General features: G+C 33.9%; 7 protein-coding genes across 8 annotated transcripts in view; 3 read left to right on the top strand and 4 right to left on the bottom strand.

Annotated features, from left to right (window-relative positions):
• The window catches only part of LOC117689375 (uncharacterized), a 2041-nt gene extending 113 nt beyond the window's left edge, over positions 1–1928 (top strand). Inside the window, exons 1-3 of the mRNA XM_034470234.2 lie at positions 1–89; positions 1301–1465; positions 1860–1928. The exon at positions 1–89 is cut by the window's left edge and continues 113 nt beyond it. Of these exons, the coding sequence (XP_034326125.2) occupies positions 1–89; positions 1301–1465; positions 1860–1895 (290 nt within the window). The 3' untranslated portion in view covers positions 1896–1928. The remainder of the gene's footprint in view (positions 90–1300; positions 1466–1859) is intronic.
• Positions 1929–13210: 11282 nt separating this feature from the next.
• On the top strand, positions 13211–22852 carry LOC105346371 (cytoglobin-1). Of its 2 annotated transcripts, XM_011454914.4 has the most exons (5): positions 13213–13578; positions 19379–19420; positions 20108–20276; positions 22204–22435; positions 22654–22852. In XM_011454914.4, the coding sequence occupies exons 3-5, from the start codon at positions 20125–20127 to the stop codon at positions 22807–22809; spliced, it is 540 nt and encodes a 179-aa protein (XP_011453216.1). In that variant the 5' UTR covers positions 13213–13578; positions 19379–19420; positions 20108–20124; the 3' UTR covers positions 22810–22852. The 2 variants fall into 2 exon arrangements, with proteins under 2 accessions (XP_065944517.1, XP_011453216.1); XM_066088445.1 differs by lacking the exon at positions 19379–19420 and having other exon boundaries at positions 13211–13578.
• Positions 22853–23119: 267 nt separating this feature from the next.
• Positions 23120–26763, top strand: LOC109621013 (hypothetical protein). The gene has a single exon (XM_020074579.3). It carries the CDS (start codon positions 25122–25124, stop codon positions 26106–26108), a length of 987 nt encoding a protein of 328 aa, XP_019930138.3. The 5' UTR covers positions 23120–25121; the 3' UTR covers positions 26109–26763.
• A 626-nt stretch (positions 26764–27389) lies between these two features.
• LOC136276108 (uncharacterized PPE family protein PPE24-like) lies at positions 27390–27836 on the bottom strand. The gene has a single exon (XM_066087081.1). The coding sequence runs from the start codon at positions 27834–27836 to the stop codon at positions 27390–27392; it is 447 nt and encodes a 148-aa protein (XP_065943153.1).
• A 1454-nt stretch (positions 27837–29290) lies between these two features.
• On the bottom strand, positions 29291–45713 carry LOC105338440 (perlucin-like protein). The gene is made up of 6 exons (XM_034468827.2): positions 45614–45713; positions 43290–43475; positions 41874–41993; positions 41398–41477; positions 40951–41041; positions 29291–30858 (listed from the first exon to the last, which is right to left on the bottom strand). The coding sequence occupies exons 2-6, from the start codon at positions 43447–43449 to the stop codon at positions 30614–30616; spliced, it is 696 nt and encodes a 231-aa protein (XP_034324718.2). The 5' UTR covers positions 43450–43475; positions 45614–45713; the 3' UTR covers positions 29291–30613.
• A 5977-nt stretch (positions 45714–51690) lies between these two features.
• Positions 51691–55542, bottom strand: LOC105338841 (patched domain-containing protein 3). Its single transcript, XM_066087080.1, is given in 7 exon segments — positions 51691–52358; positions 52361–52647; positions 52823–53123; positions 53206–53382; positions 53489–53704; positions 53707–53769; positions 55521–55542. Coding segments are annotated over 7 exon segments (1734 nt in total).
• A 14231-nt stretch (positions 55543–69773) lies between these two features.
• The window catches only part of LOC136276107 (uncharacterized PPE family protein PPE24-like), a 6240-nt gene continuing 3924 nt past the window's right edge, over positions 69774–72089 (bottom strand). The window contains exons 2-3 of the mRNA XM_066087079.1: positions 70820–71111; positions 69774–70070 (exon numbers count right to left, since the gene is read on the bottom strand). Of these exons, the coding sequence (XP_065943151.1) occupies positions 69774–70070; positions 70820–71111 (589 nt within the window). The remainder of the gene's footprint in view (positions 70071–70819; positions 71112–72089) is intronic.

Here is a 72089-nt window from a genome sequence, read left to right as displayed (position 1 = left end):
CAAGCATTGCGAAATTGTCTTTCACTCTAAAGATAGCAAAAGAAGTCAATGTGACGTTCTGGGATAGAAACAATTTATTGATCAAAAAGGTTAGTATTATATATAAACATACCACCAAAAAAGACAATGATGTGAAGTTATGTAAATTTATGTCATTTAGTTTCAGATTTAACTAGAACTACATGATATCCTGCACAAGCGCAGAAACATTCAATGGGCTTTGTATGATGAACCGTATTTTTATTTTGCATATTTTTTGTGTATACTCTGTTCAAATTTCCTTCCAATATTTTCTTTACCAATATTTTAAAACTTTTGACCGTTTATGTTGCAAATGAAAATATTTTCTGTTTTTGCATTATCTATTCTTGAAACGTCATACCTCAATTGCATATTTATTTATTGTCAAATATAACTATAATTTTGAAGGTGGAATTTCACACCAAAATTTTGTTTTACTGATCGTTAGATATCATTTCTGAAACAAGTTTAATTGTTCAAAGACGGATATATGCACGTAATTATATATTTTTGAAATGTGTCTTGTATTTTCACGAGGTGAAAAATATTGGTTGCAAGTAAAAGAACGTAGAGATTCAAATTTGGTTTGAGTTAATTTAAGATTTTATCCATGAATAAAATCTGCAGAATAACAAATATTCACATCAAACTCCTCTCAAACAATGATATCTTACAGGAATTGAAACGATGAAAAATGTTGGAAAAAAAATCCAACTTATTTAATTTGAACCGATTCCGATTTAAAATCATTTCAAAAATAAAATTCTTCACCATTTTGTTTGTCATTTTTTTGTAAAATTATTTTTCAAAAATCTTTATTTATCAATTAAATAATGCATTGTTGATACGAACCACCTTAACACTGTCCAAAATATATCCCCCCTACTGATGCAACGCCCCAATGTATTAGTATATTTATCCAGAAAGATTTCATATACAGTTAGAGTGCCAAATCAATATTTAATGTTTCCTACACAATCATGATGTCAATTGGTCGGCCTGCGTTCTTTGTTAGCTCATTCTGAGAGTTATCTGGAAAGTTCTATCAACAATCGTGTCTATTAATAGGCATCTGATGTTAAAATTCAACACTACTGAATATTGCGCTTTTATCTGCAATTTGCAAACAGTTTTCAGAGACGGAAATACATATATATTACATTAACTATATTGTGTATTTTTATGAGTATTTAATCGCTTTAATTTTAAGAAAAAATGGATATTGTAGCGAGGAACTTTTACTCTAAAATAATTTTTACCATTTTCTGTTCAATTCTAGCATCAGGAAAAATTTACAGAACTGCAACAAATGGATGTCACAGTGTTGAATGACAAAATGTCTAAAGTTTATACAATTCGAATAACAGTTGAGTATATCCATGAACTCACCATTTCAAATCTGAGGCTCCCTCTGCGTAAATGTTACGGAAATAGCATCGATATGGTAAGTTTTGTACAGAATTCGACCAGAACAAATGGTAAAATATAAAAAAAATAAACTAAATAGGTAATTGAAACAAACAGACGTAGAATTTAAAGAAAGAACACTTGGCAAACATGTTGAGAATATAGTAACGGTATATTAAAATGAAAAAAAAGAAAACAAGAATAAATGCATAGGCATCAAAGGCCCAAGGAGAGAACTTAAAAAACAGCAAAATTTGTAAGCACCAATTTATAACATGAGTGCAAGAGACTAAGCAAACGGCTAAGAGAACTAGACAGACATAAGGACAGATAACTATAGAAGATAACTATAGAATGATTAAGAAATAACTAAAAGATGAACAAAAGCCTATTTAATCTTTTTTCTAGCATGCTGATTGATTATCTTTCAGGAAGAGCCCAGCCAAGACGGTTTCAAATACGTTTGAGGAATGATACAAGTGGCCTTTTTTTCCTTAAAAATGAGTTTAAAATATTTTTTTCGTAGTCATTACTTAACTTATTCCGGACACTAAATAAAATCATGTCTATTGGTTTAAGAAACCCATTATGCATGGACAGTTTATGAAGGGGTCGTTTTATATAATAACAATTTATCATCGTACTTACATTGTAAACGGATTTTCTTCTACATGTTTTAGGCATTGTGCATGTTTTTTAAGCATAGCATGAATCCGCGATTTAATTCAGATAAAAAGGTCAGGTCGATGTGCTTTTTAGCAATAGGAGACCAAAGTTAAATTATATTAACAATTTTTTTAGCTCACCTGAGTGAGCTTTTCTGATCACAATTTGGCCGTTGTCTGTCGTCGTTGTCGTCGTTGTCGTTGTAAACTTTTCACATTTTCATCTTCTTCTCAAGAACCACTTGGCACATTTCAACCAAATTTGTTACAAAGCACCACTAGGTGAAGGGGATTCAAGTTTGTTCAAATGAAGTGCCACACCCTCTTTAAAGGGGAGACAATTGAGAATTATTGAAAATTTGTTGGTATTTTTCAAAAATCTTCTTCTCAAAAACTATTCGGCCTGAAAAGCTTAAACTTGTGTGGAGGCATCATCAGGTAGTGTAGATTCAAGTTTGTTCAAATCATGGTCCCCGGGGGTAGGGTGGGGCCACAATAGGGGGATCATGTTTTACATAGGAATATATAGAGAAAATCTTTAAAAATCTTCTTCTCAAAAACTATTGGGCCAGAAAAGCTCAAATTAAAATGAAAACATCCTCAGGTAGTGTAGATTCTAGTTTGTTCAAATTATAGTTCCCGGGGGTAGGGTGGGGCCACAATTGGGGGATCATGTTTTACATAGGAATATATAGAGAAAAACTATTGGGCCAGAAAAGCTCAAATTAAAATGGAAACATCCTCAGGTAGTGAAGATTCTAGTTTGTTCAAATTATAGTTCCCGGGGGTAGGGTGGGGCCACAATTGGGGGATCATGTTTTACATAGGAATATATAGAGAAAATCTTTAAAAATCTTCTTCTCAAAAACTATTAGGCCAGAAAAGCTCAAATTAAAATGGAAGCATCCTCAGGAAGTGTAGATTCATATTTTTGTTCAAATCATGGTCCCCGGGGGTAGGGTGGCGCCACAATAGGGGGATCATGTTTTACATAGGAATATATAGAGAAAATCTTTAAAAATCTTCTTCATAAAAACTATTAGGCCAGGAAAGCTCAAATTTGAGTGGAAGCATTCTCAGGTAGTGTAGAGAGAAAATATCTAAAAGGCCAGGAAAGCTCAAATTTGAGTGGAAGCATCCCCAGATCATATAGATTCAAGTTTGTTTGAATAATAGTCGTCCAGGGTAGGGTGAGGCCACAATGGGGGATGAATTTTTATTTAGGAATATATAGAAAAAATCTTTAAAAATCTTCTTTTTAAAAACTATTTGGCCAGAAAGCTTAAACTTGTGTAGAGGCATCCTCGGGTAGAGTAAATTCAAGTTTGCAAAATCACAGTCCCTAGTGGTAGGGCGGGACCATGATGGCGGTTTGAATTTTTACATAGGAATATAAAGAGAAAATCTTTAAAAATATTCTGGGAAAGTTTTCGGTCCAAAACTCAGTACTTAGTGTGAAAGCACAGTTTATGCAGATTTAAGTTTGATGAAACCATGATTCCCTAGAGAAAAGTGGGGCCACGAAATGGGGGGGGGGGGGGGGTAAATAGGAATAGAGAAAAATCTCCTTCCAGGTACAACAACAAAAGGGGCTTGGTATTTACCAAAAAATAAGAGATGGATAAAAATTGGCAGATTTTCAATTTTTTTAAGCAAGATCTACTGGACTCAGTTTTCAAGATATTTTGATACTGTAATGCTAATTTGATCAGAATTAAGGCAATTGTTGCTCAGGTGAGCGATGTGGCCCCTGGGCCTCTTGTTAAATTGGAATTTTGTTAGAGGCAGAAAATTTTAATTTTTAAAGTTTATATGTGTGTAAAAACATTCATGTGTGTGTTTTTTGAAATTTAATTGGGGACCTCTTGGTCCATAGTTGAGTTGGTTTCCACTCAGCAAAATTGGAAAGTTTATTTGTGCATTAGTTGTAAATATTTGTAATATCATATTTGACAACGCATTTCATGCCAGACAATTCTTATGATTTCGTCATTCATTGTCAAGAGAAACGTTCTTACTTCTACTCGCATATTACTATGAAATCTAGGTACTGTGAAGAAGTGTGCTGCTCAAGCGTGTGCAACTATCACGTATGCCCTAACCTAGAGGAACTGTTTTCATCTACAATGTATGTTATATTAATGGAATAAAGAACCCAATACATTTCCAAATGTGTTACATTTGGCGTCGCTGGTAGAATTATAATGTGCAACTATCATGCTTGCTCTTTACTCAGGAACACATATATGCTGTCATATACTAGTATGATATATATATATATATATATATATATATATATATATATATATATATATATATATATATATATATATAAAGCACTAAAAATGGCTAACGACACGAACAATAGAAATTGTCAAATTTTCGGGACAACCAGTCCCTTCTTTAGGACCAAAAAATAAATAACATGAGTACAAAACAAAGAAAACAAAATCTAAAGCTACTACTAAACTACTTAAGAAACTATAAAAAAGATATATATATATATATATATATATATATATATATATATATATATATATATATATATATATATATATATATATATATATATATATATATACAACACCTTTAACACATTTCCAACGTGGTACAATTATTATATGTGGCAATAGTGTAGTGTAAGTTATGTAAACTAGAATAGCTTACTTTTAATTTTTATTTTCGTTTATTTTATGATCAATATTGTATGTCCAAATATATATTCCTGATACTTTATTTCTGTTGATTCTGTAACTTTTTGTTTAATATAAGCCACATATGTCCGTTGTCTGCTGCTGTCGTTATTGTCTTCATTAACTTTCATATTTTTATCTTTCTCCAGAACCGCAAGACCATTTTCAGCTATACTTGGCAGAAATTTCTTTGTGTAAACAGCTTTTATCTTTTATTACATACAAAGGGAGACTATTAAAATGATATGAAATCAGAATGGATCTTTTTAGAATTTTTATATCAAGAACAAAAATTCTGCAATATTCAAACTTTTACAAAATCTTCCTTCTTGATATATGCCAGATCTAGAATAAGTTCAAATTCGTCTCCTTAAAGAGACATGGTCATGATTTGAGCTAAATATTTTAATTTTCTTTTTCAATTTCATCATTAACAATCCAACTGAAGTGTGGATTTAGTATGCTGAGTTATAAGCGAGATGCAAAGCTTATAATTCCTTGTTATGTTAACAAAGTTCGTGCTATGTTTTGTTTACATTGGCTGTATGATTTAAAAATTCTATTCAAGATTGTTTCATTTAATTGTTAACTATGAATATTAATTAAAAAATAATCGGTTACATCTCATTTCGTTTTAAAGTGACTTGGACACGATTTGAGCACGATGTCTAGAATTGTTAATATAGATCTTTTCAATTCTTTGACAAAATTTGAAAGGCAAATGTCGAGTTAAAAGCGAGTTACAGAGGTCTGAATTCTTTGTTTTGTAAACAAAGCCCGAGTCCTGTTAATGTTTAAATATTTGTTGTATTGGTATAAGTTTTAATCTAATGTTGCTGTTTGCTGTGATGAAATTATTTATAAAGCCATTAAACCAGTTTCCACAAGTTATTCTGATAAAGAAATGGCAATTTATTTACTTTTCAGTAATTTAAAACAAATATAAGACTCGAGCTTTGTTTACATAACAACGGTTTCTTTTTTCTGTATCTTGCTTGTAACATGACTTCTAACATTAAAATTTTGGTAAATCATTCAAAATACAAACATGAACTTATTTATACATAGAATTCAAAAATAAAATTTTCATCTGAAATCGTGTCCAGGTCCCTTTAAATAAATTCCATCCAGCAACCTAAATGTAAATAAAAACATAGCACAAGCCTTGGTTACATAACCAAAAATTATTCAAGGTCTGTATTTCGCTTGCAGCTTGGCCACTGATATCAAATTTTGGTTGACCATTTAAGATAGATTAGTTAGGAACATAAATGCAAAAATTAAATGTAGATCAAATCGTCACCACGCCCCTCTAAAGGTATAACAATCACAGATTACAAAGCTCCTCAAAACGAGGCATCACCTTTATGAGGAATCACCTTTATGAGACCACCTTGAAAATTACATATGAAAATAATATTAATCGTATTATATGATACAATGTTTATCAATTCATAGATATAAAAAACAATATTGCATCCTATCATACTTACAATATATATCAGATAATACAATATAATACTGTAATAAATAATAATGCAATAAAATAATGTAACATATGATATGAGATTGTATCATGTTTTAAATTATTGTATTTGATTACATGATACAATATATAATTTATGATACAATAAAGTTTTATTTGATACAATATCCTATTACACAATATTTCACAATATTGTAACATATAATAGCATATTGTATAATATAGTATGATATTGTTATGTATGATACCCTATCATATTTGATACATAATATGACATTGTATCATATGATACAATAATATACAACATTGTATCATATGATATAATTTCATGTGATATAGTTAAATATTATATATACAATTTCATATTGTACAATATTTTATCATATGGTACAATATTATTTGATACAACATTGTATATCATATGATACAATATTATATAAAACAATATCCTATAATACAATTTCATGTAACATAATAATATATTACATAAATGAATATCATATTATACGATATCGTATTATATAATCTTATATATCATAAAATATTGTATCATATCCGTAATTATATATTGCAATATCATATCTTACAATAATTATTGTATCATTATAAACAATACTATACATTACAACATCATGATACAATATCATATCATAAAATATAAAAAAAATGATACAATATCATTACATATTATACAACCTTTTACAAAATAACATCTGATATAATATTGTATCATATAAAACAATAGTGCATCATATTATACAATACTATAGAATAGGAATCATGCTATATCATTTACACATATATCAAGCAGGTTTGAGTGACATAGGAGATTTGTTTAACATTCTTGATAATGGAGATCAGGCTCCGCACCTGAAGCTACCTCTGCGCTTTATGCATATTATAGTTTAATCAACTATGCAAGATGGAAATAGTACTTTTATCTATTAAACATTTGACCTGCTAAAAAACCCAAACTAAACCTCCTTCAGCATCCGAAACCTACGCCTCAGATTCAGCATTTAAGCACGTAAAGTGTGTCAGTATCATAGGACGCACCATCCATGTAAGTTTGGTGAAATTAGGACCAGTATTAACTAAGATATAATCATTAGAGGGCACCTGCTCCAAAAACTTTAACCATCTCTAAAATCCTTAACCACCTCCAGTATCCAAAACCTATGGCTCAGATTCAGCATTCAAGTCTTTCAAGTCCATAGGTAAGCCCGGGTGCATCATCCATGCAAGTTTGGTAAAGATAAGTAATAACTTGGATACAGGACGGGCAACAAAAACTTTAAACAGGTCTGGACGCCGACGCCAGGGGTATAGTATAAGCTCCCCCGACTTCGTATCGGTGACCTAAGAAGGAGCCTTATTAAAGGAAGTTCAAATGTTATCCCCACCCCACCCCCCCCCCCAAAAAAAAACAAAAAAAACCCAATTATTTTATCAAGACATTTAGCAGCACGTTGTATTAATCATATGATAATCATAAATACTTTATGGTATAGTATATAGATAGTATATTAAGTAGTAGATAGTATATTAAATATCACACACTTTCTCCTTTTAAGAAAAAGAACGTACCCAAAATGATAACGTTAAAAAAATGCCCGAGTACTATCGAAAGTAGAAACCATGGCATCTCTAACTGATATTTAACCCATCATAATTCTCGCAAGAAACTTGTATTCGTTCCTGTTGGATTTTTTTTATTTCACCGATTTCAATTAAACTTTATTGACAGCAACATGTTTACTTTCGTAAATATCGTCAAAAAGTGCCGGAAACAAGAACTTGGGACAGGATATAAAGTTTCTCATGGAAGGTGTGAAAGAAGCAGTTTGAAAAATCAACACTAAATCAATCGACCAAAATGTGGTTTATAAGGAACAAGAATATACCCTTTTAGTTACAACATATCAATCATATCATCCATACCTCAGAAATAAACAATATTCTAAAAAAATATGAAGAATGTAAGATGGAATGCTTTAAAGAAAACGTATAAGGCACGCTGATCGGTTATAAACTAATTTATACTCTGTGGCGTCTTACTATAGGATATCCCCTAGTATGATTGTTTCTTTGCTTTTATTATGTATCTCGAGAAATAACAAAGGACAGGGGGGATGAAAGAACTCGTCTAGTTTAATCAAAGCTTGTGCAATACTCAGTAGTGATTGGTCAGTCATCTTTAAGCTGGGACTACTACTAAGAGCCATGTATTCTGGGATGCAAAAAAAATGATTAATGTATAGTTTAACTCTAACTGTTCCTTGTTCCTGCGCAATAGTCCATTAAGCTTGCATTTATTATTTACAAAACTGTGCCATTTTGAATTAAATATCTTATTCACAAATTCTTATCAAATCGTGATAAATCTAAACGCACAAATGATGTATTATTTTCTAGATATTGTATTATCTATATTTATTTTAAATCTATTGGTTGTGATTGCTATCCATTGGGAGTCATAATCAAAGTACTGAGAGTACTGAAAGACGGGGTCTTGAAAGTTTGAATTTGTAATTGTTCTGGATTTCCTCAAATATGCTTCCAAAATTTATGAGTTTGAATTAGTTGTTACAATCTATGTTAATTCGGCTTTTTGCAATTGTCTGATACTTGATGTCATAACTTTACTCAATCCCGGCATTCATAATTGTAGAAATTTGACACAACGGTATATTATGTAAAATAAGACCCCAAGGAAAAATTTTAAAAATTACTACTAACCGGGAAAATCCAACAACTATATCAAAGTAGATAATTTTAATCATTAGATTTATTCAATTTTCAATCGCGACTTCTCGGGCCTTTCCGGCAAGCTCGGAAAAACACCTTAAATGTATTAACATCACCGGATGTTAGAATTTTATACAAAATGGAGTCGCTTCCCATTAAAATCACTATCGGCTAGACAGCCTTATAAGTCGCTTCTGTGTTATATTTTAGGGTATATCATTTACTTTAATAAAGTCTAGCTTACATCTCAACAGATCGTAAAATGTGTTGTAGTTACATCAAGTTTTATAAAAAGGGGGGTTGTCATGGACGCCTCGGTAATACATTCTAGGTGTTTTTCCGAGCCTGCCGGAAAGGCCCGAGAAGTTGCGATTGATTCAATTTTGTGATCCAAGGGAAAACCACAAGTCGGACGGTATCCGTAATAAAAGTTTTATGAAAACCCCGAAAACTCTAAAACTGCTGAATTAACAAACAAAGTGAACATTTGTATACCGATAACAAACACGGGCACCTGACGTTAGAAATATTTTTTTTACAATAAGATTCCAAGAACTTTAAAAAGATTTGTCACGGTCGCCATTTTGATTTTTAAGACCGACTTATCTGACACGATTGTCTTCATTTGCGATTCATGCAAAATTAATAGGTAAAAATAAATCCGATCGCCACTAACTACTTTTTTGTGTAAATTCGTGCATCACCAATACGAATTACGATACAATCGTTCCTTTCATTAAAAATCATACTCCGAAAAACAGAGACATAAATAACAGAGATTGTCAACTCCGCCATTAGCGTGCATGTAAATGTTACGGGACCAAACTAACTTTGAGAACTACAAGTGCAACAGCAATCTTGTATAAGTCATTAAATTTGAACCTGATAGTGAACATGAACATGAACCTGTAAATATTTTAAGCATGTTTTATTTATGAAATATTTACAAAAACTATTTATTTAGTTTTTAAATTACTTTTTTAAAACTTACTGATTTTTTACAAAGTAATGGTAATGCATTTCTTTACTCATGTAATGGCAATGTAATGCATTACTCCGAGAAAATTAAGTAATGGTAATGGTAATTTAATGCCCTAATTCATGAAGTAATGGTAATGTCCGGAATTCCGTGTTCCGGATCCGGACGGTCTGTTCTTATCACAAAACACTGTTTTACTACTAATCGTTCTTCATTTAACCGGACGGTAAAATTTGATGATACCTTAGTAAGTACAAAAGATTACCCCTAGGCCTGTCAATTAAGTTTTACACCTGTTTTACGTGCTAGACCCTCATGAGTAGCTTTTATAAACACACAGAATTCCCAAATCACTTTCAAAAATTGGAAAATTGCGAACAACAGTTTATCACACACATATCACACTTGGACACAAAGAATTTAGCTAGATTCGGTTATCATTATTGTCCGGTTAATATTTCATGACAAAATAATGAAATAAAGCAGAGTTCTTTACATCTAAAAACGTTCATATCAACAGACAACTCTAGCATGTGTTGCTGTATGTTATGAAAGGCAAAAAAACCTAGTATCAACACTGGGAGCCATTGTATACAAATACATTATCATTCATGACAACAATAGACACATTTCAGATATCCGGACGCTTCACCTATCCGGACGATTGGTCTTGGGAACGAAAGCGTCAGGATAACTGAGGCTCCACTGTAATGTATTATTTTACAAGGTAATTCTCTGCAAGCCTGATTTAAACTAAGCCGGAAAACATGAACATTAACATTTAACTTGGTTCTTCAATCGATAAGATTGTATATATGATATGATGTATTAGTCTTTCAAAATGAATAATCTATTATAGATTTTGCTTACAATGCATTGTTTAAAATCTAAATTCAATTTAATCAACTAAAGATCCAACGAACAAGAAGGCAAATTCACACTTGTTTTTATTTTCTGTGTACACAATTCCTTTAGAGACGAAAAGCAGTCATACCGCAAGTGGTTTATTCCCACGTAGCTAAAATTCTGAAATTCTTATTCCCACCTAGCTAAAATTGTGATTTTCACACCCGAGTGAGCACTGGGTATAGTCTGTTTTAGGTGTGAACTACCTGTATAAAAATCACCGGTGATATGTAGTCATATATTCTTGACAATATGGATTTTAGTGTTATAAAAAAAATTTAGATTTGAGTTCTATCAATTATTCAAAGGTTTAATATTTATAAATTGAATAAATAAAATGAAATTGAAAAATAAAAATAAATAAAATTGAAAAATAATAATAATAAACTAAATTTAATAGGCATAGCAAGCAATTGCTTAAATAAACAACACACTGCAGAAATTGATGGCTTAATTAGATCATAGTTATTTTGTTTCACTTATAATTAAGATGATTTACCTATTAACAGATAGGAATATGAAACTTCACTCAAACTAATGCTCGATTTAATTTTCATTATATATGCTATACCATTAACTATCTTATACATGAACATCGTGTGTAGTTAATGTTGTGTTCTTCTAAGATGTAAAGGTTCCCACCCCAGTCTATCATACAAACATGACCAAATGAATTACTGGTAACTCTAAACCCAATAATTCCTGCCGTTTCTACTTGTACCTTTTCAAGCATAAAAGCAAAATGGATTTCTTTCTATGACATGTTTCAGTAATCTAAGTACATCCAACATTTCAGCCTTTTCATGTATATTTGTTATATGATTAGTCCAAGTTCCATCAGCCTGAAAATGTAGTCCTAAATGTACAATGAGCATTTGATTTTTTTTTATATCACCACCACCTTAGCCAAACTGTATGCCGTGATAATTCCAGTGCTTTCGTAAAAAAATTAACGTTAATAGTTTTTTCCCCTATTAAAATCAACAGCCAAAAATTTGGACCATATAATTTTTAGTTTTTTAAGATCCTCAATAAGGGACAAAGAAGGGGTAATAATGTCTTTATCAACAATGGCAAACAGAGATGTATCATCAGCAAATAATCTAATGTTATCTAATATGCCATTAGCAATATCATTAATAAATATTAAAAACAAAAACTTGCATGCTAAAATATTTATGTACATGTATATGATATTCAAAATAAGTTATAATTGCTAAACAGAGTTTGTTGTTGACATTGATTGTATTTAAAATAAACTTGAATGCAACTATGTCTCATTTTTCTTCTCCTCAAAAGAATGAAAAATGAGTACATAAAATAAAATTAAGCTATGATCAATCATAGAAAAAACCCTTTTTAATTGTTAAAATTTACTTCTATTACAAGTATCTAATTAATTAATTTTTCTATTTTAAACATAATCTTAAATATTGCCTGCTATTTTTTTATTTAATTAAAAATTCACTTAAGGTCAATAATTGAACAGACTATAATTCACCTGTAATTAATTTCCTTTGTTCTTTGACACCCTTACCTGTGCACCATTCCCACTTAGCTAAAATCAGTCACCCATAAAAAAAATCAGAATTTTAGCTAAGTGGGAAGACACCCCGCAAGTAGACTGGAAGCAAATGAAACACCTATATTTAATTTGTAAAACATCTGTGTATAACCCGTCCCGATTTTAACTTCGGCTTGCGCATGAAGTTTGGTAGTATTAAGGTAAAAGATCGTCAAAATAAAATTCACAACTTTTCAAAAATGGCACACTGCGTTTGGGAACTTTAATTTCGATTCCACCATCAACCTCTTCTATTGATTAATGAGGTCGTACACCAACTTAATCGTCAACGGTGTTGTGCATTCAGTTACGTAACTCATTCCACATTTGAACCCGAGCAAGAATATTTTGATCAATAAAACTTTTTGTTTATTTTCTAAATAGAAGTTTGTTTTTACACAGAGGACTTAAAAAGATTTAATGCGTGCACGTGGTTTTATAATAAATATTTACTGAAATGCATGGAAACTTTCTGCACTATTTTCTTACGCGTAGACTCAATTCATGTGTTCTACACGTGCCTTCCGGTTTGAGACTTCGGCTGACAGTAAACCAATAGACGGGGTCATATGACCCCCGTCTAAAAATACACTTGTGCTATTATATGATAAACACAATGACATAACCAGCAGATATATATATATATATATATATATATATAGAGAGAGAGAGAGAGAGAGAGAGAGAGAGAGAGAGAGAGAGACAGACAGACAGACAGACAGACAGACACACACACACACACACACACTCTGCTCTGTGTTTTTCTTTCGTCGAGATCTTCCACAGCATGAAGGCGGTACATCAAGTAGACCTTAATGAGCATCAATATCCGATCTACCGATTCCACAATGGCGGGATGTGTGGTTAAAAGGTCCTAATAAACAGGCGTGCTCTGATGACAATGGACCCAATAAACAGATCGACACCAGCCTCCTCCGTCACAATGGACAGACACCGACACTTGACAGCGTGATGCTCATGCCGACAGATTTTATCTTCTTGCGTAATTAAACCGACTAGAACCGTTCGATCTTTCTAAATACAGGAAAGACTACGGCGCTCTGATTTTCAGTCACTTTGTGTGAGGACTAAATGATAATTTACAAAAGGTAAGCTCGAATTTATGCTCTTTTTTCCTTAAAATTTGTTCACTGTAAATCTGGTATATAGGTAGCCTGAAATATTTGTCTTTATTACAAAGGTTTCGATATAACTTGTACATATGATATCTCATTAAACATGTGTATAAATTTATTAGAATTGATCCAGAGGAATCCATGAATTTCGCAAACGCTTTTCAATATTTGATATTACCCAGAAATATATGTGGTAGAATATATATCGCGTATCCCTCTATTTGCATTTCAAATGTTTTATTTATGTTATTGAATTTTGATCTTTATAATATAAGTACACCAGTGATTCTTTTTGTGGTGTTTTCCTTATTGAATGAATAAATGTTAATTATAAAAGAAAATGGTTGAAACACAATGGCAAAAATGACCCATAATTTTTGCTGATTAATTTTTTTTTTTATGATTAGCTTAAAATTAATGCTAAAATTTTGTATAGAACTAGTGAATTCTGTGATAAAGTATAGATATAGTATAGATATATCGATGGTCCACAAATTGACCAACAGATCTGCTTAAAGTTTTGTTTTTTTTAAAATATGATATGTTAAGCTACAAACCCATGTTTTGTCAAGAAAAATCGATACATTTCAACTTTTGAATTTGATGACTTTTCTTTATTTTTATATAGAGCTCTTCTTCTAAAAGAGATCAGTTTAGCCTAAAAATGGCCATGACCATCCAGCCCTCTTTAAAATACGCAGGGACTCAACACTTGTCGAAGCAGATTTCCTTTTTTATTATAACGATAAATTGGTTTTATAGCACACAATAACATGAAGGGCGAGTGTTCCGGTACAACATGTTGTACCAGTCCGGACACAATACACCGCGTCCATTGGTCAACACTATGTAGTGAAAGGTTTGATTCTTGTGTGACGCCGATCTGAAACCATGCAAACCAACTATAAAATCGTATAATTTGATAGATATTTTGCACTTTAAAGGAAAAATAAATAAAGGCGAAGTTTTTCATATAAGGGACTAAGATCCTTTGCACAAACTTTTGACATTTGGTATTGTGAATGATGGATATGGTATAAATGGAACGTGTTCACTGCCTTTTAGGACGGCAGATACTTTTTCCGATAGACGTTAATTAACATCCGTCGAGCTGTTCCGCATCACTTCTATAACATACTGCAAAACACGTACACTCCAAATTTTCAGCAGTTTTAAGTAGATTTTATACATAATGTTTACTTTAAACCATATGTATAGCTTTACTTGAATTGCCTACGGAAATCCTCTATTGCCGCTCTCAGAGGTAGTAACATATACCTTACAAAATTCTGCTTTTAATTGTTTATGTTATCCCAATTCCTCATCATCATTTCAACAATTACCTTAACCACAAATCAATAAATCTGAATTGTATACCTTTCTGTGACCTTACATATGACAAACTAACGCATTATTGATATGTAATCAAGGTACACCGAATAGACCGGGGTCGCTAAAAGCAAAAAAAAAAAACAAAAACAAAAAAAAACAACCAAACAATCCGATTTAATGAAAAATAACAGGAAAATACATAGCAATGCGATGGTTGATGAACATCCTGTCAGCTCAAATGAACAAAAAACTCACTCTTTATATAGTACTATGTCTGACTCCTACATGTTAGGTCTCCCCGTTAGGGTTTTAGGTAATCTCAGCGAGATTCGTCGAGACTGAAAATTTTTTGACGGACGTCTCTTCCGAATCTCAGACCAGTGCCACACAAAGTGATTCGGGAAAATTTGCCCCAACTTCGGCCGATTGTTACGATAGAAATACGCTGAATTTAATCATCTGCTCGCTTCAACATTTAAGCTTTAACATCCTTTTAACTCCCTATCAATATAAAATGTTAGATTCCTACCGTTAAAAGATTTATATCCCACAAAATATGAACTTGTTTATTTTTCAATTCATTTCCACACTCATTTACATCTCCAATGCTGAAGAGTTCCAGTCAAGATCATAAATAGACTGTTTCAAAATATGTCGTATTCGTAGTTTTACATAGAAAATTATGATAGGGCAAATAGAAACTTTATAAATGGATTTAGATGTCAAGTTATATGCCAAAAAAATAAAATATGGAATTTATAATAAATAAAAAGGAAATATCCGGTATTTATAACTACACCTTTTAAATTTTATAATGTAATATTCATAAAATGATAAGGTTGAAATCTTTGAGTACGACATATTCTGAAACAGGCTATTTGTGACCTTGACTGGAACTCTTCAGCATTGGAGATGTAAATGAGTGTTGAAATGAATTGAAAAATAAACAAGTTCATATTTTGTGGGATATAAATCTTTTAACGGTAGGAACCTAACATTTTATGTTGATAGGGAGTTAAAGGGATGTTCAAAGTAAAAAGTTGAAGCGAGCAGATGATTAAATTCAGCGTATTTCTATCGTAACAACCGGCCGAAGTTGGGGCAAATTTTCCCGAATCACTTTGTGTGGCACTGGTCTGAGATTCGGAAGAGACGTCCGTCAAAAAATTTTCAGTCTCGACGAATCTCGCTGAGATTAGGTTTTAGGCTCCATAGTTGAGGCACCTGTTTGGGCTGTACAGTTAGGGCACCAGTTAAGCCAGTAGGTTTCATAATCAGGGCCTACTGCACCATCTTTAGGTGTCGTGTAACCTAATGCATTTAATTACATTGTATCTACTAGAGCACTAACATGGCTCCAAGATTAATGCACTTATTAGGCTACATAACAATACACAGTGTTTCGGTCAAATTTACATGCTCATTCCCATTTCATTCTGAATTATTATAATGAGATTCAAAACTCAGTCTGCCACAACCCTGTACGGTACTACAGAGAACAGACTGAAGTGAATGTTCGATTAAAAAAAATACTTTGATTCATTTAAACAGTAATGTTGAAAGATTTGAAACTTAAAAATTCAAACACAAATTAAAATTCTATTTTATTTTTCAAAGCTATATGCAAAGTTATATTGAAAACCCTATTCTCAGTTTTGGGTGTAGGGGCCAGATACTACATAGAATGTCAAGCAATGCAACTCATTTCTAATTAATTGAAAATTTTATTAATTTCTATCTGTCCATAGGGCTTCTACATTTCAGTCAGATGATTTACTATAAGTAGACATTTTATTACAAAGGAACAATAAATACGGACCGTGCATTCGGAAACTGCTAAATAATTAAGGTATGAAATGGAAATTTAATGTGCCTATTAACACAGCCTATATGTACACATACACGATAAATTGGCGTATATTATAATGTTTCAATTGAAGATACCGCTGAATATAAGATAAACTCATCAAAAATTTATCGTGTAAAAGAACTCCTCTCTCTCTCTCTCTCTCTCTCTCTCTCTCTCTCTCTCTCTCAAAATATTTCGCATATGGCAGGTCTGTTGTATCCCATTGCATAGTAAAGGCGACGGAATCACATGAGGTTTTACGAATTACGACAGAGTTTATCATTTGGAAAGTCTCATTTTATCAAATGAAGTTTTGGTCTAAAAATCACGATGGCTGTGGACATATTTTTTTATTTAAAAAAAACGTGCGATTTTTAATCTTTTTTGACAACCAAATGAAAGTGCATAACGTTTGAAGGCATGTATAAAGATTTCAAATAGAACCATTTTAACAAGAGCTTGGACTTTCTGTAGTTTTGTCGAACAGCAATGTGACGACAGCCTGTCTATTTCATTGCTGGCCACTCAGCTATGGCTCTTTGAAATCGACAAGGCTTTTTAGCTAAAACTACGCAATCGATGCTTATTTCACTTGATACCGCGTCATTATTAACTTGTTTTGATGCAAGAAATAGATAGCTACGTTCAACCGAAAGTCCATGGTCTTGTTAAAATGGTTCTAATACGCGGACATATCTTAAGCTACTAGACAGAAAAGTAGTAGGTGTCTCATCACACAAAAGGAACACACATACAAAAATAAAAACTGCGCAGGAGTTGTTGTATAAAGTTGATGACGGCAGAAGCTCCTTTTCTCCACTCATTTTTTGTTTCACTCTCTTTATACGATCACATGCCCGGTTTTTCTATACAATCGAGGTACTGTTTATTGGTGTATAAAATATCAAATTAATAACCACAGAAATTCTCGTGTTTATCACACGTTAGCTTAAACTTTAAACATTCCTTTCAACTGTGTATAGTAACTGAGATACAATACAAACTCTGAGCAAATCAAAGCATGGATACAGCCTGTATGTTTCTGGTACACCTGAATACCCCCTTTGATCACCTGTTGTTGATGGGTTTATTGACGAATTGATTTTCTCCATTTTCACTATTCACTGGCTTAGTCACAGGACAAAAATTCTGTATGATTTTAATTTCATGAGACTTTGGCTCAGTTGTGGAATTAATTAACGTCCATTTCTAGAAACTTATAAAAATATAAAACATAAAATGAATGCGAAACGGATTGGATCGTATTGGTGACACATAATTATATGTATCAAGTCACTTGTCCTTTTATTTACAAACATATCTTGATAAATGTACTTGATATGTAGCACAAGAACTGTGTTAGGTTATGTCGTGTATTCAAGCAAACGTTGTTAAATGGCACACAAAACACAGGCACCAGACGTTTTTTCTCATAATAACAAAAATACATACTCACTGTCTCATAATACAAAAGGTACACATCTATGATTGGACTTTCAAATCAGCCTGACTTTAAGTAAAAAGAAGGAAGAGCTAACACTCGTTATCTGTTATTTATTCAGTATTTTTCTCTCTCTTACTTCATGTAATGGTCGACATAGTTTAATCTGACTCAGTAAATGTCTTGTATTTTGTCGTCCGGTCCCCAATAGTTCCTCTCCACTGTTATTGATAACAAACATATTAATATCCCGAGTTTTAGGCCGTATTACATATTCTTTCATGTTTTTGCCGTTAGTTATAAAATCAATCGGACACGATTTCGTTGTCTTCAAATGTATTGACTTCCGTAAAGTTGACGACTTTGATTTATTTAATTAATAATAGAATAAAGAGTATTCTCAAAGTTTTGATCATGCAAATATACGTCTTAAATAATGAAGAAATGAAAACCATAATGAACATATTGATTATGATTATATCTGATACGTCAAAAGACTCTTTAATATGTTATACATTTTTTTTTTTTATTGAAGCAATGCTTTGCAGGCGCCGTTAGTGGACACTTTACCTTTAGTTCACTTCGGGGTTTTTTTTCGCTAATGAACAAAATTTCGCCGTGTTGATTATAACACGGTATTTTTGGCGCATCTGGAGTCTTGCAAACTCATCATCTGTTAATAAACAGAACCCCTAGACCTGATTAATTAGCTTTATGTAACTAATTAGTTGTGCCATCATTACACAGTCATTGTCTGCGGGACAAACACATGTCAACAACCTGAGTATCGGGCTAGGTTCGACAAGAAGCTCCCCGTATTGCTTCCGTCCCGATGTCTGCCCTGTTGACGTTTGGTGGCAATTAACTTCTAACATCAATGGCACCGCGCGCCTTTATTTGATTAACCAATTGTACCACAATGCATTCTCTGTAATTAAACTTTCAAGTATATAGCTAACTAAGTAAACGTTGAACTTCTTTTGTTTCATGCCAGTGCGGTACTTGATGTTACATTACAATGATGTTGGTTCTGATCAATTAAAAATAACACTTCTTTGAATGATTCTAATTACTGGAAACTGTAAGGTCAAGTTGTCAATCAATGTTTTCCTATACATATCTCTCTCTAGTGCGATGCTTTTATCTTGTAGACATGGTACACATTGGTGATGGCTGTAATAGGTAACTAAAGAGTAAGTATTTCTGAGTCCGAAAGTTTATCACAAGTTTTTATTAATCTGGCATGAGTTTCCCAGTCGGTTGGTTGGCTTCTCAAAGATGATTATCACACGTTTTACAGCAAGTGGACAAATATTGCTTATTTTTTATGACGATCGTTTGCGGACAAATAAGCTCTGTTTAGCAAGTGTTAGGGTAGTTCTGTGTGGATCTTAAAAATTGGAGAGAAGATTGAATAAATGATATCGCGAAGCTTGCATATATTGTTCATCAACTTGATTTGGGAACCATTATCCGCTTACTTACATCCGGTATAGTTACCGTGTTTTCCCCGCTTGCTCAGATTAACAACAAAGTCTGATTTTTAATTAAATCAGAACCTGTATGCAGCAGACTCTGTCAAGTCCTATAATCATAAAGAATCTTAAACTTTAAAAAAGTGCTTTTTGACAAAACATGTATGTTTAAAAGGAAAATCAATCTTCGATAGGATCTTTTGAAATTCAAGATCAAGAAAAAGAATAGATAGCATCACAGCTTGATAAAAAAAATAATATCCGATGGTATTTTTTCGTGCCTAAGTTTGTGTACATTTTCTAAATTACGATTTTATTTTTTTTAATTTTGAGAAATTACAAAAAGCAAGTGAAAGAATGACTAATGAAAATCCAGTAAGTCAAAAATTTGTGTCTTTTTTTAAGTCATCAATTTGTAAACGATGGGTTGTACCCTGTCTGGAATTGAAGATGCCAACCGAGAGAAGCGGGAGTTGGAGACTTACGTAACAGCGGAGGACATCCGGTTGGTGAAGGAAAGTTGGAAAATAGTGGGCCAGGACTTAGATGGGGCGGGGATGATGGTATTCCACAAGTAAGTCATCGATCAAATACACTTTGGGGAACGAAGCAAATAGGTTGAATTTATTGGTAATTTATTTTCATTTGCTTATGTTGTATATTTGAGAAGCTTTTATCCCCGAGTACCCAAACTCCGTCACCATAAGCAGAAAACATTCCGCGTTTCTCTGCAAATTATTTTTTGCGGTTTTTATCATTTGCAATCACTAAATATAACATGAAACGTTATAATTTATAAAATTGTTAACAAAAATATTTTTATTATTATTCAAATAAGCCTTCTGAATACGACGTTTATCACATGTGCTATCATAACTTATGAACCTAACTCCGTCACCTACATGATCTATGATACATCAGGGAATGAAGACACATTAACAATTTTGTTTTAACTCAACTTGTATCTAGGCCAAGTTATAATGAGTAAAATCGGTGTATACAATTTAAATTGTATATCATTTCATCAAAGTGAAATGATCGCCAGAATAAAAAAAATTGTCCTCGTAACAACAATCAACAATGATCTTTTCAGAATGTATGGATGCCGTTTGATTTCTATCCTTACATGTTTCAAATATATCATATCAATAATGAATATATTAATGATTATATTATTTTTATTACATTTTTAGAAATGTAGCATATTCTATAATTACCGACATACCGTATATATCTGTAACCCTGAATATAAAGGCAAAATTACGGCATGAGCGATTTGACGTTATCATCAAGCGTAGTGCATAAACGCTATTGCGGGCTGAAAAAAATGTATTAACCTTAATAAAAAATAAATTACATGTGAGTGTTTCATCTTGACCTCTCTTAAAATGACTGACCACAGTAAATAATCAAATAGGCCCGCATGTCAGAAATATCGTTATTTGAGTGCACCCGTAAAAAGGTGTTAGCTGATTTCACGCAATTATTGTTGCATAAAATGAGCAGGGTGTAATTTTGTTATGTCTGAACACATTCTTAAATTTAACTGTCGTAAATTGTTGACATTTGATTGAAGATTTTTGACATGCAAAAAATGACGTCATAATCTCACTTGATTTCAAACGGCGAGGAGTTTCCCGAAAGTGACGGAGTTAGGGTAGTGACGGAGTTAGGGTGCTGTGCGATATATGCTCTGAACTGTGGATCAGTAAACGGTCTCACCCTATCTTTTTGTACACACGCATGTTGTTTCTATTTTCGTTCCATGGGTCGGGGGTGGGGTGGTGAATGAAATAGCACATTTACATTTCTCACTATCAAATTCACTAGAAATTTGCAAAGAAACACTTTGCAAATAAAATAGAATCAAACGAATAGTTTTAGAATAATTTGTTCAAACTCTTCCGAGATTTTAGTATGTATCACCCAGACGTTTGTGTTTATATGTACATGTATCTCTAAAATATATAACACAAACGTCTGGATGATAAAGCTTGAGACTAACGAAGTTTCGGTGCGATAAATATTCAATATGGCGAAGAGTACGTACCGCTATGATGATTTTAAAGTTCGGGTAGAGTTTATTTTTTCATCTCTATATTATCGTTATTCTCACATAAACACGTTATCTTGGGGGGAGTTTCTGGCCCGCAAGAGGACCTTGCCCTTATGGGATGTAGTTGATCAGGAGTCGGTTTGTAGTACACTCACTGACTTGATTATTCAAATAACATTAGGTACATTGCGTGTTGAAGCCTAACACATAGCACATGCTTATCCGTGATGTTTGTAAACATAAAATGCCGAGTTTTTAAAAAAAATCTCTTTCTATGAGCGCAAGATTCAAAATTGCAAGGAGTATAGAGCGGCATCTTGAATAACAAATTTCAAGTTAATTATGTCTAACATGCATCTTGGAAAGAATTAAAATCCATAAAAATAGACCCCCATGACTTCAGTTAATACTTCAGTAAGAGATATGAGTTCTGTTCTATTTTAAGGTTGTTCGAGAAGAACAAGGACCTGAAGAGACTGTTCCAGAATATGACCCACACGGAGGCTGACGGAGAGCTGGTATTGGACGAGGAGAGGCTGCGCGCGCATTCCCGGATCGTGATGGACGGTCTGGGGGCCGCGGTGGAGAGTCTGGAGGACTCGGTGATACTGACCAATATACTGATCGTGATGGGGGAGCGCCACGCCGGCTATAACGTCCGTCCGGAAATGGTCAGCGTAAGTAACAAAGTAGAATCCGAGGAGGCAGAAAATTAAAAAAAACATCATTTTGACTGAACCATATTAAATACATGTATATTAGTAACAAAGGTGTAATTGTAAGAACCAGCGCGTTTTTTTTAACAATATTGACTAGTAAATAGTTAAACGTTTTGAAAGTATTCAAAATATTTGTTAATAATAAATACTACTATCAGATCATCTTTATTTTCAAGCTCCTATGGCCGGCGATCCGTGACACGTTTAAAGAAAAATTAGAGGACGACTTTACACCCGACATTGCACGTGCATGGACTCACGTGTTCGACTACTTAAAAGCACGGTTTCAGGAGGGAATTAGACGAGGACGCAATCAGAAAAACGAAATGTGAACACTGTTGAGTGCTGTGTATAATTTTCATTCTTCATTAATATTATTTTGTCTTGTTTTTTTTTTAACATGCAAAGTGCCTCGGTCTGGAAGGTGCTTGGACAACTATGAAATTCTCAGGGACAAATTGCAGCGGTGTAGCCGTGCGTTTTTACAAATTTTTTTTTTAGATATAATATACACAAGTTGTTGTTGCTCATATCAATCGCTTTAGTTTTCTTCTTACGACTAAGTTAGCCTCGAACCGAGAAAAATGACATTTGCAAAAGCACATCTGCTTTGACAGAGTCAATATTTTTTGCGAGGAATGGAGAGATACGATGTGATACCGGTAAGTGGCCACGGATAATGGGGACATGGATGCCTCAATGACATTTTTCCTCGTTAAGTCAGAAGCACTTGGATTTTAATGGAGTGTTTAATGTTTTAATGTAGTGCAAATTAACGCGCATGTTATTGACACCAGTCTATATCAGTATTGTCTAAGGAGAATATGCGAGGAAGTGTATATTAGCAGGAGGCTTTGTTCACGCACCCGTGGATCCATTGACTGAACGTTGTTGTACATATTAATGTAGCTGCTGACCTATAGTTGTACGGGATACATTTAATTTTGTCAACCTGATTTTTCTCTAAGCCTACAGAGAGGTCTGTAGCGGTCAATTACACCCCCACCCAACCCTTTGAACGACGAGTACTCTGTAAACCAAACAAGCAACGATAATCTGCTCTGTCTGCCCCGTGAATCTTTATTGTTGTTAATTGTGAACAGGAAGCAATGACGGTTTAATTCTAATACATTTGCATTATAACTCGGCTCTTATATCAGTCCAGGTATTAAGAACGATAACTTGCAAATGTGGTAGATTATGTTGTTTTTCCTATATGACTGTATATAGCTATAAATTGTACTTATACTGATTGTGCGTTTGTTCTGAAGAAATAGCAGACTGAATTCCGACAATGGGAGGCATTGGTTCATCTTGTTGGTTTTAATTAATAAACTCATATACCTGTACCTGTATGCGTCATCATTATCTGCGATAACATCTCCTAAAAACTCACCATCTAGGTACGACATGCTATTAAACTTAATCTTAAATCTCTCTTTTGTCAGTTTCAAAGTGTAAATATTTAAATCAAAGAGCTTTAAACTTAAGAAAGGAAAAAGTCACACGAGAACACCACTAACTTTGTATTGATTTGGTTCAGATCATTAGTATCATTCCTTTTTTAAATTGACTATTTGACAAAAATCTTGAAACAGAAGAATAAATCCACTCCAGCGTTTGTCGGGTCCCTGTGCCGTGAAGTGGTCATCCATCAGCTGTTGATGTTGTCGACGGTGAACCGAAGTCACTAATCCCCCCGTTGACTTCCGCTGTTTAAATAGTTTTCTCCTGTTTGCAGAGCTCTCCAGATGGCAGCCGAGGCCAACTTTATCTTTTTATTAAATTCTTAACATTAACAGAAATGCAATATCGGATCTAGTGGTTCAATGCGGATGTGATTTAATGGTTAGACTTGATAACAACCTGGTGCTTTATTTCCTCACTGTCACCCCCCTCCCCCATGTAATTTCTAATGTATACAGGGCTGTACAAGTGCGGTGCGTGTCTTGTTTCAGTATTTGGACACTGTACGGACAAGAGGCCAAGTTACGTAGCGTGTAAATTTGTCGACACCCGGAGAATAGCTAATATCTGAGTATGAAGCCATTAGAGGCGATGATTGAATAGCTTGGTGACTTTCTGAACGACCAGACTGTCGCAGTATAAACAGTGATTGAGGGTATTCTGACGAGATGAGGGTAGGTACACGGACAACCAGACCTTGTTTGTTGTGCCCCCGGATTAACTCCTTGTTTGCCGCCAGAATTACTGTCCCATGTAAGGGTCCGTGAGTAAATACACATTCTATCTTGATCATGCTTCCGAAGAATAGGAACCATTGTGATATTTGTTTATCATTTGGAGAGATGTTATTTTACAAGCATAATTTTAAAGAATCAAATGAAAGTGTCACTAAAATCTGGAGATGTCGTCCTTCCATCGAGATCCATTTCACATTCCAGTAAAAATTCTCAAGGTGAAGCATGTTGTTTTAACTACGGGTTTAATGTCGAACAAAATCTCTTAGAGAGATACACGTACCAGGATATATTAGATCGTATCATAAGTGGAATATCTCACATCAAAAAGTTAAAATAAAACGGTGAGGAAAACAACAATACATAGTAACCCGCACTTGAGCGGTTCTAGTGAGGTCTATATTTATCTGACGAATGGAGTATGGGCTAACTTTTACTCGATCATGACGATCAACCCTACCCTCGGCCATCTGTATCACGACTTCAGCATCAGCAACGCGTACACAGCTCTTGATGCCCAAGAACTTTTTAAAACTAGACAACGGAATGCGCGCGAAAAACGCCAACTGGACGAGTTTACTAGGTCTTTGAATAAGGCCCAGGATATTAACCTTAGGAGACTGGAACTAGAGGAAATCAGTGTTCGGCACCAGTTGAATGACATTAATCTTCGTTCTCCTTCACTAAGAACTGGACTCCGGCAGCAGTCGTTAAGGCGGTCTCAATCTTTCAGCATCGCCAGCCCCAGCACATTGTCGTCTGCTTTTCAGTCAAAATGTGCGTCTGCCGCTCCTTCTCGTGTCTCGTATTCATCATCTCAGAACTCGGGGACAAGCCAGTCTTCCGCTGGATCAGGGGAGTTTCAACTGAATCGTAGTAAGTCTCAGATGTTTGTGCGGAAAGTGAACAATGTGACAAAATCTCTAAGCAAACTGTACGAAAAACAGCAACGAAGAAAAGTAGAGAGGGAAATTCTGCTAAGGAATGTTAGAAAAGACAATGAAGAACTTCTTCAGAAATCGCGAGTGTATTTTAAAGACTCGGATATTACGCATAATTTGGAGGAAATTCTGGGAGAAACTTGCAATATCTCAGACGAAACAGTTCCACAAAAGGCAACGGATAACCCAGCGAAACAGGACGTAGAATACACAGAACAACTAACTCTCCCAAACATAAACAACGCCATAGCCTTGGAAAAAGGGACTAACAGTACTCTGTTTCCAATGGATAACCTCTCAACCGAGGTCCAGCCATCCCGGTCTGACGACTTTGACCTCTCCGAGTTCAAGGTCAGCTCGCGCAGTTCGAGAACGATTCCGGAAGTCTGGCAGTTATACAAAAATAAAGTGTCGCATAATGACGAAGATGTCAGGGAGCCTTTGCTGGTAACTATAACGGCACGGTACAGGAGGACACTAGTGGATTAGATAACACTGACTGGTGGATTTAGGAACGGTGCTGGATTAGAAAGCACTAAAGAATTTAGGAGACTCAGGTGGATTTAGGAGTGCTGGTGGAATAGAATAGACTTAAGGATTTTGATGTGCTGGTGGGATAAAATACATTAGAGGATTTGGCAGCGCTGGTGGATTTAGAAAACACTGCAGATATATGGTAATGGATTTAGAAATAACTGGATTATTTTGGATATGATGATGGGTTAGAAAACACGATGTGATAGAAATCACCAGCCAGTGAATTATAAAAGATATACTGTGCACACTAGGGAACAGTTTGATTAGAACATATCTAGTCAAAAATCCTAACCCTAGAATGACACTTATAGGTAAGGAAAAGTTGCTTGATTTAGAAAAGCTAATGTACAAAGAAGGCAGTGCGGGGTAAGATGTATCAGATAAGGATACATTGCCTTTTATTGGAGACTTTATACTTGAAATATTGTACTTGGGTACTTAATCCATTAGAACACAAGAGAGATTTTAGAGATAACAGAAATGGGTGGATCAGACATTTAACATCTGGTGCAATAGAAAGATGTAAAGTTAATAATGATTGTAAAATTTCTTTTCTAAAAATTGAGTATACATGTTTACTAGTAAATCGATTAAACGACAAAGAATTTACGAGTTTAATTTTTTTTATTCTCAACGAAAATAGGATTGTATTTTATTATTTACATTTACATCTTTTCTGAACCTCTTTCCAATTATTCATATGAAGTGAGTAAATGCATGTAAAAAAAAATTTCAATCAGCAAGAAATGGCCAAACATGAATCCTACTACAGCTTCTTACAAGTTTATCGCCAGTCCATCAATAGTCAGTCCGTCAAAAGTAGGTCCGTCACTCGTCAGTCCGCCAATCGCCAGTCCGTCAATAGTCAGTCCGTCACTCGTCAGTCCGTCAATAGTAGGTCCGTCACTCGTCAGTCCGCCAATCGTCAGTCCGTCAATAGTCAGTCCGTCAATAGTAGGTCCGTCACTCGTCAGTCCGCCAATCGTCAGTCCGTCAATAGTCAGTCCGTCAATAGTCAGTCCGTCAATCGTCAGGCCGTCAATAGTCAGTCCATCAATAGTCAGTCCGTCAATAGTCAGTCAGTCAATAGTCAGTCCGTCAAAAGTCAGTCCGTCAATAGTCAGTCCGTCAATCTTCAGGCTGTCAGTCGTCAGTCCTTCAATAGTCAGTCTGTCAATAGTCAGTCCATCAATAGTCAGTCTGTCAATAGTCAGTCCGTCAATAGTCAGTTGGTCAATAGTCAATCGTCAGTCCGTCAATAGTCAGTCCGTCAATAGTCAGTTCGTCAAGCTTCGGTCCGTCAGGCGTCAGTCTGTCAATCGTCAGTCCGTCAATCGTCAGTCCGTCAATAGTCAGTTGGTCAATTGTCAGTCTGTCAATAGTCAGTCCGTCAATAGTCAGTCTGTCAATTGTCAGTTCGTCAATTGTCAGTCCGTCAATAGTCAGTCCGTCAATAGTCAGTCCGTTAATAGTCAGTCTGTCAGTCGTCAGTCCGTCAATAGTCAGTCTGTCAATCGTCAGTCCGTAAATAGTCAGTCCTTCAATAGTCAGTCTGACAATCGTCAGTCCGTCAATAGTCAGTCCGTCAATCGTCAGTCCATCAATCGTCAGTCCGTCAATAGTCAGTCTGTCAATCGTCAGTTCGTCAATAGTCAGTCCGTCAATAGTCAGTCCGTCCATTTGTCAGTTCGTTAATAGTCAGTCCGTCAATCGTCAGTCCATCAATCGTCAGTCCGTCAATCGTCAGTCCGTCAATAGTCAGTCCGTCAATCTTCAGTCCGTCAATAGTCTGTCCGTCAATTGTCAGTCTGTCAGGCGTCAGCGCGTGGTCTATGTAGATTTCTGTTCATTTATCAAATCCAAGAACTAATTCGAGTACAATCAGACTAAAAAGTATAAAATTAGGCATTGTTTTAAAATGTAAACGTTATATATTGCAAGAATTTTAATAAAATCTGTGACGTACTAAACTTGGCTAAGAAAGAAAGAATGCAATCACATGCGCATAAAACAGTTTTATGAAGTTCAAAATTTAGCGTTTAAGCAGACAAATTGATCAAAATTTAGAATTTAACAAGAGCTTGGCCTTCAGTGGGATGTAAGTACATTTGTACATGTATCTAGATTGCTAATCAAAACAATTGACCTTTTTCTTCGAATTTGCTAAGAGAGCTTATCAATATTCAAAGACTGACAAAATCGGAAAACGTTTTCTTGAGGTTCTGCTCTATTGTGTAAAATTGACGCTGTTTAAACTGAAATATACATTCCTGGTTGATCAAACGAGTCTTTTGTCAGGATGGGTATCATAAATTATGTTGATTTAACACAAATCGGACAACTGTAACCACCGAGTTTTGATGGTATTCATCCAAACCAATTGATACAACAACAAAACGTTAAAAACAAAATAATGCAACGTAGTGTCTTTAAAAAGTATTAAATTTGATCTTCTAATGAGATACATGAAACTGTTAATCAAGGTTATTTCTCATTGTACAAAACTGATGACAAACTAACGGATTTTTGGTGAGATTGTATGTATATGATTTACTTTGGTTCGGCATACTGAGCTCAAAATCAACTGTTGTAATCGAAAATTGACATTGTCTGACATCTACTGTAAATTGACTGTAACTTACTGTAAATGTTGACATTGTCTGACATCTACTGTAACTTACTGTAAATGTACCTTTCACTGACCTCGACTGTATGTAATTTTACATTTCTACTGACCAGCACTGTACCGCACTGTATGCCACTTTACAGTCCCAAAGGCCTCCATCGTTTCCTACTGTACGCCACTGTACCGTTTATCATTTCAATATTTTCAGTATGATTTTTTCTTCGATTTAGAACCATTTTAACAAGAGCTTGGACTTTAAGTAGTTTTGTCAAAGAGTAATGTGACGTAGGCCTGTCTATTTCATTGTCAGCCACTCAGCCATGGCTCTCTGAAATCAACAAGGTTTGTCTGGCTTTTGAGCTAATGCTACGTAATCGGTGCATATTTCGCTTGAAACCGCGTCAATTTTAACTTGTTTTGACGCAAAAAATAGATAGCTACGTCCTGCTGAAAGTCCAAGGTCTTGTTAAAATGGTTCTACATTAATTAGCAGCATTAACATAAAGAAGAATTCATCAAGGCGTTGAAATTTCTTTAATAGGTTTTGTTGACTAATTGACATTAAATCTTACCATCACATACGAAATGAAAATTTGAATTTTACATATTGAATATGATTTTTAAAAAAGTTACATAAATTGTATATACAATTTATACATCACAAGAATAGAAAAATCTAACTTCCTAACCAACAAGTTTACATAATTATTTCTTATCGTTAATAGCAAGCCCTCATTTAACTAGATCGAATTGTTAATTTCATGTATCTCGTTAATCGTGCTTTAGCCAATGAAAAAAACCAATCTAATTACTTGTAACAGAGAAGCAAAAAAATATATTCGTGCATCTTCTTTGTGTACACATATCCAGGTATGAATGCTTGTGTGATTACACTGGTACATTTTGTAGATAGCAGACGAGTTCCTTGCTCACATGTTAATTTCTTTTGATGAAAATATGTTATAATATATTTTAAAATGTCGTGTTAAGTTTTACACAATAACTTCTATTGCATCATAAAGAAAAGACCGAACCACAGATGCATTTCCCAGTGTAACTTATTTAGCATTTTTAGTATAGAAAATGCCTATATTTTATCTTTATAGTTTGATTAGTTTCCCCATAACTTAACACGGAGCTCTTCTTTTTCAGGAAATACATATAGTGTAAAATAGCCACGACCACCTAGCCCCCTTAACTTTACCTATATTTTGATCTATTAGATAGAACAAGGTGAAATAGAGTTCATTTCTTCTATTTCGTAATCATACGCCAGCAAATCACATGGGGAATAGGACATAAAAAATGAGATATATAGAGTAGTACATGCAAGTCGTACCGTAACCTACGAAATGTAATATCTGTAGGAACGAACACTGATTTTATAATTATTTGCTTGGTACATCGTATTTTCTGTTTAAAATAACCCTGCAACTTTCTGTAAAAAGACAGAAAACAAGGTCACATAAAGTTTATCATAATTTTCCTTTTGTAACCTTAATTTCTGAGAAAAAAAATCTGTTAAAGGTAAAGAGGAGAAACTTTTTTTTATATAGAAACAGTTAACATAACGGTGAATTTTTTTGCATCCAATGAATAAATGAGTAAAACTTTAATAAGAAACCATCAATGCGGCAATTATTTTTCGTACGGGAAAATGTTGAGAGAAAAAGATAAACATAAGGTTTTAAAAATATATAAAAAAGCATCAACAAATCATTTCCAAAAAGAAATTTTAATCATATCATAGCCCTATTTAATGCTCCTGTTGAATTAGAATAATGTGAAAGAATGATGGGAATGTTCATGCTACAAAGTCCAAAGACCCTGCTTAATTTTTTTGATTCGTTTCACAAAGAAACGCCCTTTTATCTACGCAAGGCCTATCATTCCACGAGCCAAGGTAAAAGATTTCCACACAGTCTAAATTCTCCGCTGTTTGATCATCATCGGGGTTTGAACCATACCAGTTTGTGAAAGTGAATGGTTTGTTGGAGCTTTTCCACACAAAGGTGTTCTCCTTATCAATGTCGTTTCCACCCGTCCAAGATCCACATTGGTAGGGATCAGCGCAACCTGAAAATGACGCTAAATTTAATATAAAACAAAAACAACACAATGCTAGTGCTTCTGCAATAAGATTGAATGACAAAAAATTGTCAAACTGTTATTTCTCTTTGTAATACTTTTGGAACCATTTTAACAAGACATTGGGCTTTCTTTTAAGATATATCTAATATTTTTTAAAAATCAAAATAAAACAATTTAAAAATGAAGTGGTTTCAAGTGAAATATGCATAGATTGCGTAGTTTTATCTCAAAATCCAGCCACATTGTTGCTGTTTGACACAACTATCTTAAGCTCTTGTTAAAATGTTTCTAATAATAACTTCAATTCTACTATTCTCTGAAATTGGCACAGCATTTTGTAGCAGTCTCATATTTTATGATTTAATTACAAGTACATGTATATTGCATATGCATCATTTCATTTTCATATTTTCATGATTTTTTGAATGCATATGTATTGGATTCTATAATTATTTTATTGATCTTAAAATACATTAGTGTGCATTCATTCATGACAACTTAATTTGTAGAAAGGTCCAGAGTTGCCTTTAGGGCAGTAATTATATTTTGGTCAAAGTTAAGTTGTGTCTTTTAATCTCATTGGTGTTTTAGTTTGTTTCTTGTTTGTCTATTGGTTGGTCGATTTCCCTCCAAAAGTTCTTTGGGTTTTAGTTTAATCTTTGTCAAGAGTTTGAAGAGAGCGGACTGTAATAAAGGTGTACAGACGTTTTTGACAAATTACATCTCTTCTTGGTAAGCTAATCTAATATTACTAATATTAATATCATTTATAATATTCCTACTAAATGTCAAATCAGTATTTAATCATATTTATAATTCTTTTGCACTTTTCTCTGATTGAATGAATAGTGAGAGAGAGACTTTTGAAATAATAAGTTAAAGTTAAAATAGTTATAACTGAAGTCTCCTTAGATGTGTTTTAATTAAAACTACTTTTATGATAGTGTAATAGTTGTATAATTAATTACAGAATGCACATATACCTTGCAACCATTGAGTCGCATTGAACTTGGTTCAACTTGTACATGGGGCCTATTCCCATAGAATGGTATGTGTATGTTCATATGCTTGGAATATCAGATTAATGTATTATATACATTACATAATTATAGCAATGGTTTTATAACTGAAATGTAAATGCATGTAAATTGATATAAAGGAGATACTATGTAAATTGTAGTTTACTTATATGAGTTATCTCCCTTTATAAAGTTAAATTACTTCAATACATTGATTGTACATCAATACGTAATTACTTGAAGTTCATGTGTTTTATGCTGTATATTCATACTTGTTATATTGTTTTTACAGGGTCAAATCTATCTATTTATATAACTGGTGATGATAATAAAAGCCCGTTATTCGAACCCTAACAGGAGTGTTGATTTCTTCTTTACATCAACGGATAAACCTGTTACATTTTGGCGCCCACGTTGGGACTCAGCGAAGAAGACCACCAGTGTTCACGGAGCCACAATAGATAACAGTACCAGTTCCAAGTCCACGACTCCACGGACGCATGAGTGACTCCGATCCGAAATGGCCAGTATGATTAGATTTCAGTGAACTGTTTGATTGTTTTACAATGCAGTCGACAATATTTAAACGTTGCTTATATCGAGAACTGTTGGACCCATCCGGAGCGAGTGTCGTATTTTATAATTCTGCGGAGACTTATTTCAGTCATATGTACATATTTCATTGTAACTGATTGCACATTATAGCCGGCATATTATCTAAATTGAATTTGTATCGCATGATATATTTGGTGCGCACAATTGTTTTGTAGATTTATTTTTCTTATTTATCGGGTACCCAGAATTATCATTTACTTGTTTAATTTTTTCTACTGACTATTTTTTTTTCTAGTGTAAAAAAATTACTTCAGTGATAAAAATAGTAGGTTGTTGAGAGAGTACGGCATATGAGAAACGTCCGCCTATTGCACTTTCTTTCAGCATTCTAATTCCTGTTTAAAGTACCCTGGTTATTAATAATTAATGAAAATATGAGCTATTAATAACAACTATACAGCTTTGACGAGACCATAACTGTAAGACCTATAACAAAAAATTTAAAGCAGGTTTTTGTGGTTTAGTGGTCGATTTTGTGTTGGTTGTGCAGTTGTATTTGGTGTGCAGGTGTGTGTTGTGAAGGAAATTCAGTGGTGGGTTTGATTAAGGCATTCATATTAGTTGTAGGTATTTGAAATTTCAAACTTTATCACAAATACACACATTTTTATATTTCAGATTGTATTTATTATTAGTACTATATTTCACGCTTCTTTTTCAGTCGGGATCGATTTTTGTATAGATCGGGTTCGGTTTCTTTCGTTTTCGTCTTTTCCGATCGAGCTCGATATACTATCATTGCGTAACCGGAAGTTTGATTTGTAAACACGCGAATTTTTCATCGAAAACAAAATTTGTTAGATATTGTTAGTTTCTTAGTGCTTTCTGTAGTCTTTAGTCAATTTAATTTGTCACGGTATTGCAATTATACTTTATTTAACTCATCTTTCAGGATTTACAGGTACAGTTATTACAGGAGAGCTACTGTACATAGATGTTGTAAGATTAGCTGTTTAGTGAACTTTGGACACTTTGCGTTATCAATTTAATTTTGAAATTTTGTTTTCAGCATTGCATTTCTAGGTGACTTAATTAGTGCTAAGCATACCAGTTGAAGGATATATGTGAATTATTTAGTGTTGAATACATTTATTTATATATAGTTATTAGAGTACTTAGAAAGCTTAGAAATATTATTGTCTTGCATAACTATTTATTAGACATAAAACATTAACGGAAGTGCAGACGCACTGGAAGTGCACTTCTACTTTCATTTTGACTTATAATTTAGTTATGTAGAATATCAATACCCATAGTTACCCCATTCATATCATTAGTTCTTGGAGCACTATCCACCTTTTACAAATTTGTCCATTCGTTGCACAGTTCATTAGTGAACTGCCCACCTATTTACACTGCATTTATTTCCCTTTTTGCCTAAACTTAGTCGGCATTGCTTGACTACCCTCCCTGAAACTTCATTCATTGAATGCATTTGACAAGCTTGTGTTTTTACATTGTGTACATACTTTCATCAGTCATGGCAACTGGTGGAGATAAAGAACAAGTCTCTGGCAATGTGTCTGACGGTAATATGACACAGGAAGAGATTGATCAATTGGTAAAGACACTTTCAGCAATGAAAGTTAAGCCCAAGGCAGATTCCCCAGAGGATCTCCTATCTTGGATGCAAAGAATGGTAGGTACTAAATCAGAGGTACAAGTACCTGAACATCCTGTCATAAAGACTGAAGCATCTTCTGTATCTAAGGTTTCTAAAGAGGATTCAATTCCTTATAAACAACCTATCCGTATCTCGATATTCTCAGGTGATGGTAAAGGAGAGACATCATATGAATTATGGAGGTATGAGGTCATGTGCTTGATGAGGGAAGGTCACTCAAAGGAATCCATTCTAATGGCCATTAGGAGGTCACTGAAGTGAGAACCAGCAAATATACTAATGCGTCTTGGTTCAATAGACATTATTGAAGAAATTCTGCACAAATTTGACAGCATTTATGGCAATGTTATGGAAGCAGAGGATATATTTGCAGAGTTTTATAGCGCAAAACAGCGAGATGATGAGAACTGTGCTGCTTGGAGTGTGCGATTAGAGGATTTAGTCACTAAAGCAGTAAGAAAGGGCAAGGTTTCCCCTACACTCACAAATGATATGCTTAGAACCATGTTTTACAAAGGCTTAAGAGAAGACCTTAAAGACATATCAGGACATTTATATCACAACACGTATGATTTTGATAGATTGAGAGTTGCTATAAGGAAGATTGAGTTGGAGCATAAACCAGTTGCGAAACCTAGTAAACATGCAACTGCGAAAGCTGCTACATGTACTTCTACTAGTGACACTAGTGCTGATCGTTTCAGCGAGATGCAGTCTCAGCTTGACCAGCTCACCGCACAAGTTATGCAGCTTAGTCAGAATCCTCAGACTTCTCAGTATAGTCAAATGCCTCGACAGTCTTATCAAAGAGGGAGAAGAGCATTTGGAGGATACCGAACGAGTCAGTCTCCTAGAATGCCTTCCGCACCATTACCTGCTAATGAGGTGAATCTTGCACCATCAGCAGTTCAACAGGACAAAGTCATTTGCTATAGGTGTCACCAGGAAGGACATATAGCAGTGGGATGCCGTGTAAGACTGGATCATCAGAAGGCCCAGCATTTAAACTTCAACAGGTCGAATCCTGGGGCCAGGGGTTTGGCTGCACCAAGACGAGGCCCACTGACAAGAAGGCAATAGTTGGTGTTACAAATGAGGTGACTATTGATATTGAGCAGGTCACATGTTTAGCTCTTTTAGATACAGGTGCTACGGTGTCAACCATAAGTGCAGACTTCTATGACCAGTATTTATCTCATATTGAGATCCATCCTCTTGATGAAGTTCTGCATATTGAATGTGCAGATGGTCAGAATATGCCCTATTTAGGTTATATATCTGTTAGTATTAAGCCTTATGGTACACCGCATCATGTATTAGAGGAGTGCTTGTTTTTAATAGTACATAACAGCAATTACAATGCTAGAGTACCTGTTCTCATTGGCACTAACATTATTAGTCGCCTCGTAGATTTAACTCGTGACGAGTTCGGCACTAGATATTTACAAGAAGCTAATTTGCATACCCCATGGTATCTGTCATTTAGGTGCATGGCACTTAGACAAAGAGAGTTGCAACGCCACAGCAACAGACTTTGTATTATAAAATCTGCTGCAACAGAGAGACTTATCATTCCACCAAATGGAAGAGTAACTGTAGATGGATACATGGATAAGAAGCTACCATACCATAGGGTCCTAGCTATGCTTCAACCTACAGGGAAATCCATCATCCATACGGATTTAGATATCACTTCATCTCTCCAACTCTATGATTACCAGTCTAGTGAATGTGTTCCTGTGGAGATATGCAATGTCACCACCAGGACAGTTGCAGTGCCACCACGAGCAGTATTGTGTGAACTCCAGCCTGTTCAGATTTTAAATACCATGATGCCTGTGGATTCTACAAATACTTCCAATTTGGAAAACATCTATGACAAGATCAAGATTTCTCCAGATGTGACAGAGGAGGAAGAGCATCAATGTAAAGACTTGATATCAGATTATTCTGATATATTTTCTACAAGTTCGACTGACATAGGAACAACAGATAAGGTGAAACACCGGATAGAGTTGTACGATACAACACCATTCAAACAGAAGTATCGTAGGATCCCACCAGCAATGATTGACGAAGTCAGAACTCACATACAGGAACTACTTGCCAGTGGAGTGATACGTGCATCACACTCTCCATTTTCCTCAAATGTAGTTCTTGTCAGGAAGCACGATGGATCCTTACGTCTCTGTATTGATTATCGTCAACTCAATTCCAGGACAGTCAAGGATAATTACGCCCTTCCACGTGTAGATGAGATCTTAGACTCTCTCTCTGGTAACAGATTTTTTACTGTTCTTGATATGAAATCAGGGTATCACCAGATAGAGATAGAAGAGTTGCATAAGGAAAGAACTGCATTTACCGTGGGTACACTCGGATTTTATGAGTTCAACAAGATGAGTTTTGGTCTGGCCAATGCTCCAGCTACTTATCAGCGTCTACAAGAGGAGTGTCTAGGAGATCTGCACTTGAAAATATGTTATATTTATTTAGACGACCTGATTATATTTTCAAGAACTTTTGAGGAGCATTTGGCTAGACTGAGACAGATTTTTGACCGAATTAGACAATATGGGTTGAAACTCTCACCCAAGAAATGCTCATTTCTTATGAATAGAGTAAAATACATTGGTCACATTGTGTCAGAAGAAGGCGTTCAAGCTGACCCTGACAAAGTTGATAAAGTAAGGAAATGGCCAACACCTAAAAACCCAGAGGAGGTTAGGTCATTCCTAGGCTTCGTAGGCTATTATAGAAAGTTCATTGAGAATTTTTCTAAGATTGCCCGGCCACTTATAGATGTCATGGCTACTGGGAAGAAGAGCCGAAGCCATAGTACCAAACAGCATGCCAGTTGGAAGTGGGGTCAAGATCAGGAGAGAGCATTTAACGTCTTGAAGGACAAGCTCACTTCTCCGCCTATTCTTGGGTACCCGGACTTCTCGAAGTCGTTTGAGCTTCATACAGATGCATGTGGTACAGGTTTAGGTGCTGTTCTTTACCAGAAGCAGAATGGGCATAACAGGGTCATAGCCTACGCAAGCCGAGGATTGACAAAGTCCGAACGGAACTATCCAACTCATAAGTTAGAGTTCCTTGCTCTGAAATGGGCCATTACTGAAAAGTTTTCCGATTATCTTATGGGACAAACTTTTTCAGTATTTACGGACAATAACCCCTTAACATATGTCCTTACATCAGCTAAATTAGACGCCACTGGTCATCGCTGGATTGCAGCTCTATCTGCATACAATTTCACAATCACTTATAAACCAGGTAAGTCCAACTCAGATGCTGATGGTTTGTCTCGAGTACCAGAGATTATTGATTGTGATACTGTTAAGGCTATTTGTAACTTACAGCAAGGCCATCCATTGATTGAGTCATTACCAGTGACACCAGCATTCTGTGACCAGATACAGCTTACGGATACTGACGCATACCCACGCATTGATCTGCATGATGTGCAGCAGCGCGATGCCATTATATCTACTTGGAAAGAGTATGTTAGCAATGGTAGTAGACCGAAAAGAGATACCATAACTACAGACTATGACACGATTTTTTAAAGGAACTTCAAGAAATTGAGAGTTGTAGATGATCTGTTAGTTAGAGTCACCAATGTTGAAGGAGGAGAACATGAGCAAGTTGTAGTTTCATCAGAAGTTGTTTCTACAATATTGGAATTTCTCCATGATAGGATGGGACATCCTGGTAGGGAAAGGACTACAGCATTGGTGATGGACAGATTCTATTGACCAAGAATGCGCAAAGACATTTCCAATTGGGTTGATCAGTGTGACAGGTGCTTGAAGTTTAAAACACCCAACAACCAACATGCGTCACTGGTCAACATATCAACTACTCAACCTCTTGAACTTGTATGTGTGGATTTTTTGACATTAGAACCAGCCAAGGGTGGAATTCAGAACATATTAGTTATCACAGACCATTTTACCAAATTTGCAGTAGCTGTTCCAACTAAAAACCAGACTGCCAAGACCACAGCAGATGCATTATTAAATCACTTCATTATCCCTTATGGACTTCCAAGAAAAATACATTCTGACCAAGGCACAAATTTTTCAAGTAAACTTATTCAAGAATTATGTTTAATTACAGGTATTAGTAAGTCCAGAACCACACCATACCACCCTATGGGCAACGGTGTAACTGAAAGGTTCAACAGAACTCTCATTTCCATGCTTGGTACACTTGAGCCCGAACAGAAGTCCAACTGGAAATCATACATTGGCCCATTGATCCATGCGTACAATGCCACCAAACATGACACAACTGGATTCTCGCCTTTTTATCTCATGTTTGGCAGAGAACCAAATTTGCCAGTTGATTTAGTGTTTGGGTTGGACAATGGTGAGAGGAATAAGAGTATTTCCAGTTATGTGAAAAACCTGAAAGAGCGATTGAAGTTTGCCTACACCATCGCTGGTACAGCAACAAAGATTTGTCAATCGAGGAACAAGGCCATATATGACTCGAAGACAAAGGGAGTTTCGCTTGGTACTGGAGACAGGGTACTAGTGAAGGTGGTTGCATATGACGGGAAGCATAAGATCGCTGACCGTTGGGAGGATCATCCCTACATAGTCATCAGTCAACCTATCACTGGTATTCCTGTATATAAGGTAAGTAGGGAAGATGGGGAAGGGAGATGCAAGACTCTCCATCGTAATTTACTTCTCCCCACTGGAACAAGGGTTCCATCTCCAGTACCAATGCCAGCACCAAGAACTAGAGTGAAGCGAAAGGATACATGTCCGGACAATCAGTCCATATCACCATCTTCAAAGGATGTCGATGATGATGATGAATCTGAGTATTATGTACTAGGTACCGGTACCAAGACTCAAAGAGACCAGAATGTGGAGGACGCTCCATTGTCCATCAGTGATAAAACTGATGAAGATGACCAAGGTTCAGAGTCAGTAGTTGACGAGGAAGATCAAGATGTTCATGAAACGCTTCATAACCTTGATCCAGAAGATCATCCAGAAGTTTCCTCTGTCGAGGAAACAGAGTCTGTGAGAGATTCTTCTGTTGAGGAGACAGAATCAGACTCCGAAGAAGATTCCACTCCCCCAAAGACAACACAGAGAGTGTCATCAAGAAACCGAGTCAGGCCAAAGTGGACAAAAGATTACGTAATGTCCCAGCAAGTGCAGCCTCCGGAATGGCTCCAAAGAGCCAATTACCTGCAAACACTTGCTACAACCGGAGTATTCGACAAAATTGATAAAGATTCTGCAAAAGCCCTTGTTACCATCATCACAGGCAAGTAGTGTTTTAACTTTATTTTATGCTGCCATTTTTTTTTCTCCAGTTATGTTAGTTACATTCTCAGGTTTGGTCAATGGCGCGGACGCCATTCTTGCACCAGGGGGAGAATGTAGCAGTCTCATATTTTATGATTTAATTACAAGTACATGTATATTGCATATGCATCATTTCATTTTCATATTTTCATGATTTTTTGAATGCATATGTATTGGATTCTATAATTATTTTATTGATCTTAAAATACATTAGTGTGCATTCATTCATGACAACTTAATTTGTAGAAAGGTCCAGAGTTGCCTTTAGGGCAGTAATTATATTTTGGTCAAAGTTAAGTTGTGTCTTTTAATCTCATTGGTGTTTTAGTTTGTTTCTTGTTTGTCTATTGGTTGGTCGATTTCCCTCCAAAAGTTCTTTGGGTTTTAGTTTAATCTTTGTCAAGAGTTTGAAGAGAGCGGACTGTAATAAAGGTGTACAGACGTTTTTGACAAATTACATCTCTTCTTGGTAAGTTAATCTAATATTACTAATATTAATATCATTTATAATATTCCTACTAAATGTCAAATCAGTATTTAATCATATTTATAATTCTTTTGCACTTTTCTCTGATTGAATGAATAGTGAGAGAGAGACTTTTGAAATAATAAGTTAAAGTTAAAATAGTTATAACTGAAGTCTCCTTAGATGTGTTTTAATTAAAACTACTTTTATGATAGTGTAATAGTTGTATAATTAATTACAGAATGCACATATACCTTGCAACCATTGAGTCGCATTGAACTTGGTTCAACTTGTACATGGGGCCTATTCCCATAGAATGGTATGTGTATGTTCATATGCTTGGAATATCAGATTAATGTATTATATACATTACATAATTATAGCAATGGTTTTATAACTGAAATGTAAATGCATGTAAATTGATATAAAGGAGATACAATGTAAATTGTAGTTTACTTATATGAGTTATCTCCCTTTATAAAGTTAAATTACTTCAATACATTGATTGTACATCAATACGTAATTACTTGAAGTTCATGTGTTTTATGCTGTATATTCATACTTGTTATATTGTTTTTACAGGGTCAAATCTATCTATTTATATAACTGGTGATGATAATAAAAGCCCGTTATTCGAACCCTAACAGGAGTATTGATTTCTTCTTTACATCAACGGATAAACCTGTTACATTCACGTCAAATTTTATTAACAACATTTGGCTTTATAAGACTTTATGGTAAGCTATGATATTAGTTCTGTTATCATCAATGATACTGTTTTGGTAGCAGGGATGTATTATCATCATTCAAGAATACTACCATTCTCTTCGCATACTACAAATACAAACTTGATACGGTAGATAAAATACATTTCAAGAATTTTAATTTATTCTCATCTTATAAATAAGACTAAAAGGGGTTGGTTTTTGTCAAACCTAAAAAAAATCCTAAAAACGTAGCCTTATATTAATTTATAATCCTGCATGGAAAAAGGTCATGTTGTGTAATGATACTCACTAAAATCCTTCAACAGATTTTGTGTTATCCAGTTGTTTTCATCCGCAGTGTCAATTTCAACCAGATACGCTCCTACGTGTTGACAATTTGCCTTTAAAATGAAAAAAGAAAATGGCCCAAAATTATTTTTTCGTTTTTCCAGCATATGTACTTTGCCGTTTTTTTTCTGAATGAACCGTAAATTAATTTCCCCAAAAATGAGCAATTTTTTGCCACTTACATGTGTATATAGATATCAACCGTTTATCAAATCAAATTTGTTTAAGAAGACTAATTTTTCATGCAAAAATATTTACGTAATGTACGAGTACATTAAATGTTTTCTATGAAAATGTCAAATATTCAAAATATTTTTATAATGTTTATATATATGCCTCGTACACCTTTTAGATAGTGTAAAAAATGTGGAAGATCCATTTCCTAAATCTGGAAGATGTTAATACTTACAGATGCATCTGCGAAGCTGAGTGGACCAGCATTTCTGATGTAGCAGTGACCGTTGTATGCCTTCCAGTCGGTATCACAGACTTAACACAAACAATAACATGTATAATGTTTAAATATTTTAGACTTGGCTTGGTTTGTATAGGAGTACTACAATTTCTTTTTATTTTGCAAGATACTGTTGATAAATTATTTTTTTGATATTTATTTTTGGTTGATTTAGTTAGAATCACACTTATTGTTGAAAAATAATAGTGACTACGAATATTACGTATCTTTTAAAGTGTGATGTTTACTAAATTGTTTACGAAAATTGATGCCCTGCCTAGAAAATTACTGAAACACTATATGTAAATTTGTGGCAAATGAAACTATCAAAACAATGCATTCGATATTGCACTTCACTGTAATGTACAAACTTTGCGCGAGTGGTGTAGAATACTTTAAAAGATATCAAATTATTTAGGTAAAGTACACACGTGGCTTGGTTGGCGGTGGTGGCGTGGTGGCTGCGGGGGCATGCTGCCCCGGGAAGTTCAACACAAGCATGACAGTCGTAAGAACAGCTAAATCGTTTGCACTCAAATCGAACCTTCCAGCTAAAAAAAGAAGCTCTTTGTTTCATTTTTACCTTACAAAAATTGATCTATGTTTTGTATATTATTTTTTTTTTACAATATACTGAGGCAAATTGTAAATTGGATAGTTCATCATGCCCGAAAAGGAAATGGATTAGTATATTACGTGTAACAACTTGTTTCCGAATCCAGTTGTAATACAACACAGCCTGCTGTGCATTCATGAAGTATAACATATTTTCTATTGCATTAAGATATTGTTTACATAACCAATAAAATGCTTTTTTGGTGGTGATTCATTCGGGATATGAAGGTAGCGACATTGCAGGAAAAATACATAACCTGCGTTAGCGGGTTATGAAGGTAGCGACATTGCAGGAAAAATACATAACCTGCGTTAGCGGGTTATGTAAATTTTTCCTGCGATGATCGCTACCTTCATAACCCGCATGAATCATCAAAGAAAGCATTTTATTGTTTATATTAACATCTTTCTTCAACTAATTAATAAACTGATTATGAAAATTTAGTAAAATTACCTAAATTACTGTTAATGTACAAAAGTACGTTAGTTAAAAGAAACAGCCAAATCGTCTCCTGTGAGACTTTGAGTGTGGCATCGTCATGATTATTTCGTGCAGTCCGGGATTTTACTAAGGTCGCTGTAGGTTCAGACCAATCTATAAACAGGGCGTGTCAATTTTAAGTCCTGTCATTTTTAGCCGCTGTAGATTTCGACCAATCGATAAATAGGGCGTGTAGATTTCAGTCTGGCTGTTTCTATAGAGCTATGAATTAACTATAAGTTTCCGTAAGAAATAGAGGAAATTATGCTTGGTAGATGTAAATATACTTACATGTCTTAGGTTTTTTGTTTTTTTTTACAAAGGGTTGTAGATTTTGTATTGTTATGTTTTCAATTTCCTCGGTCAATCAGATAACAAAATAATGGGTTTCTAAGGCAAAGGCTAATTCAAATCCGCCACAATATGCCCCGACATATATATAATGGGCTTCTAAGACAAAGTCTAATTCAAATCCACAACAATATGCCCCACCATATGTAAATGATTGAACAAACCAGTATTACAATCTATTACCAGTTGACTTTATTTTTATATATATTTGTGGGCATAAATTTTGGTGCATAATGGAAATTTTTATTTAATTTAAAAGGAACAATTATCTGATCAATGCATTATGTTATTAGATATTACACTCTTTTGAAAAAAATTAATTTCATGGATCAACTAAACGTTAAGATATGCGAAAATTTGCATTAAACGAATGTTGTTGTAACCACTGTATGGTACTCACACAGAGAAGCGGCGAGTGTGGCCCCTACCACCACGCTGCTCAGCAGTATCCGGTTATTAGTGGTCCCTACGACAGGAGTTAACATGTTGGACGCCACAATAAATATTATTAAGTAGATCAGCAAATTTTGCCTCTCTTGATTTCTTGTTCCGAAAAACATCTTTGCTTCTTTCTACTGAGAAGGTGCTACATGTATAAGATACAGATCATTTACTTCTAATTCAGAGTCCAGGGGAGACAAGTACATGGCATATTATTATAATTGCAGGAGAAAGACATTACAATAAATAGTGTAAAAATTATTACAGTTTAACAATTATAGCAATTGACAATGTTAATTCCAATCATATTTAACTTAAAGGAGAACTATAGCATGATATCATTTATGTAAATATGTAAATAGAAAGCGTCATGTCCTGGGAATACTAGTAATTGATTCCACTAACGTGATATATCCGGAATAGCAGACTAGTACTGTCTTTGATTAACAAAAGGTTTAAAGTATACAAAATCATAAAAAACAAGTTACTGTCATTTAAAAAAAGGACTGTAATAAGCGGAGATTGACAATGGGTCTCGAGGGGTGTCAGTTTCAACTGTTATCCTCCCAAACAGGCACTATTTATTTTATTATACTGAATGTCTTAATATTAGAGAAAATTTGACTGCTTTTATACAGAAATGACGTGAATTCTACAGTGAACGGTACGCACATAATTTACACGCATGTAACAATTCGTTGTGTTACCCATTGCAAATGTGTTGCTAACGCTGAGGGTAATAGAACGGATTATCAACTGCATCTAAAGATTTTAGTATTTAACATGAAAGTATAATAAATGCATCTGTTTCTTACGGAAATATGAAAGCTTTAAAGTAATTCGAGATTCCTCAATCTCTAACCTAAGTTTTGTATTTTGATATACATTAGGAAGATCTCAGTTACAAAAGCATGATGATGAATAATAGAAGCTAGCCTGGATATTGTCATTAACCTCTAAATGTGTATGTATAACTTTGACCCTTTGACTAACCTCAGAATTCAAAGAGTTCATATAATTCCAACATTACAAGTCAGGGATGACCATGTTTGTGATCGGCTTGTGTTTGTATGATGTATGCGGTTAATTTTGCTATTTGCGCACAAATTACGCCTAGCACTACTTGGTAAACAATGCAGTAAAAACTTCGTGTAAATCTTTAATTACATATTTTGTACATTTTTTCTTGAGATTCAAACTTTGATAAAGTTATATAGTTTTTCTAATCATGTTTTGCCTTACATGCGTAAGAATTCTATAAGTAAAGTTCAGCTAATTTGGTAAACAACACAAATTTATGTTATTTTAAGTATATTTTACTTTCGCGGTCATAACATGATTAATGATGTTGATAATTGATAATTGATATGCACATACCTTTCATTTCTTAAAAAAGAAAACTTGTTTCTGTACTGTTTACAGACTTCTGTACAATTTCTTTAACGTATGCTTATGGCAAGGAATCCCGATTAAAATAAATGAATACAATCATGTCTTGTGTTAGACTAGTTCCCTGGTCTACCCATGACCCTACGCAGGAACCAGGCTAGCCTTGCTCAAGCTGAATGTTTACCTATTGAAGCGAGCTGGTAGTTTTTTTTCCGGGTCAGGGTTCGACCCCTTTCTTTATTTATGGTTACATTGAAATTAAAGTTAAAACGGGCTTGGCCCCTGTGATTAAACCCTGTTTTATCTCGCGTATATATACATTTGTTGTCTGCGTGGACCTCTCTGTCCACGCAACAGTTCACTAACTTGAGCGGGATTTATCTCTTTTTTTTGTCAGCTAGAAATACGCTAAAAAAATGAATACAAGGATTTAAATGAGTTTTGTTTTATTTTATATAATATCTAGAGCTGATACGAATATTGATCAAATTCAAATTACAAACCGTATTCCTATTGTCCTTTACAAAAATTTAGATTATTGAGAATCAAAATTTGTACATGACAACTAGTAGTCATGTTGCATATTTTATTTGATAAAATGAAATATATCAGAAAGGACACTATTCTTCTAAAAAAAAAAATTTTAACCAAATTCAGAACTTTGAATGCATCCTCAATCTAAAAATGCTGAGTGTCCCCGCACATAAAAGTTATTAAATTCAAATTATCAGTTTTACACTCAAACAGACTTTTAGTCAATTTTTTTTACTTTTCATAGGAAACCTAATATGATTTAAACTGAAGTCATATGTTGGGGGGGGGGGGTCAATTAAAAGATACACACAGTATAGATAAAACTTTAGTTGTTTGAAAATAATGTAAAGAAGTAGATACCTTATATTCCTAATCTTCGAAGTCCAACCACAGATGATCAGTAGTTAATAAATTAAAAAAAACCCTTGTGTTTCGACAGATCTACAGGGAAAAGGTAAACAGAGTTCATTTCTTATATTTCGTAACAATCGTCTGACGACGGATGATGAATTTGACAGCCAGAAAACCAAATTATAACTCTTTTGATGGATGATTGCCCGGTGACAAAAATGGAAGCGAGATTTTTTATTGACCGATATGTTACTCCGTGTGTGTATTAGTACATGTAACCCTCCATCAGGGCGGTTGTAACGGACACTGGGTGCTGTTGTAAAACATTCTGTAAGGAGATAGGATGGTCAGTAGACTATCCATCTGGTCTTACTGTATTTTTAGATATGATACTTTTAATCATGACCTGTCATATAGTAAAGAAAAATTACAAATATTTCGTCTCTGAAATTTTACCTTTATCACCATATAAACCTTTTTTTTTCAAAAAGATCAATACAATTTATAGTTTACAAGACCATCGACCCATCTCAAGCTGGCGTTAGAAAGTAAAGAATTACGGATGTAAAGGTAATCATGTGATTCAATGTATGATTCTACGTAAAAATTGACCTTCAGCTATTTTTCGGAGAAAAAAGTCATTTACTCCACTTCATCAACGTTTATTGAAATATCTTTGTAAAAGGTACAAAATTGAGTAAATTCAGATATTTCATTAACAGGAGTTTTGATTAGTTTTCCTGTTTGAGATGCGATGCTCAAATTAAATTGTGATTCAGTAGGAGTATTTTTGAAAATAATTATGACTTGAATGAAGTTCATGAGAGAGAGAGAGAGAGAGAGAGAGAGAGAGAGAGAGAGAGAGAGAGATGGTGAAGTGAAAAAAGAGGTCCAGCCTTTCGGGTTCGACGACTCTGACGTCTCCGGAAGCTGTTGGAATTAGAAAAACTGGAGGATTTGGGTGAAACTGTTGGAATTAGAAAACAAAACACTGGAAGATCTGGAAGAAACTGTTGGAATTAGAAAACACTGGGGGATTTGGGAGGAACTGTTGGAATTAGAAAACACTGGAGGATTTGGGAAAAACTGTTGGAATTAAAAAAAAAACACTGGAGAATTTGGGAAAAACTGTTAGAAAACACGGTAGGATTTAGGAGAAGCTGTTGGAATTAGAAAACACTGGCGGGTTTGGGAGAAACTGTTAGAATTAGAAACACTGGAGGATTCGGGAGAAACTGTTGGAATTAGAATACACTGGAGGATTTGGGAGAAACTGTCGGAATTAAAAAACATTGGAGGATTCGGGAGAAACTGTTGGAATTAGAAAACACTGGCGGGTTTGGGAGAAACTGTTGGAATTAGAAAACACTGGAGGGTTTGGGAGAAACTGTTGGAATTAGAAAAACACTGGAGGATTCGGGAGAAATTGTTGGAATTAGATAACACTGGCGGGTTTTGGAGAAACTGTTGGAATTAGAAAACACTGGGGGATTTGGGAGGAACTGTTGGAATTAGAAAACACTGGAGAATTTGGGAGAAACTGTTTGAATTAAAAAAAAAAACACTGGAGAATTTGGGAGAAACTGTTGTAATTAGAAAACACGGTAGGATTTAGGAGAAGCTGTTAGAATTAGAAACACTGGAGGATTCGGGAGGAACTGTTAGAATTAGAAAACACTGGAGGATTTGGGAAAAACTGTTTGAATTAAAAAAAAAACACTGGAGAATTTGGGAGAAACTGTTGTAATTAGAAAACACGGTAGGATTTAGGAGAAGCTGTTGGAATTAGAAAACACTGGCGGGTTTGGGAGAAACTGTTGGAATTAGAAAACACTGGAGGGTTTGCGAGAAACTGTTGGAATTAGAAAATACTTTTATATGTTTAATAGAACATTAAGAAAAAATTATTAGATTGAAGCAAGTTGTTTGCTTATAAAGCCTAATGCTAAGGATTAAACACGAGATAAAATGTATAAAATAGTAGACACACTGGTGGATTATTATGACATTGGAAATACGGGTACTTTAGATTTTTTTATGCGGAAACATGGGGATAAAAATCATTAAGAAACCAAAAAAAATTCTAATTGTTTTTAACATAAATGAGTGTATACCACATCTGAAATCTGGTGATATAGATAGATGCTGGTTATAGCAATTAAAAGGATTTTCAGGTTTCTACACTAGAAATTGAGTATACATGTTGAATTATAATTTAACCCTTTGACAAGGTGTTTACATTGATTTTTTTTCTTTTTATGAACAGGATATTGTATTGTTTACTTTACAATCTCTTTACGCGCATGTAACAATTCGTTGTGTTACCCGTTGCCAGGTGTGTTGCTTACGCTGAGGGTGATAATATATAAATAGTGCCTCTTTGGGAGGGTAAGAGGTAAAATCGACACCCCGAGAAAACCATTGTCAACCAACGCGAAGCGGAAGTTGACAATGGTTTTTGAGGGGTGTCAATTTCAACTCTTACCCTTCCAAACAGGCACTATTTATTTTATTATACTAAATGTCTTAATTTTAAAGAAAACTTTACTGCTTTTATGTAGGAATGACGTGAATTCTATGGCGAACTGTACGCGCATAATTTACACGCATGTAACAATTTGTTATGTTACCCGTTGTCAAGTACGTTGCTAACGCTGAGGGTAATAGAACGGATAATCAACTGAGTCTAAACCAATCAGATTTCAGTATTTAACATGAAAGTATAATAAAATATAAATAGTGCCTTTTTTTCTACAATTAAGACATTCAGTATAATAAAATAAATAGTGCCTGTTTTGGAGGGTAACAGCTGAAATTGACACCACAAGAAAACCATTGCCGACCGAAGCGAAGCGAAGCGGAGGTTGACAATGGTTTTCGAGGAAAAAGTTTTTCGAGAAAAATGTTAACTGCTCTTATATAGAAATGACGTGAACTCTACGGCGAACTTTACGCGCATAATTTACGCGCGTGTAACAATTCGTTGTGTTATCCGTTGCCAAGTGTTTTGCTAACGCTGAGGGTAATAGAACAGATTATCAACAGCGTCTACACCAATCAGATTTCAGTATTTAACATGAAAGTATAATAATGTCTTTTGTTTAATCACATTAATTTATTTCACTAATGAATCAATAAAAATGCATGGCCTTTGCGCGAAACATTTAATTTGTAAAATATTCTTTCCCGTAATTCCATTTTATTTTTAGTGTCTTCGATTTTATTTAACAACTTACATCTTTTGTAAATCTTGAGTCTCAGATATTAATGAACGTTCACTTCTGTTAATAAGTTTATTATACACGCCTTTTCCATTTTTTTTTATTAGTAAAGGAGACATATATCATGACTAGGTATACCTTGGCAAGACTTATTTTTAAGTTCATTATTGTAATCTTTATCTAATCATGCATATGGCTTAAATTTTCTAAAGTTAGTCCTTATTTACGAGGGTCAATCAAAAAATACGAAGACAATGCGGCTGTCTATCATATATTTTTCATGAAAGTCATACTAAACAAATTAATCTGTGCACCAACACTTATGTTACTGATATGCGAAGTTTTAGTCCATTTGATGAAACGGTATTTTTGTAACCCCTTTTTAAAAACAACATGTTTTGTCACCACGGCGCACGGTAACGTTCTAACATGACGTCAAAATTAAACACGCACAGTTTATAGATATACCCCATCTATATATCACGCTTAGTCTCTTGTGCCTTTCTTCTTACAATTTAAAATGGCACTGAACCACTTAACATCTTATTTGCACACATTTGCTCGAGAATCATAAGTTAGTTCTTCAAAGTTTTCATTTTCTAACCGTGTATCTCTTAGTTTACAGTAATGATAACCCTGAACGTCGGTTGACGTTACTTCTTTTATGACCAAATATTTACATATAGTCTACTCTCTTTCGGACTGTTTTATATTCAAACAACAATGACCACCATCCCCACAAATTTTATTACAGTTAAACACAAACTTGCAAATATTTGTTGACTTATTTTTTGCACCATTGAGCATTTTCACAGCTTGTATCGGCTTTTTCCTGAGTAAAATCCATTTTATTTGTACTTCTCGTTGCGCCGTGACGTCAGGCGACGTCGGTGTTTTTAGTCAATTCTATAGAGGACTATCTGACTTAAGTTACTAATATCTGTTCGACAAAACAATATATCCCGTCATTATTTGGTACAGAGAATACCATAATTATACTAAATTTGAAGTTTCAATATAATTTGGTTTTAAGCCAAATCTATTGAGATAATACTTTCAACATTATATGGTTTATTGTTGACATAACACATATTTTGACCGTGCGCCGTGACCTCATTTTTGCAGGATTAGATTCTAAATAATTCTTAGAAATAAAGGAATTTATTAACTTTTTTTTTGCAAATTGTTTGAAACTATTGTTTAATTATGTCTACCAAATTTAGTAATGATATGACGTTAAGTAACATAGCTATGACAAAAGTCTTCGTATTTTTTGATTGACCCTCGTATATGATTATAAAGGGAGAGTTAAGTATTCCACATGGATTAAAATTGTACAGCTTACTTCCCTTACACCGATTTATGTACATAATGTGGTTAAAAGACTGTTAAATGTATATCATACAGCAATTGAAATCTAAGGGAAAATTTAGTACGTATACAAAATTATAACATTTTAAGGGCCAGTAATAACATTCGTGTCAATTTGTCACTTTTAAGCAATAATAAAAATAAAACACTACAATTGCAACAAAACCTAAGAGTTTATTTTCCCATATAAGCTAAGCCATTAAACCAGAGAACATGTATTATACTTATTATACCGCCAATTTACCTAATTATGTCTTCAAGTAAATACTTTATTATATATACAAATATAAGTAATATGAATCCCGATACATGTTGTCGATGTTATTGATATTATTGCAACACATATACATCCACACTAATACACGAACCCTCCAATACACACACATAGTTACAAATAAAATCAAAATAGGTAGAAAATGTAAAATACTCAGATTTAAAAAAGAAACTGAGCTACGACACAAACGGATACCAGACTAAGCAACGTTGAGCTCTTTTTCATTTTTGATAGATTTTACATTTTAAAATAAGCATACAGATAACAAACAAAACAAAGTATTTATGACTTCGAAAACTCAGCTAGGATTATTAGTTCGGGGAAAGATTTTCGAATTTCAATCACCCGATGCACAGACGAAACCCTTACTAATTCAACGTCCACGTGCACAGTTCACAGTTTAAAATTCTACGTCCTGCACTACAACTGGCTGGAAATCAGCATGCTTCCGTACGTCCTACTTGTTCACTTTCTTGCCTCTTTGCAGACAATCTCCCGTTCGTGAGAGATAGCTCTGGCTTCACAAATAAGTTTTTTTCATGATTATCATTTCATAATATTTTAATAATTAATGAAAGATATTAAAACAGTATTGATGTCCATAAAATTTACTTAATTTTGTCATACAGTTTGATTTTGAGTACCATTTAAAAAAACAATATTGTGTTTCAATATTGTAAATAATTAAAATCAAACCATATGAAAGTATATTTACATATCAATTGTGTACTGCTATAATTATAGGGGCAAATGATTTAAAATTGAAAGCTTAGCAAAAACTATTCATTCTTATCTGTCATAGTGACACAAAGCAAACCTAGCCATTATTCATCTTATAATTTTTTTCCATTTCGATGCTTGTTTTTATTAAAGAATTTTTTTCTTAAAATAAGAATGAACTCCAAGTTCAACATAAGTACAACACAACTTGTAAGCAATGCATGTAAAATATCTATAGAATTGTAAAAGTGATGCGTTTAGGATTTTCAACATGAAGTTTTTTCATGCGATGATTTTATAAGACATGCAGATAGTTCAACTCAAGTAATTCAACTGTAAAACGATGTCTTGTCATTTGAATTTGACTTGGTAGATCTATCATATTTCCCAATCAACCCAGTGAAGACAATATCGCTATGAAATAATTCAATTACGCAAGTAGGAATATATACCTATATATATAAAACATATTAAAGTTTACAATACAAAGTAATATTACGCTACATATATTGACTAAAAGCCTGTAATGTAGAGACACTCGATGACGAAACTCTATCATCATTCAATTCCGTAGTATTTGATTGAGTTTCTTCGTCATTGGTTTTCCTAGTTTCAATTTCTTTCCGTTTCATTAACAGCATCAGAACGTCTAACAGAAGCGGAAGAAAAAAAAAAACCGCGTGAACAAGTCCAAAACTTATAACAAGGAGCATGACTTTTCCAAAGGACTGAAATATATAACTCTCGGAAAAGAATAGCATAACAATACCAAGCAAGGAAGAAAATGCAGCATTAAATACTGGTCCTCCAGATTTATCAAGGGCAGATTTGAGCACTTCTTTTTCTGACCTTGAAGATAGAAATGAATGGCAAATATGTACAGCGAAGTCTACTGAAAAGCCGACGCTCATTACAAGATGTATCATTGTTACAGAGCTAAGGGTCAGATCCCAATAGTACATGAAACCAAAAATACCAACCATTATGCTGATTACAGTCAATGCCACAATTACAACTAACAAAGGTCTCGGCATGAAAATAAAAGTGACGACCAAAATCACAACAATAGCTGTACCTACTGTCAACAAAGTACTTGGTAGTATTTGTACGTACTGCTCAAAAAAGATGAATGCAGGCGTATAGAAAAAAATTAATTGGGAATTTTTACCAGTTCACGCAATCTTTCCATCAGGGCACCTTGATCTGATGACGATTTTAAATTGACAGATTTTATGTAAAATTTTGAAGATCTTATTTTTAATTTGGAAGTGCTAAAGACTATATCATTTGAAAAGCGAGGTTCAATGTTTAAAAAAGATTTTAAACCAGTGACAAATTTTGTTTCTGTACTGTCGTCATAAAGAGTTGATTGCTTGTATGCAGTTAACCAATTGATTTCAAATGTATCGTCTATTCCCGTATCTAACTTAGCCTGAGTCATGATCCTTGAAATCTGACTGTGTTGAATTCAGTGAATATGTATTTTCATTTTTAACACATACAGCACTTAGGGGCTCAACAGTAAAGTAATTATTTTCCCAGGTACTGTATGTGTGAAAGTAAGATCTTTTTGAAACCAAATTGAACAAATGGAGACCTTGCTTCAAATGCATAGTTCCATAGATCGATGACCCTAAATAAGACATGAATAAAATGCAAATCATGATTTTCCCTACAAAGTGCAAGTGAATTTTAACTGCTAATTTCTTGGGATATTTTTCGAGAGAACTTTCTACATCATCTTTTGATTCTGGAATATTTCCAGTCAGACATCTATCAATCGGGTTTTTGCTGTTCTGTGCAGAATCTCTTTCCTTTATTTCCAAGCAGCATATACAAAAATGTCGTCTTTTTGATGTACGGATTTCATTGAGACAAATTGCAGGACACATCAAAAACAGCTGGTTTATGTAACAAAACATTACTGCGACTCCTGAAAATATAAACAAAGGACATCTAACTATGATGCTATCGATATTAAAGATGCGAAGAAAAATAAAGGATATATTACTTACCTGTATAAATACAAAAAGTTCGTATGCTTTGAAACACCGAGGTGGCCCCAACACCAAATGCAAGGAGATCAGTAACTGACGTTATGGTAATCGATATTCCGCTCGTCCTCAGCATGCTTTTCATCCTGTCTTCAATTGATGCTTTCGACAGGCGGTGCTCCCGCCATTCCAGACATTAGAATAAACATGTCATCAATATTGCTGAAGAGCATACAACACTCTACTTTATCATATGTAGGTAAAAGAGGTTTGCAAAATGAATGTATGATTAAACTAGCATTACCTATTATCAAGAAAGGCCTGACTCCTACAATATTCGTGAACTTTAAGCCAATCGCACTAACAAAATCAAACGCTGCTCCTATTCCTAAGACTGGTGTGATGACTCCTGCGATTCCCAGATTTGCTCTGTTTGCAATATTGTTACATTTCAGCCAAGACGATGCTGAAGCCTGGCAAGCATACGTCATCATTAACGTGAATGTCACACTAAAAATGTTATGTCACTGTCTGTAGATTTGTTAAGTTCTGTTTCGAGGGACTCAGAATTAGCATAAGCAACATCTGTAAGATTATGTTTGAAATGGGTTATCTGATTGAGAAATTCATTTTCCCAAGTTTAAGTAAGAGAATTGTTTTGTTGCAGGTAATATCTCAATTTGACTCCAATGGTAGATGCAAGTTTTCCCTTTTGACTTCGGGCATTCGCAAATATTGGAGACAATAATAGAGAATTATACATAGGAAATGAGACATTTCTCTAAATAAACTGTTGCTGAAATTCAGACCAAACCAACTCCACCAAGTACAGAACATCCAGAACTGCTCAACGCGCAAACATTAGCAAATTTGTAAGCTGTTCCATCTGTTTCATAAACAACTACTAAGTTCTGTATATACTGGTTGATATTATTTATTTCATCAACATATCGTTGATTCATGATGTCTGACTTGTTTTTGGAAATCATCATTACGAGGGTCAATCAAAAAATACGAAGACTTTTGTCATAGCTATGTTACTTAACGTCATATCATTACTAAATTTGGTAGACATAATTTAGCAACAGTTTCAAACAGTTTCCAAGAAAAAAAGTTAATAAATTCCTTTATTTCTAAGAATTATTTAGAATCTAATCCTGCAAAAATGAGGTCACGGCGCACGGTCAAAATTTGTGTAATGTCAACAATAATTCATATAATGTTGAAAGTAATATCTCTATAAATTGGGCTTAAAAACAAATGATATTGAAACCTCAAATTAAGTTTTGTCTTGGTATTCAAAGTTCCAAACAATGACAGGATATATTGTTTTGTCGAACATATATTAGTAACTAAAGACAGGTAGTCCTCTTTAAAATTGACTAAAATCATCGACGTCGCCGGACGTCACGGCGCAACGAGAGGTACAAACAAAATGGATTTAACCCAGGAAAAAGCCGACGCCAGCTGTGAAAATGCTAAATGGTGCAAAAAATAAGTCAACAATTATTTGCAAGTTTGTGTTTAACTGTAATAAATTTTGTGGGGGTGGTGATAATTGTATGTTGAATATAAAACAGTCCGAAAGAGAGTAGAATATTTGTAAATATTTGGTAAAAAAAAAAATAAGTAACGTCAACCGACTTCTAGGGTTATCCTTGCTGTAAACTAAGAGATACACTGTGAGAAAATGAAAACTTTGAAGAACTTACTTATGATTCTCGAACAGATGTGTGCAAGTAAGATGTTAAGTGGTTCAGTGCCATTTTAAATTGTAAGGAGAAAGGCACAAGAGACTAAGCGTGATATGAAGATGGGGTATATCTATAACCTGTGCGTGTTTAATTTTGACGTCGTGTTTTGAACGTTACCGTGCGCCGTGGTGACAAAACATGTTTTTAATAAGGGGTAACAAAAATACCGTTTCATCAAATGGACTAAAACTTCGCATATCAATGACATTAGTGTTGGTGCACAGATTAATCTTTTAAGTATGACTCTCTTTAAAAATATATGATAGACAGCCACATTGTCTTCGTATTTTTTGATTGACCCTCGTACATCTACGTATATTCCAAATGTTTAAAGCTGGTATGACTCGAAATTGCTCGTCGTTGGATCTGAGTACACGTTTTTAAGAAACTCTCTGTCTAACGCCTGACTGTTACTTGGAGTGTACAACACCTCAACATTGTTTTCAGTTGAAAGCTTCAACAATCCAATTAGAAACAGACTATTTACTACCACAGATATACTCATGAGTATTTTGGGATATTTTGATATAAAAGATCCCAATTTTTCAAATAGAGTTCCAAAGAAATCCTCATATCTTTTACGACACTTTTGAAGTTCCTCCATTTTGAAGATTGAACACACTAGAACCTAAGATGGGAAGCAAAATATATAAAATAATAGTATCTAAAGTGTCGGATCAAAAGATACACGGTTATAAGATGAGATATAAAAAAGCACTAAAAATAACCAACGACACGAACAATAAAGTAAAATATTGTCAAATTTTCGGGACAACCCGTCCCTTCTTCAGGACAACAAAATAAAAACTACATAAGAAAGAAGAAAAACATCTACAAAACTAGCACTAAACTACAAACTAAATAATATATCAAAACTTGATAATGTATAAACACCGGATCAAAACGTGGCAGCTACATCTTTGTATTTAAGATTTCGAGCCCGATAATTTATTTTCATTTATTTATGTATTTATATTTATTTATTCATTTTATTCTTTTTTTATTTTTTTGTTTTTTTCTTTTCTTTTTTTTTCTTTTTCTTTCTCGGGCTCGAAATCTTAAATGCAAAGATGTAGCTGTCACGTTTTGATCAATCTTTAAAATATGGGCTTAACCAGTTTATATGAATCATTTGTGATACGATTTGGCATACCTTTCAACTTATTTTCAGTATCAATTTTTATAGCTTAAAAATATTCGAAAAACTACATAATTTCCTCGTTTATTCAATACACACTGAACCCAATAACGAACCCAAACATTAAAAAAAATGGAATATAGCAAATTCTTTTTCTCAAAAATATGTCAACCAGACACTACAAAAGTGTAAACTTGATCTGAAGTTTGACATTTTTAACCTGCTCAGAAAATTTAATATTATTCCTCAAATGCATAAAAAAAGTGGAAAACTGAAGTGGGATAGACAAACGGACGGACGGACAGACAGACGTACGGACGAACGCAGAGGATAGCTATTGTCCCCTCCACTGAAACCGGCAGGGGACTAATAACTACCCCCCCCCCCTCGGTTTTCTCTCAAGGATTTCTATCTTCCGTTTTTTTTTTACTGACTTTATCTTCTTTTTACAAGTAGTATACAAGTAAATTTGTTCATGATTTATATATGTAATTTAGTAAATCTGTAACTAATTGACTTGTAACATTGTAGGTTGTGTGCGCTTGTATTCTTTTGAACTGCTATTGACAAGGAATAAATTTTGAAGAAAATTAAAAATTAATAACGTCAAGAATACATGAATAACTTTACAGGTGTGCTGCAAATGTTCCTACATCAGGCTCTTTGGCATGTGCTGTCTTTAGAAGTGATTACCATTTTGCATTAGATTTTCAGATCTATATCAATATGTAATTAGTTCGTGTACTAAATATTATCGCTTTACGACAAGTTTAATGATTTCTTGCAATTTTCAATATTTCTTTTGGATAAACTGTCTAGTCTCTTCACAGATGTTGGTCGCGATGCGGCGAATTTTTACGATTTATTCCAACTTTGACATTTTGCTTTGGTCAACCGTTTTATTCCATCTACACAGTTTACGTTTGTAGTTTGACTTGAAAGGTTTGAATATCTCACAACTAAATGATATGTGTTTGAAAATCTTATTTAACGTCAAGCTTCAATTATGAAGAAAATATATGACCCTTTTAATATGTGCTTATTCATTATTTCATCGGAACACTAGTTCCGATGAAAAAAAATGGCTACATAATTTTTTCAATATTTTTTTCTTTAAACCAAATTATTCTTTAATTTTTTGTATGAATAAGTGGTATAAGATAATAGATATTTCATGTAGTAGTGAAAAAATTGAAATGATGCCTTAAAGGCCAAAAAACTTTACTTCGGAGATATTCATATCACCTTTCAAGAAGTTTGTCACACACACACACACACACACACACACACACACACACACACACACACACACACACACACACACACACACACACACACACACACACACACACACACATAGATTGATATATCTTTGGCCCGATATTGTGAGTTCTTACGATTGCAACTTTGACATTTCGTTTAGGTGAAACCTCTTATTTAAACTAAACATGCTTAATTAACGGTTTATGGTGTTCAGGACTTGAAATGTGTAAATATCTCACAACTTATTGATATCTGTTTGAATACCTTATTTAACGCCCATCTTTAATCCTACAGAGACTTTAGTTATAAAATTTAAATGATTTTGTCGGACACGATTTATAACTACATATGGTCAAAGTTCAAGATTTCAAACTGACATTTTGATAAACTGTTGATAACTTTGTAAAAATATGAACATTTTATATGTGATTTTTATGGGGATCATATTTCAAATTTCTTAAAATGAATTTATTTGTTTCACGTGTCCTTTCTTTTAATTTTCAATGAACTATCTGAATATAAAACTAAATACAAAAATGTCAGAATTTTGGACTGTTAAAATGTAACGGAAATATTTTATTTAAAGCACATAAATCCACCAAATTTTGTGAAATTTTATCTTTTTACAAGTGTTATCTTTCTATTCTTCAACGAAATGATAGACTATCAGAATGTCTATTAACTTTTACTACTAAATTAAAAATAATTCTTAAACCAAACGTGGTATTGCTTAGCCCACCTTTTTTTTTTTTATAATTTTCTTAAATTTTGAAGATATATAATTATTTTCATATACTTTCAATTATAAATATTGTTGATTTTTACATAATAAGAAGACTTTACATCAAGATATAAATTGACAGAAAAACTAACATATTGAACTTTTTATAAGAGAGAAAATCTGATTTCAGCACAATCTATCTATAAAATAAGTGTTTAAAAAGCTAATAAGAATGTAATTTGATAGGCAATATATAATTTTAAAAACATAACAAACCCCAAGTATCTTATCATTAGTTCACATTAGTTGAAAAAAAATCCAACATTTACCTTTCTGCTTTAATTTTTTTGCATTAATAATTTATGATTTTTAGATGCCTGTAGATAAACTTAATCTGGAAAAATTTTACAGAGCCTATTTGAAATTTTGTCTATCTAGATCAAAGGGAGAGACATTTAAATCGACATTATTCTTTTGATGGATCAATTGGCGCGTTTGCTGAAATATACTTTTGCGTTATTTTTTTATTTGGAAAAAATCACATAAAACCTTGAAGTTGCATATTAGCAAAGTGATTCAACAAACATTCTTGACCGTACAAAGTCAATGAAAAGCGATTTACAGTGAGCTCAGTTGACAAACGTCTTCCTGGATTAAACACACGTGATTATTTGTAAAAAAAATATTCCATTCGTAGGGTTTACTTATGTCACGCAGGTGATAGCTACTGCTTGCTTAGGTAAAAACCTTCAAATTTTCATATATTTTTCCTTTTATAAATACCAGCCTAATGTTGTATAAACATAGGAAATGAGACATTTCTCTAAATAAACTGTTGCTGAAATTCAGACCAAACCAACTCCACCAAGTACAGAACATCCAGAACTGCTCAACGCGCAAACATTAGCAAATTTGTAAGCTGTTCCATCTGTTTCATAAACAACTACTAAGTTCTGTATATACTGGTTGATATTATTTATTTCATCAACATATCGTTGATTCATGATGTCTGACTTGTTTTTGGAAATCATCATTACGAGGGTCAATCAAAAAATACGAAGACTTTTGTCATAGCTATGTTACTTAACGTCATATTATTACTAAATTTGGTAGACATAATTTAGCAACAGTTTCAAACAGTTTCCAAGAAAAAAAGTTAATAAATTCCTTTATTTCTAAGAATTATTTAGAATCTAATCCTGCAAAAATGAGGTCACGGCGCACGGTCAAAATTTGTGTAATGTCAACAATAATTCATATAATGTTGAAAGTAATATCTCTATAAATTGGGCTTAAAAACAAATGATATTGAAACCTCAAATTAAGTTTTGTCTTGGTATTCAAAGTTCCAAACAATGACAGGATATATTGTTTTGTCGAACATATATTAGTAACTAAAGACAGGTAGTCCTCTTTAAAATTGACTAAAATCATCGACGTCGCCGGACGTCACGGCGCAACGAGAGGTACAAACAAAATGGATTTAACCCAGGAAAAAGCCGACGCCAGCTGTGAAAATGCTAAATGGTGCAAAAAATAAGTCAACAATTATTTGCAAGTTTGTGTTTAACTGTAATAAATTTTGTGGGGGTGGTGATAATTGTATGTTGAATATAAAACAGTCCGAAAGAGAGTAGAATATTTGTAAATATTTGGTAAAAAAAAAAAAATAAGTAACGTCAACCGACTTCTAGGGTTATCCTTGCTGTAAACTAAGAGATACACTGTGAGAAAATGAAAACTTTGAAGAACTTACTTATGATTCTCGAACAGATGTGTGCAAGTAAGATGTTAAGTGGTTCAGTGCCATTTTAAATTGTAAGGAGAAAGGCACAAGAGACTAAGCGTGATATGAAGATGGGGTATATCTATAACCTGTGCGTGTTTAATTTTGACGTCGTGTTTTGAACGTTACCGTGCGCCGTGGTGACAAAACATGTTTTTAATAAGGGGTAACAAAAATACCGTTTCATCAAATGGACTAAAACTTCGCATATCAATGACATTAGTGTTGGTGCACAGATTAATCTTTTAAGTATGACTCTCTTTAAAAATATATGATAGACAGCCACATTGTCTTCGTATTTTTTGATTGACCCTCGTACATCTACGTATATTCCAAATGTTTAAAGCTGGTATGACTCGAAATTGCTCGTCGTTGGATCTGAGTACACGTTTTTAAGAAACTCTCTGTCTAACGCCTGACTGTTACTTGGAGTGTACAACACCTCAACATTGTTTTCAGTTGAAAGCTTCAACAATCCAATTAGAAACAGACTATTTACTACCACACATATACTCATGAGTATTTTGGGATATTTTGATATAAAAGATCCCAATTTTTCAAATAGAGTTCCAAAGAAATCCTCATATCTTTTACGACACTTTTGAAGTTCCTCCATTTTGAAGATTGAACACACTAGAACCTAAGATGGGAAGCAAAATATATAAAATAATAGTATCTAAAGTGTCGGATCAAAAGATACACGGTTATAAGATGAGATATAAAAAAGCACTAAAAATAACCAACGACACGAACAATAAAGTAAAATATTGTCAAATTTTCGGGACAACCCGTCCCTTCTTCAGGACAACAAAATAAAAACTACATAAGAAAGAAGAAAAACATCTACAAAACTAGCACTAAACTACAAACTAAATAATATATCAAAACTTGATAATGTATAAACACCGGATTAAAACGTGGCAGCTACATCTTTGTATTTAAGATTTCGAGCCCGATAATTTATTTTCATTTATTTATGTATTTATATTTATTTATTCATTTTATTCTTTTTTTATTTTTTTGTTTTTTTCTTTTTTTTTTTTTTTCTTTTTCTTTCTCGGGCTCGAAATCTTAAATGCAAAGATGTAGCTGTCACGTTTTGATCAATCTTTAAAATATGGGCTTAACCAGTTTATATGAATCATTTGTGATACGATTTGGCATACCTTTCAACTTATTTTCAGTATCAATTTTTATAGCATAAAGATATTCGAAAAACTACATAATTTCCTCGTTTATTCAATACACACTGAACCCAATAACGAACCCAAACATTAAAAAAAATGGAATATAGCAAATTCTTTTTCTCAAAAATATGTCAACCAGACACTACAAAAGTGTAAACTTGATCTGAAGTTTGACATTTTTAACCTGCTCAGAAAATTTAATATTATTCCTCAAATGCATAAAAAAAGTGGAAAACTGAAGTGGGATAGACAAACGGACGGACGGACAGACAGACGTACGGACGAACGCAGAGGATAGCTATTGTCCCCTCCACTGAAACCGGCAGGGGACTAATAACTACCCCCCCCCCCCTCGGTTTTCTCTCAAGAATTTCTATCTTCCGTTTTTTTTTACTGACTTTATCTTCTTTTTACAAGTAGTATACAAGTAAATTTGTTCATGATTTATATATGTAATTTAGTAAATCTGTAACTAATTGACTTGTAACATTGTAGGTTGTGTGCGCTTGTATTCTTTTGAACTGCTATTGACAAGAAATAAATTTTGAAGAAAATTAAAAATTAATAACGTCAAGAATACATGAATAACTTTACAGGTGTGCTGCAAATGTTCCTACATCAGGCTCTTTGGCATGTGCTGTCTTTAGAAGTGATTACCATTTTGCATTAGATTTTCAGATCTATATCAATATGTAATTAGTTCGTGTACTAAATATTATCGCTTTACGACAAGTTTAATGATTTCTTGCAATTTTCAATATTTCTTTTGGATAAACTGTCTAGTCTCTTCACATATCTTGGTCGCGATGCGGCGAATTTTTACGATTTATTCCAACTTTGACGTTTTGCTTTGGTCAACCGTTTTATTCCATCTACACAGTTTACGTTTGTAGTTTGACTTGAAAGGTTTGAATATCTCACAACTAAATGATATGTGTTTGAAAATCTTATTTAACGTCAAGCTTCAATTATGAAGAAAATATATGACCCTTTTAATATGTGCTTATTCATTATTTCATCGGAACACTAGTTCCGATGAAAAAAAATGGCTACATAATTTTTTCAATATTTTTTTCTTTAAACCAAATTATTCTTTAATTTTTTGTATGAATAAGTGGTATAAGATAATAGATATTTCATGTAGTAGTGAAAAAATTGAAATGATGCCTTAAAGGCCAAAAAACTTTACTTCGGAGATATTCATATCACCTTTCAAGAAGTTTGTCACACACACACACACACACACACACACACACACACACACACACACACACACACACACACACACACACACACACACACACACACACACACACACACACACACACACACACACACACACACACACACACACACACACACACACACACACACACACACACACACACACACACACACACACACACACACACACACACACACACACACACACACATAGATTGATATATCTTTGGCCCGATATTGTGAGTTCTTACGATTGCAACTTTGACATTTCGTTTAGGTGAAACCTCTTATTTAAACTAAACATGCTTAATTAACGGTTTATGGTGTTCAGGACTTGAAATGTGTAAATATCTCACAACTTATTGATATCTGTTTGAATACCTTATTTAACGCCCATCTTTAATCCTACAGAGACTTTAGTTATAAAATTTAAATGATTTTGTCGGACACGATTTATAACTACATATGGTCAAAGTTCAAGATTTCAAACTGACATTTTGATAAACTGTTGATAACTTTGTAAAAATATGAACATTTTATATGTGATTTTTATGGGGATCATATTTCAAATTTCTTAAAATGAATTTATTTGTTTCACGTGTCCTTTCTTTTAATTTTCAATGAACTATCTGAATATAAAACTAAATACAAAAATGTCAGAATTTTGGACTGTTAAAATGTAACGGAAATATTTTATTTAAAGCACATAAATCCACCAAATTTTGTGAAATTTTATCTTTTTACAAGTGTTATCTTTCTATTCTTCAACGAAATGATAGACTATCAGAATGTCTATTAACTTTTACTACTAAATTAAAAATAATTCTTAAACCAAACGTGGTATTGCTTAGCCCACCTTTTTTTTTTTATAATTTTCTTAAATTTTGAAGATATATAATTATTTTCATATACTTTCAATTATAAATATTGTTGATTTTTACATAATAAGAAGACTTTACATCAAGATATAAATTGACAGAAAAACTAACATATTGAACTTTTTATAAGAGAGAAAATCTGATTTCAGCACAATCTATCTATAAAATAAGTGTTTAAAAAGCTAATAAGAATGTAATTTGATAGGCAATATATAATTTTAAAAACATAACAAACCCCAAGTATCTTATCATTAGTTCACATTAGTTGAAAAAAAATCCAACATTTACCTTTCTGCTTTAATTTTTTTGCATTAATAATTTATGATTTTTAGATGCCTGTAGATAAACTTAATCTGGAAAAATTTTACAGAGCCTATTTGAAATTTTGTCTATCTAGATCAAAGGGAGAGACATTTAAATCGACATTATTCTTTTGATGGATCAATTGGCGCGTTTGCTGAAATATACTTTTGCGTTATTTTTTTATTTGGAAAAAATCACATAAAACCTTGAAGTTGCATATTAGCAAAGTGATTCAACAAACATTCTTGACCGTACAAAGTCAATGAAAAGCGATTTACAGTGAGCTCAGTTGACAAACGTCTTCCTGGATTAAACACACGTGATTATTTGTAAAAAAAATATTCCATTCGTAGGGTTTACTTATGTCACGCAGGTGATAGCTACTGCTTGCTTAGGTAAAAACCTTCAAATTTTCATATATTTTTCCTTTTATAAATACCAGCCTAATGTTGTATAAACATAGGAAATGAGACATTTCTCTAAATAAACTGTTGCTGAAATTCAGACCAAACCAACTCCACCAAGTACAGAACATCCAGAACTGCTCAACGCGCAAACATTAGCAAATTTGTAAGCTGTTCCATCTGTTTCATAAACAACTACTAAGTTCTGTATATACTGGTTGATATTATTTATTTCATCAACATATCGTTGATTCATGATGTCTGACTTGTTTTTGGAAATCATCATTACGAGGGTCAATCAAAAAATACGAAGACTTTTGTCATAGCTATGTTACTTAACGTCATATCATTACTAAATTTGGTAGACATAATTTAGCAACAGTTTCAAACAGTTTCCAAGAAAAAAAGTTAATAAATTCCTTTATTTCTAAGAATTATTTAGAATCTAATCCTGCAAAAATGAGGTCACGGCGCACGGTCAAAATTTGTGTAATGTCAACAATAATTCATATAATGTTGAAAGTAATATCTCTATAAATTGGGCTTAAAAACAAATGATATTGAAACCTCAAATTAAGTTTTGTCTTGGTATTCAAAGTTCCAAACAATGACAGGATATATTGTTTTGTCGAACATATATTAGTAACTAAAGACAGGTAGTCCTCTTTAAAATTGACTAAAATCATCGACGTCGCCGGACGTCACGGCGCAACGAGAGGTACAAACAAAATGGATTTAACCCAGGAAAAAGCCGACGCCAGCTGTGAAAATGCTAAATGGTGCAAAAAATAAGTCAACAATTATTTGCAAGTTTGTGTTTAACTGTAATAAATTTTGTGGGGGTGGTGATAATTGTATGTTGAATATAAAACAGTCCGAAAGAGAGTAGAATATTTGTAAATATTTGGTAAAAAAAAAAAATAAGTAACGTCAACCGACTTCTAGGGTTATCCTTGCTGTAAACTAAGAGATACACTGTGAGAAAATGAAAACTTTGAAGAACTTACTTATGATTCTCGAACAGATGTGTGCAAGTAAGATGTTAAGTGGTTCAGTGCCATTTTAAATTGTAAGGAGAAAGGCACAAGAGACTAAGCGTGATATGAAGATGGGGTATATCTATAACCTGTGCGTGTTTAATTTTGACGTCGTGTTTTGAACGTTACCGTGCGCCGTGGTGACAAAACATGTTTTTAATAAGGGGTAACAAAAATACCGTTTCATCAAATGGACTAAAACTTCGCATATCAATGACATTAGTGTTGGTGCACAGATTAATCTTTTAAGTATGACTCTCTTTAAAAATATATGATAGACAGCCACATTGTCTTCGTATTTTTTGATTGACCCTCGTACATCTACGTATATTCCAAATGTTTAAAGCTGGTATGACTCGAAATTGCTCGTCGTTGGATCTGAGTACACGTTTTTAAGAAACTCTCTGTCTAACGCCTGACTGTTACTTGGAGTGTACAACACCTCAACATTGTTTTCAGTTGAAAGCTTCAACAATCCAATTAGAAACAGACTATTTACTACCACACATATACTCATGAGTATTTTGGGATATTTTGATATAAAAGATCCCAATTTTTCAAATAGAGTTCCAAAGAAATCCTCATATCTTTTACGACACTTTTGAAGTTCCTCCATTTTGAAGATTGAACACACTAGAACCTAAGATGGGAAGCAAAATATATAAAATAATAGTATCTAAAGTGTCGGATCAAAAGATACACGGTTATAAGATGAGATATAAAAAAGCACTAAAAATAACCAACGACACGAACAATAAAGTAAAATATTGTCAAATTTTCGGGACAACCCGTCCCTTCTTCAGGACAACAAAATAAAAACTACATAAGAAAGAAGAAAAACATCTACAAAACTAGCACTAAACTACAAACTAAATAATATATCAAAACTTGATAATGTATAAACACCGGATTAAAACGTGGCAGCTACATCTTTGTATTTAAGATTTCGAGCCCGATAATTTATTTTCATTTATTTATGTATTTATATTTATTTATTCATTTTATTCTTTTTTTATTTTTTTGTTTTTTTCTTTTCTTTTTTTTTCTTTTTCTTTCTCGGGCTCGAAATCTTAAATGCAAAGATGTAGCTGTCACGTTTTGATCAATCTTTAAAATATGGGCTTAACCAGTTTATATGAATCATTTGTGATACGATTTGGCATACCTTTCAACTTATTTTCAGTATCAATTTTTATAGCATAAAGATATTCGAAAAACTACATAATTTCCTCGTTTATTCAATACACACTGAACCCAATAACGAACCCAAACATTAAAAAAAAATGGAATATAGCAAATTCTTTTTCTCAAAAATATGTCAACCAGACACTACAAAAGTGTAAACTTGATCTGAAGTTTGACATTTTTAACCTGCTCAGAAAATTTAATATTATTCCTCAAATGCATAAAAAAAGTGGAAAACTGAAGTGGGATAGACAAACGGACGGACGGACAGACAGACGTACGGACGAACGCAGAGGATAGCTATTGTCCCCTCCACTGAAACCGGCAGGGGACTAATAACTACCCCCCCCCCCTCGGTTTTCTCTCAAGAATTTCTATCTTCCGTTTTTTTTTACTGACTTTATCTTCTTTTTACAAGTAGTATACAAGTAAATTTGTTCATGATTTATATATGTAATTTAGTAAATCTGTAACTAATTGACTTGTAACATTGTAGGTTGTGTGCGCTTGTATTCTTTTGAACTGCTATTGACAAGAAATAAATTTTGAAGAAAATTAAAAATTAATAACGTCAAGAATACATGAATAACTTTACAGGTGTGCTGCAAATGTTCCTACATCAGGCTCTTTGGCATGTGCTGTCTTTAGAAGTGATTACCATTTTGCATTAGATTTTCAGATCTATATCAATATGTAATTAGTTCGTGTACTAAATATTATCGCTTTACGACAAGTTTAATGATTTCTTGCAATTTTCAATATTTCTTTTGGATAAACTGTCTAGTCTCTTCACATATCTTGGTCGCGATGCGGCGAATTTTTACGAGTTATTCCAACTTTGACATTTTGCTTTGGTCAACCGTTTTATTCCATCTACACAGTTTACGTTTGTAGTTTGACTTGAAAGGTTTGAATATCTCACAACTAAATGATATGTGTTTGAAAATCTTATTTAACGTCAAGCTTCAATTATGAAGAAAATATATGACCCTTTTAATATGTGCTTATTCATTATTTCATCGGAACACTAGTTCCGATGAAAAAAAATGGCTACATAATTTTTTCAATATTTTTTTCTTTAAACCAAATTATTCTTTAATTTTTTGTATGAATAAGTGGTATAAGATAATAGATATTTCATGTAGTAGTGAAAAAATTGAAATGATGCCTTAAAGGCCAAAAAACTTTACTTCGGAGATATTCATATCACCTTTCAAGAAGTTTGTCACACACACACACACACACACACACACACACACACACACACACACACACACACACACACACACACACACACACACACACACACACACACACACACACACACACACACACACACACACACACACACACACACACACATAGATTGATATATCTTTGGCCCGATATTGTGAGTTCTTACGATTGCAACTTTGACATTTCGTTTAGGTGAAACCTCTTATTTAAACTAAACATGCTTAATTAACGGTTTATGGTGTTCAGGACTTGAAATGTGTAAATATCTCACAACTTATTGATATCTGTTTGAATACCTTATTTAACGCCCATCTTTAATCCTACAGAGACTTTAGTTATAAAATTTAAATGATTTTGTCGGACACGATTTATAACTACATATGGTCAAAGTTCAAGATTTCAAACTGACATTTTGATAAACTGTTGATAACTTTGTAAAAATATGAACATTTTATATGTGATTTTTATGGGGATCATATTTCAAATTTCTTAAAATGAATTTATTTGTTTCACGTGTCCTTTCTTTTAATTTTCAATGAACTATCTGAATATAAAACTAAATACAAAAATGTCAGAATTTTGGACTGTTAAAATGTAACGGAAATATTTTATTTAAAGCACATAAATCCACCAAATTTTGTGAAATTTTATCTTTTTACAAGTGTTATCTTTCTATTCTTCAACGAAATGATAGACTATCAGAATGTCTATTAACTTTTACTACTAAATTAAAAATAATTCTTAAACCAAACGTGGTATTGCTTAGCCCACCTTTTTTTTTTTATAATTTTCTTAAATTTTGAAGATATATAATTATTTTCATATACTTTCAATTATAAATATTGTTGATTTTTACATAATAAGAAGACTTTACATCAAGATATAAATTGACAGAAAAACTAACATATTGAACTTTTTATAAGAGAGAAAATCTGATTTCAGCACAATCTATCTATAAAATAAGTGTTTAAAAAGCTAATAAGAATGTAATTTGATAGGCAATATATAATTTTAAAAACATAACAAACCCCAAGTATCTTATCATTAGTTCACATTAGTTGAAAAAAAATCCAACATTTACCTTTCTGCTTTAATTTTTTTGCATTAATAATTTATGATTTTTAGATGCCTGTAGATAAACTTAATCTGGAAAAATTTTACAGAGCCTATTTGAAATTTTGTCTATCTAGATCAAAGGGAGAGACATTTAAATCGACATTATTCTTTTGATGGATCAATTGGCGCGTTTGCTGAAATATACTTTTGCGTTATTTTTTTATTTGGAAAAAATCACATAAAACCTTGAAGTTGCATATTAGCAAAGTGATTCAACAAACATTCTTGACCGTACAAAGTCAATGAAAAGCGATTTACAGTGAGCTCAGTTGACAAACGTCTTCCTGGATTAAACACACGTGATTATTTGTAAAAAAAATATTCCATTCGTAGGGTTTACTTATGTCACGCAGGTGATAGCTACTGCTTGCTTAGGTAAAAACCTTCAAATTTTCATATATTTTTCCTTTTATAAATACCAGCCTAATGTTGTATAAACTTCTAATTTTTACAGGAGTTTTCTAAATGTATAATACGTCTTTTGTCCTTTTCACAAGTCTGTACACTTTTAGAGTGACAGTAAACAATGACTTTGAAATGAATGTCCGTCCTTATTTTACTACATAAAATCACGAATGTCGGCTGACCCCTATTATGTTGGAAGGCTTTGTCCTATTTATATACACTCAACTCAACACTAAAATTTGTGGATTCTTATGGTTTAAATATCAATAAGTGATTATGCTTATCTTGAATCTTTATATTTTTCACGTTTAACCGGGGCCAGTAAGTGAACTCGTTCTTTTGCCACATTACTAGTTTAGAATTTATTCCAACTTTGACATATTTTTAGGATAAACCCTCTTATTAATTCACGCTCTGGTTTTTCCCCCCACTTATTGCCAGGGCCCATTAGTACACTTGTCATTTTGCCACATTACGACAAGGTTTAGGATTTATTGCAACTTTGACATTACTCTTATCAATTCACAGATTTTTGTGGCGATACGGCAAGTTTCACATTTTATTGCAACTTTGACATTTCGCTTGGGTCTATCTTCTAATTCAAACTACACAAGCTCAGTCTACAGTTTAGCTTGTTTGGTGAACTTAAACCTGTCTTTAGCTCATATCTTATTGAATTCTGTTTATATATCTGATTAAATGTTCAATTTGAATTTGAAATGAAGAGAATATTTGACCTTTAATTATGTGCTTATTTATTTAACACAAGCTACGATTAAAAAATCACTGGTTTTTGTCTCCAATTTGTTTCTTTTACGTAAGATTTATGACTTTAAATTTTTACATTATTATACCAAGCTACACACATTTTTGTTCACTTAACTAAAGTATATTTTCTCATAAAATTTAAATAATTTTGCCGGACAAAACGATAAAAGGTCAAATTTCACGATCAAACAGTAAATAAGTCATCAGCCATCAGTCCGTCAGTCGCCAGTCCGTCAATAGTCAGTCCGTCAGTCGTCACTCTGTCAATAGTCAATCCGTCAGTCGTCAGTCTGTCAATAGTCAGTCCGCCAATCGTCAGTCCTTCAATAGTCAGTCCATCAATCGTCAGACCGGCAAAAGTCAGTCCGTCAAAAGTCAATCCGTCAATAGTAAATCCGTAAATAGTCAATGCGTCAATAGTCAATTTGTCATAAGTCAGTCTGTCAAAAGTCAGTCCGTCAATAGTCAGTCCATCAGGCGTCTGTCGTCAAAAGTCAGTCCGTCAGGCGTTAGTCTGTCAAAAGTCAGTTCTTCAGTCGTCAGTCCGTCGATAGTCAGTCTGTCAGTCCGTCAATAGTCAGTCCGTCAATCGTCAGTCCGCAAATAGTCAGTCCGTCCTTAGTCAGTCCGTCAGTAGTCAGCCTGTCAGGCGTCAGTCCGTCAATAGTCAGTCCGTCAGGCGTCAGTCTGTCAATAGTCAGTCCGTCAGGTGTCAGTCCGTCAATCGTCAGACCGTCAATATTCAGTCAGTCAATAGTCAGTCTGCCAGGCGTCAATCCGTCAATCGTCATTTCGACAATAGTCAGTCTGTCAATCGTCAGTCCGTCAATAGTCAGTCCGTCAATCGTCGGTCCGTCAGTCCGTCAGTCCGTCAGGCGTCAGTCTGTCAATAGTCAATCCGTCAATAGTTAGCCCGTCAGTCTGTCAACAGTCAATCCGTCAATAGTCATTCCGTCAATAATCAGTCTGTCAATCGTCAGTCTGTCAATAGTCAGTCCGTCACTCGTCAGTCGGTCAATAGTCAGTCCGTCAGTCCGTCAATCGTCAGACCGTCAATATTCAGTCTGTCAATAGTCAGTCCTTCAGGCGTCAGTCTGTAAATAGTCAGTCCGTCAGTTGTCATTCCGTCAATAGTCAGTCCATCAATCATCAGTCCGACAATATTCAGTCTGTCAATAGTCAATCCGTCAATCGTCAGTCCGTCAATAGTTAGTCCGTCAGTCTGTCAACAGTCAATCCGTCAATAGTCAGTCCGTCAATCATCAGTCCGTCAATAGTCAGTCCATTAGGCGTCAGTTCTTCAATCGTCAGTCTGTCAATCGTCAGACCGTCAATATTCAGTCCGTCAATAGTCAGTCTGTCAGGCGTCAGTACGTCAATCGTCAGTCCGACAATAGTCTGTCCATCAATAGTCAGTCCGTCAATAGTCAGTCCGTCAATCGTCAGTCCGTCAATCGTCAGTCCGTCAATAGTCAGTCCGTCAATTGTAAGTCCGCCAAAAGTCAGTCCGTCAATCGTCAGTCTGTCAATAGTCAGTCCGTCAATCGTCAGTCCGTCAGTCCGTCAATAATCAGTCCGTCAGGCGTCAGTCTGTCAATAGTCAGTCCGTCAATCGTCAGTCCGTCAATAGTCAATCCGTCAATCGTCAATCCGTCAATAGTCAGTGCGTCATTAGTCAGTCCGTCAATAGTGAGTCCGTCAGGCGTCAATCGTTTATAGTCAGTCCGTCAGGCGTCAGTTGTCAATAATCAGTCCGCCAATCGTCAGTCTGTCAGTCGTCAGTCCCTCAATAGTCAGTCCGTCAGGCGTCAGCGCGTAATCTTTGTAGATTTCTGTTCATTTATCAACGTTGACGCTGTTTCAACTGAAATGTACATCCCTAGTTGATCAAACGAGTCTTTGGTTTGAACATATTCTATTGCATAAACATATACAAATGGTTCGTACACAAGTTCTTACAACTTACGAGGTTCTTACCAAGTATAGCAATTTACAACTGTATAGTAGTTTAGAATGGAAAGTACATAGAAATGGATATTACTAAAATAGTTAAGTTATTGAACAAACGTACGTGTATTAAAAAAACAGTTCTGTTTGAATTTGGTCTAGGCAGTAAGATTGAAATTACGAGAATCTGCCACAATCTCTGATAAATCTTTGAACAGCTAAGAAAAAATGTTGTTTAAATTGACACTCATAGATTCATCTCCCCACAAAAATAAATGACAATTAATAATGTTAATTTTATTTAAGTTCAAAAGGTTTGAAAACAATTCATTTCGTGCATTGGTATAATTTTTACAACCAGCAAACAAATGATAAGAATCTTCTAGGAATCCACATTGGCAATTAGAACTTTCAATAATATTTTTTCTGAAAAGGTCGAAGTTTAAAATACAGTTATGTTTAAGTTTTGTGTGTATGATGTTATGTCGTCTCTTACCGAAGCAAAAATAGGACGGAGGTTTAATTTGGTTAAATTGAATACTGCTTTTGAAAC

The sequence above is a fragment of the Magallana gigas genome, chromosome 6 (assembly GCF_963853765.1).
Source record: "Magallana gigas chromosome 6, xbMagGiga1.1, whole genome shotgun sequence".
NCBI classification, from domain to species: domain Eukaryota; kingdom Metazoa; phylum Mollusca; class Bivalvia; order Ostreida; family Ostreidae; genus Magallana; species Magallana gigas.
This window is presented reverse-complemented; position numbering and strand designations above follow the sequence as displayed.

Excerpts from the sequence above, each read along its gene's own strand:
- LOC105338440 (XM_034468827.2), bottom strand. The coding sequence starts at position 43,449 with ATGTTTTTCGGAACAAGAAATCAAGAGAGGCAAAATTTGCTGATCTAC. Across the intron at positions 41,994-43,289 it reads CACACTCGCCGCTTCTCTGT|CTGGAAGGTTCGATTTGAGT; the intron begins GTGAGTACCATA and ends TTCTTTTTTTAG. Across the intron at positions 41,478-41,873 it reads ACCACCGCCAACCAAGCCAC|TCTGTGATACCGACTGGAAG; the intron begins GTGTGTACTTTA and ends GTTTGTGTTAAG.
- LOC109621013 (XM_020074579.3), top strand. The coding sequence starts at position 25,122 with ATGACGATCAACCCTACCCTCGGCCATCTGTATCACGACTTCAGCATC.
- LOC136276108 (XM_066087081.1), bottom strand. The coding sequence starts at position 27,836 with ATGGACGGACTGACTATTGACGGACTGACTATTGACGAACTGACGATT.
- LOC105346371 (XM_066088445.1), top strand. The coding sequence starts at position 20,125 with ATGGGTTGTACCCTGTCTGGAATTGAAGATGCCAACCGAGAGAAGCGG. Across the intron at positions 20,277-22,203 it reads GGGATGATGGTATTCCACAA|GTTGTTCGAGAAGAACAAGG; the intron begins GTAAGTCATCGA and ends TTCTATTTTAAG. Across the intron at positions 22,436-22,653 it reads TCCGTCCGGAAATGGTCAGC|CTCCTATGGCCGGCGATCCG; the intron begins GTAAGTAACAAA and ends TTTATTTTCAAG.